General features: G+C 41.8%; 1 pseudogene; it reads left to right on the top strand.

Annotated features, from left to right (window-relative positions):
* The first annotated feature begins 39,264 nt into the window (after nt 1–39,264).
* LOC127214758 (sodium- and chloride-dependent transporter XTRP3A-like) lies at nt 39,265–67,281 on the top strand (annotated as a pseudogene).
* Nucleotides 67,282–72,089: the final 4,808 nt, after the last annotated feature.

Here is a 72,089-nt window from a genome sequence, read left to right as displayed (position 1 = left end):
TTGATGGGATTGACGGCCAATGTCAGGAACAGAACATAGTGTGTTCTCCTTTTTTCCCTTTTCCTTTTTCTGTAAACTCACATTTCTTCTCGCTTGTTTTCTTTTTCTTTCCCTTCACTCTCCATAGGAATCTAAACCTGGGCGGTGTTTTCCTTTTCATATAAGGCTGTGCTTTCCCAATATAAGAGCTTCCTACAATTCTTCAAGTGAAATTTGATTTAACTTTGTCACTGGGAAACACAAAGAACAAACAGGACCTTGAAAAGTAAATCATATGATTGTGTCCATCTTGGTATCTTGTTGAGGTAACTCAAGCAAAGACGTGGAAATGAAAACCAAAGTAGGCAGGGCAGCTGGCATGTGGCCCATCATTGCTGGATTCTCTCAAACAACTGTGCTGGCCTTATGAATTTTAGCATTGTACTCCCTTGCTCTCTCTTACTCTCCATGGCTCCTTTACCTCCTTCCAACACGTGCCACAAGATATCTGTGAGAGTTGGTCTTCCAGAAAGCGTGTTGTCTGTCAGGAAGACAAACATTCTTGAAGGATAGCTATCCATTTTACATCATCTCAGTGGGTAAGGTATTGTCGCTGAGGAATATGAATGAACCATTTTAGTATATATTGTACTTGTTTTTAGGGGACCAAAGTTGTTGTTATTCATCAACATCCTCATCAAACTTGTGGCTCCTGCTGCCTTCCTTTTACAAATTAATTGCCTCTCCTCCCTCTCCTCTCGTGAGGGTAAATCAATGGAAAGTCTAACTTGGATATGGCTTGCTTTGGAATTGTGGGATTATATTCCTCTTTACTGAACCTGGGCCATTCAGGTAGGACTGAGAGATGCTGCATTCACTGGAAAGTCTACCAAGTATTGATAATGGCTTTTCATAAGCATACAGCTGGAGCCCACTTTGCCTAAACTCAATACCCTATATATCCTCACCTGGGTCATCACAGGGCCATTGCTAGCTGATTGTGGTTGGATATAAAGAAAGGAATCACTTAGAGTCAGAGAGTTCTGCTCCCTTGTCTTTTTATTTTACTTCATTTTTCTTTTGATTTCATTGTTTGGCAAAATGTATACTATGCATCTTTGTAGACTGTCCTGGAACTCACCTTTCTGAGACCTGACTGGCTTCAAGCACACAGAAAATAGCTCAGCTCTGCCTCCCAAGGCCTGAGATTAATGATGTGTGACACAACCCCACAGTTTTTAATTTAATTTTGTTTTTGGGGAAGGGGGTATGGTGGGAATGCTTAATTAGTTCTTTCTTTAGATCCTTCAGGATTGATTTCATACAAAGTGTTCTGACCACAGTTTCCCTTCTTTCCACAGCTCCTTCTCCTCAGCCAAATCCAACTGGTGTTAGGGTTATGCTTCTAGTTCACTCTCTTTCACACATTGCTGTGTTAATGCAAGAGCTGTAATTACTTTTCTCCATGGATCCTGGAATTATCAGTTTTTAGATTCTGCATGTGGTTTCGCCATGCACATGATTAAAATCAGTGAAATCTGAGTACCACCTGCCAGTGCAAAAGAACTTTTAAGAGGATTTCAACTTATAGTCAGAGTATGTCAGGAAAGGGCAAGCTGTCTGTCACTGGGTTTAGAGCATTTACTATTGGTGATGCATAACCAAAGCATTACACAGGATCAAGCCAACTTTCAAATAAGGTAGCCAATCATTCTGTTGTACTGATAGTCACATTAATACAGGAAATTAGAGAAAGATAGAGTGATAAATTTAGGGACATGGCTTCCTTTCCAGCAGAAGTCAAATATATGAAATTAAAAAAAAAACAAACCAGAAATGGCCTGGTAGATGTCTTAATAGTTGGAAGTCTTTCTGTCTTTTTTTTTTTTTCAGCATTTCTCTATATAACCATTTCTTTTCTAGAACTCAGATTGTAATCCCGGTGAGCTGACAAATCTGCTTTCCGATTTTTGAGAACAGAGGCTTGATTCATCATCTGTGGCTAAAAGTTGGAATTTTGTTATTGATTTTTGAGTACATGAGACCTGAGAACTATAGTAGCGGAACAATACTCAGGAATCAGTTGGTGTTCTGCCTTAGTGACTCTGTGAAATTTTTGTCTTGATGTTTGTTTGTTTTTGTTTTTGTTTTTTAGTTTGTTTTTTGTATTAACTGTCTCCATATTTACATTTCCTCCACTGTCTCTCCCTTCCTTCCTTCTTCCTTTCAATTCTTTGGGAAACTGGTTTTGTCTTTGTACCTTGAGAGCTGTCTTGAAACTCATTTTGTAGGCCAGGCAGAAGTGAAAGTCAGAAATCAACCTGTCTATCTGCCTCTGCCTCTTCCTCTTCCTCAGAACCACTGTGTACCAATCTCCACTTGAATACTCATATATGCATGTGCCGTGCTTTCCAGTTAAACATTGGTTGAGGAGGGAAAGCCTACATGGCTGATAGGAATTCAGTTATTTTCAGGTTTATGAGGAACTATAATCTTTGTTTTGTTTACTTCATATTTTCACTTGTGTGTTTTTTTTTTCTTTTTTTTAAAGACAGCTTGTGTCCCTTTAACTTTGCTCCACTTCATGGTGCAGGTCTTCTTTCTGAGAACAGATATGAAAGCATTGAGCTTACTCAAATTAGTTTACCTCTACTACTGTTGTTGTTGTCACTATACAGCAGAGATTGGCCAAGCCATACATGAAAGTCCAGCCCTGTCAAAGAGCAAAGCGTACCTTTCTTGCTTTAGGGCCTAACAAAGCTTGGCCCTAATTCTCTTGTACTTGTAATTATGGATACATTGTGAATTTTAAAATCATTGAAATCTTGTTAGTCCTCTTGTCACTCTCTAGATTTTCACTGAACTATTTTCATTTGTTTATTTTTGGCTTTATCATTGAGTGTGTGTGTGCTTGTGTGTGTGTGTGTGTGTGTGTGTGTGTGTGTGTGTGTGTGTGTGTGTGTATCATCTGCCTCCCTACCAACGGGCCTACTCAGTTTGAGCATGAATATGTTCAGATTTGTAGTTAGATTTAGTGCAAAAAGATAGTTTTCAATTTGTCAAGACATGATTTTTCTGTGTTGCTTTGACTCTCCCAGGACTCAGTCTGTAGACCAGGCTGGCCATGAACTCATAGATTCTCCTGCCACCAGAGTGGTTACATTACAGGCATGTGGGGATATTTCCTGCTCCATACTGGGTTTTCTTCTTTCTTTCTTGCTTTCTTCCTTCTACCACATCAACTTCTTATTTTCCTTCTTCTTCTACCCCTTCTTTTTGTTCTTTATCTTTCTCGTCATCTTCTTCTCTTTTACTTCTTCTTATTCTAATTTTCTTTTTCTCTTTCATCATGAGGCTTCACTATGCAGCTTTTACTGACCTGAGTCTCCATTGAACTCAAACCCAAACAGCTTCCTGAATGCTGTTGATAAAATTCTCATGGCCACTGCCCAGTAATTTCGCCTTTCAAGTCTTGCTATCTAGCAATTTAATTTTTCAATTACTTACCCCTTTGACTTTATGTCCATGCACTCCTGGAAATCCAGATCCTCCCACCTCCCTACACAATCAAAAATAACTAGAGTTAAAATAATTAACCTGGCCTTCATACAGGTGTAAATCAAAAATAAATGAGGAAGATCAAAGCGAACTTGGCCTGGGGATCAGGTGAAACTTCACGGATTGCTGGAAAGCTGAACTAGTCTAGAGGTGTATGCTTACACACAACAATCAAGTAGTGCTGCTTGTTTGAACTTGGCTTAATATGTGAAGAAACACAGATTCTGATTCCAAAGTGAGTCTTTCTTTGTCCACCTTTATTTCATAAGTAACATCAGAGACCTGGTTGGCATTGAGCTTGTATTTCCAGTCCCACAAGCAAACAGGCTTTGTATGAATTCTGCCTCCACACCCCATCCCATTTTCTGCTGCTGTATCATACAAGTGCCCAGTCTTCTACCAATTCACACACACACACAATCAGACGCATCCACACTCACACACACACATTCACAAACACACACACACACACACACACACACACTCACACACACACACACACACACAAACACACACACATTAAAGAATAGGGCCCAGGAGCATAGACTATCTAAAATTGCAGAGGTCACTTGGTGGCATGTAGTGCCCTCTTCTGGTGAAAGGGCATAACTGCAGAAAGAATACTCCTGCATAAAATCAATACAGAAGCATTTCATTTATACTTATTATTACTATTATCATCATTATTATTATTCTGATTATTTTAGAGACAAACATTTAGTCTTTTCTTAGGAGACTGTCCTTGAACACTCTCTGTAATAAAGCAGGCTTGGAATTCAAACAGAACAATTTATGTTTGCCTCCCTAGTGTTGATGGGATTGAAGGCCAATGTCAGGAACAGAACATAGTGTGTTCTCCTTTTTTCCCTTTTCCTTTTTCTGTAAACTCACATTTCTTCTCTCTTGTTTTCTTTTTCTTTACCTTCACTCTCCATAGGAATCTAAACCTGGGCGGTGTTTTCCTTTTCATATAAGACTGTGCTTTCTCAATATAAGAGCTTCCTACAATTCTTCAAGTGAAAATTGGTTTTACTTTGTCACTAGGAAACACAAAGAACAAAAAGAACCTTGAAAAGTACAACATATGATTGTGTCCATTTTGATATCTTGTTGAGGTAACTAAAGCGAAGACGAGGAAATGACAACCAAAGTAGCATGGCAGCCGGCACGTAGCCCATCATTTTTGGATTCTCTCAAACATCTTTGCTGGCCTTATGAATTTTAGCATTGTACTCCCTTGTTCTCTGTTACTCTCCATGGCTCCTTTACCTCCTTCCATCACGTGCTACAACATATTTGTGAGAGTTGATCTTCCAGAAAGTGTGTTGTCTGTCAGAACGACAAATATTCTTGAATGATAGCTATCCAAGTTACATCATCTCAGTGGGTAAGGTATTGTCGCTGAGGAATATGAATGAAACATTTTAGTATATATTGTACTTGCTTTTAGGGGACCAGAGTTGTTATTCATCAACATCCTCATCATACTTGTGGCTCCTGCTGCTTTCCTTTTACAAATTAATCCCTGTCCTCTCCTCTCTTGAGGGTAAATCAATGGACAGTGTAATTTGGATATGGTTTGCTTTGGACTTGTGGGATTATATTCCTCTCTGCTGTACCTGGGCCATTCGGAGAGGACTGAGTGATGCTGCATTCACTGGAAAGTCTACCAAGTATTGATGATGGCTTTTCATAAGCATACAGCTGGAGCCCACTTTGCCAAAACTCAATACCCTATATATCCTCACCTGGGTCATCACAGGGTCATTGCTAGCTGATTGAGGTTGGATATAAAGAAACGAATCACTTAGATTCAGAGAGTTCTGTTCCTTGTCTTTTTATTTTATTTCATTTTACTGTTGATTTTCATTGTTTGGCAAAATGTATACTATGCATCTTTGCAGACTATCCTGGAACTCACTTTTGAGACCAGATTGGCTTCAAGCACACAGAAAATAGCTCAGCTCTCCCTCCCAAGGGCTGAAAATAATGATGTGTGACACAACCCCAGTTTTTATTTTATTTTTGTTTTTCGGGAAGGGGGTATGGTTGGAATGCTTTATCAGTTCTTTCTTTAGATACTTCAGGATTGATTTCATACAAAGTGTTCTGACCACAGTTTCCCTTCTTCCCACAGCTCCTTCTCCTCAGCCAAATCCAACTGGTGTTAGGGTTATGCTTCTAGTTCACTCTCTTTCACACATTGCTGTGTTAATGCAACAGCCGTAATTACTTTTCTCTATGGATCCTGGAATTATCATTTTTTAGATTATGCATGTGGTTTAGCCATGCACATGATTAAAATTAGTGAAATCTGAGTACCACCTGCCAGTGCAAAAGAACTTTTACGAGGATTTCAACTTACAGGCAGAGTATGTCAAGAAAGGGCAATCTCTCTGTCACTGGGTTTATATCCTTTACAATTGGTGATACATAAACAAAGCATTACACAGGATCAAGCCAACTTTCAAATAAGGTAGCCAATCATTCTGTTGTACTGATAGTCATATTAATAGAGGAAATTAGAGAAAGATAGAGTGATAAATTTAGGGACATGGCTTTACTTCCAGCAGAAGTCAAATATATGAAACTTAAAAAAAAACAAACCAGAAAGGGCCTTGGAGATATCTTAGTAGTTGAAAGACTTTCTGTCTTTTTTTTTTCAGCATTTCTGTGCATACCCATTTCTTTTCTAGAACTCAGGCTGAAGTCCTGGTGAGCTGACAAATCTCCACTTTCAGATTTTTGAGAACAGAGGCTTGATTCATCATCTGTGGCTAAAAGTTGGAATTTTGTTATTTATTTTTGCGTACATGAGAACTGAGAACTATAGTAGTAGAAACATGCTCAGGAATCAGTTGGTGTTCTGCCTTAGTGACTCTGTGAAATTTTTGTCTTGATGTTTGTTTGATTTGTTTTTGTTTTTAGTTTGTTATTTTGTATTAACTGTCTCCATATTTACATTTCCTCCACTGTCTCTCCCTTCCTTCCTTCTTCCTTTCTTTTCTTTTTGAAACTGGTTTTGTCTTTGTACCTTGAGAGCTGTCTTGAAACTCATTTTGTAGGCCAGGCAGAAGTGAAAGTCAGAAATCAACCTGTCTCTCTACCTCTGCCTCTGCCTCCACCTCAGAAACACTGTGTACCAATCTCCACTGTAATACTCAGATATGCGTGTGCCATGCTTTCCAGTTAAACATTGTTTGAGGAGGGAAAGCCTACATGGCTGATAGGAATTCAGTTATTTTCAGGTTTACTGAAAACTAAAGTTTGTTTTGTTTGCTTTTTATTTTCACTTTTTTTTTTATTTTTTTAAGACAGGTCGTGTCCCTTTATCTGTGCTCCACTACATTGTGCAGGTCTTCTTTCTGAGAACAGATATGAAAGCATTGAGCTACTTCAAATTAGTTTACCTCTACTAATTTTGTTGTTCTCACTATACAGCAGAGATTGGCCAAGCCATGCATGAAAGTCCAGCCCTGTCAAAGAGCAAAGGGGACCTTTCTTACTCCAGGGCTTAAAAAGCTTGGCCCTAATTCTCTTGTACTTGTACTTATGGATACATTGTGAATTTTAAAATTATTGAAATCCTGTTAGTCCTCTTGTCCCTCTCTAGATTTTCACTGAAGTATTGTCATTTGTTTATTTCTGGCTTTATCATTGAGTGTGTGTGTGTGTGTGTGTGTGTGTGTGTGTGAGAGAGAGAGAGAGAGAGAGAGAGAGAGAGAGAGAGAGAGAGAGAGAGTGTGCATCTTGTCTGCCTCCCTTTCAACGGGCCTACTCAGTTTGAGCATGAATATGTTCAGATTTATATTTAGGTAGCCAATCATTCTATTGTACTGATAGTCATATTCATAGAGGTAAGTAGAGTAAGATTGAGTGATAAATTTAGGGACATGGCTTCATTTCTAGCAGAAGTGAAATATGTGAAACTTAAAAAAAACAAACAAACAAACAAACAAACCATAAAGGGCCTGGGAGATGGCTTAGTATTTGAAAGACTTTCTGTCTTTTTTTTTTTTTTAATCACCATTTCTCTGTAGACCCATTTCTTTTCTAGAACTCAGACTGAAGTCCTGGTGAGCTGAAAAATCTCCAGTTTCTGATATTTGAGAACAGAGGCTTGATTCATCATCTGTGGCTAAAAGTTGGAATTTTGTTATTCATTTTTGAGTACATGAGACCTGAGAACAATAGTAGCAGAACAATACTCAGAAATCAGTTGGTGTTCAGCCTTAGGGTCTGTGTGACCTTTTTTGTCTTGATGTTTGTTTTTGTTTTCGTTTTTATGTTTGTATTTTTTCAGGTTTATTTTTTTATTTAATTTTGTATAAGAAAGTCCAATTAAATGAAAACAAATATTTATATACAATATTTGGGAATGGGCGTCCTTCTTTCCAAACTACTTCCTGCTGGTAAGGGGCACTGTCTTGGGGGATTCGAAAAAGATTCAGGTATGCTAGCTGTAGTCTATAGGGCTGTTTTGTCCAGGTGTTTTGAATGTAGGATCAGCTTTTACTCTGTTTCAGGCAGTCTGGCGTGATCAAACTACATTAGTCTGGAAGGAATCCACATCTTTTCATTTTCTGTGGAAACAATAATAGAAATCCTTTTCCCCAGTAACTTGTCCTTCAACTTAAATTTTGGAGTCAAAGCATTTTTTTTAATTTATTATTTTTCCTGTCGATCCCAGTTCCCTCTCCCTCCCTCCCTCCCCCCCTGTCATCCTTCCCTCCTTCTGTCCCTTTTACCCTCTCTGCCCTCTCACATGCACTCAAAAAACCCTCCCCTCCTGTCCCCCACCCCAATTCCATATGTAGGGGAATGCCATCCAGTTGGGGTCATGTAGATCTGACAGGTCATGTGAAGTAGGGACTAGGGCTTCTCTCCTGTCTCTAGACTAATGCAGTTTTCCCTCCATGGGGGATATGTTCACAAAGTCCTTTTGTGCACCAGGGATACATTCTGGCTCCACTGTCTGAGGTCTCTTAGACTGCTCAGTCCATCTGGCTGAGACCCATAATCATGGGGGCCTGAGTCAGTCTCATGCTGGCTTCCCAGCTATCAGTCTAGTGGCCCTTAGCTCCTCCTTGTTCAGGTAAGCTGTCTCTATGTGTTTCTGCTGCATGGTCTTGTCCTCTCCATCTGCATCTGGGTTCTAGTTTGACTCAGTGTTTATGTATGGGTGTTTGATCCTGTTTTCAACAGGCATTAGTTGAGGACTCCATGGAGAAGTTAGTTGTTGATCTCACTCTCTGGGAAGAGCATGTATGATAGCCTTTTCACGGAAGCTGAGATTGTTAGTTGGGAGCAGTCTTGTAGTTCTCTCTACCTTTCTTTGTGTTAAATTTTACCTTCAAACCAATATTGGCTCCGTCTTTTATGTTCTCTGTCTCGCTCTCTCTCTCTCTCTCTCTCTCTCTTTCCTATCTTCTATTCCTAACCAAGCTCAAATCTTCCTGGTCGCACCTGATTTCCTTTCCTCCCCCCTCATTTTCTCCTACTTCTCTCTCCATTCGCTGTCCTCCCCCACTTCACCTGAGCTCTGGGGGACTTGTCCCTTCCCAGTTCTGTGAGGGACTTTATATAAATGTCACCTTGTATCCTAGTTCGTCTGGTGATGTGAATTATAGGCTGGTGATCATTTGATCTAGGTCTAAAATCCATATAAGAGTGAGTACATACTGTGTTCCTCTTTTTATGACTGGGTTACCTCATTCAGGATGGTTTCTTCAAGTACCATCCACTTTCCTGCAAATTTCAAGATTCCATTATTTTTTTCTGCAGAGTAGTATTCCATTGTGTAGATGTGCCACATATTCATTATCCATTCTTCAATTGAGGGGCATCTAGGTTGTTCCCAGGTTCTTGCTATTACAAATAGTGCTGCTATGAACATAGTTGAACAGATGTCTTTGTTGCATGGATGTGAATCCTTTGGTTATATGCCTAAGAGGGGGATTGCTGGGTCCTGTGGTAAACTAATTCCCATTTTCCTGAGGAACCGCCATACTGATCTCCAAAATGGCTGTGTGAGTTTGCACTCCCACCAGCAGTGGAGGAGTGTTCCACTTTCTCCTCATCTTCTCCAACATAAGTCATCACTGATGTTTCTAATTTTAGCCATTCTGGCAGGGGTAAGATGGTATCTCAAAGTTGTTTTGATTTGCATTTCCCTGATAGCTAAGGATGTGGAGCATTTTCTTAAGTGTCTTTCAGCCTTTTTGATTTCCTCCATTGAGAATTCTTTCTTCAGTTCTGTACCCCATTTTTTAATAGGGTTAAAAACCCTTTTTAATCTTGCAGAGAACCCAGGTTCAATTCCCAGTACTTACTTGATGGCTCACAAACATCTGTAGCTCTAGGCCCAAGGGATCTGATACCTTCTTCTGACTCTCACAAGCACCAGACACTTGTGTGGTGCTAAGACATACACGTTTATTCACATCTGTGGGTATACATGCCCTTGAGAGCTTGTGTACGTGTGTGTGTGTGTGTGTGTGTGTGTGTGTGTGTGTGTGTGTGTGTATGTCTGTTTGTGTGTATATGGACCTTCCACTGTCTTTCTCTGTCTTTTTGAGGCAGGCTCTATTACCTGACTATCAGGCCCCCGGGTTCTCCCGTCTCTCCCTACTAGCACTGGGATTATAGACCTTGCTACTCTGCCAGTGTAAAGGGTGCTGCAGACTGGGACACAGGTTTTCATACTTGCACAGTAAGCACTTTATCAGCTGAGTTACCTATCCATCCTCATCCTTTGTAATTTTTAAATGTAGCAATAAACTCATTATGAAGCCAACTATCAATTTGTTAAATAGAAGTTTATGAGCGCTGAAAAACAAATATGATAACTTGGAGCCAGTGTGGATTTTGCTAGCAAGAAATTATGCCTGGTAACATAGGCCTGCTAACCTTTCAACTTGAGATGTTGAAGAAGGAGGAGCACAACTTCAAGACCCTCAAGGGCTACAGAGTGAGTTCAAGTCCAGTCTGAGCAATGTAGCAAGACTCTTCCTCCAAATAAAAAGTGGTAGAGCATTTTGCCTACATGTACAAGGCCCTGGGTTCACCCTCCAATACTGAAAGAAGGAAATAAGGGTAAAGAGATAAAGGGACTGGGAGAGATGACTCAGCAGTTAAAAGTGCTTGCAGCTTTTTCAGAGGACCCAAATTTGCCCAGCACCCACACTGGGCCACCCACAGTTGCCTGTAGCTCCAGCTCTATGCCATCTAGTCACCTATTCCGACCTTTGCAGGTACCTCCACAAGCAGACACACGTGCATGCATATAAGTAACAATGCTATCTTTGGAGACTGGAGAGATAACTCAGCTATTCAAAGCAATTATTTTTGCAGTAGACAAAGGTTCAGGTACCAGCCCCCATGAGGTGTCTTACAACAAGCTATAACTCCAATTCCAGACGATTTGATGTTCTCTTCTGGCCTACACAGGCACCTGCTTGTACACAGTACACATGTATACAATAAAGTAAATAAATACTTAAAGTGGGGTTAAGAAATTGAGGCATATATTAAATTTGTGGGGGTTTTGGTTTGGTTTGGTCTGTTTTCGTTTTGGAAACAAGGTCTTTCTGTGTAGCCCTGCCTGTCCTAGAACTCACTCTGTATCCTAGACTGGTCTTGAACTCAGAGATCCTCTGCCTGCCTCTGCCTCATAAATGCTGAGATTAAAGGCATGGTGATTTTTTAATATATATTTATTCTCTGTGAATGTGTGTGGGGTGTGCATACTATGGTGTTTATGTGGAAGTCAGAGGACAACTTGTGGGAGTTGGTTCTCTCCACATGCTTCCAAGGATTTAACTCAGGTCATCAGACATGGCAGCTGAATGGGAAAAAAGAGAGGGAAGGAAGGGTTTTTGGCACCAGATGAATAAAATGGGTGCAGTAAAGAAACCAAAATAGCTGTTCCATGAGTAAAGGGTAAAGTTTATTCCAAACCACCAAGGCTGTCTCCTGGAAAGTGGGGGCTGAGGGGCTGAGGGGATTAATGCATGTGATTTCTAGTGCCATGAAAACATCACTGAAGAAAGCTTTAGCTGGTTCAGGGTCTGAGTGCATGTGGCATATATAGGGATTCCTACAGGAGGCAGGTATTCAGGTAGGTTAAGTTACCAGAAAAGCAGCCAAAACTCTGTCCTACTGGAACTCTTAGACACTTGCAGAGACAATTCTTAACACTGCTACTGAAGTGTGACAAATCCGAGATACTGTGTTCATCCTCCTGTAAATGAAGGTCAGGTTCTCCCTCTAGTCAGGTTGCATGTAGTTAGTCAGGGAGCCACAAGTGGAGATGAAGAGATTCTAAATGGGTTAATTTTTAGTTTTAGTTTAGGTGTTTGGGGATTAGTAGCAGAGGTTTTACAGTGTGATATATATACTAAAATCTACTGTATCAGACATTTCACAGGGGTTGGTTTGATGTGTGAATTCTGTCTCAACATCTGGGTATAAAAGGGGTGATATGTTAAAGCAACCAGTAAGCATCTCCCACAGTACACCCCATTCAGCCTCCATCATCTTGTGTATTACACTTTTTTGTCTGAGCACAGTGACTGATAGTCTTTTTTTTTTTTTTAACAATAATGTAAAGAAAAATGCCAGCAACTAGAAGGTTAGCAGGACAGCCTATATTCTTTATTCTTGGAAACTGTACTGAAGCCATGGGGAATTTTTTTTTAAATCTCCACCCTTTTCTATTTATTACAGATTTTACCTTCGATGAGCCCTTCTGTTGGTCAGCCCTTGCCCCTAAACATCAGCAAGCATTCCCATGAATACTTCTTTCCCCTTACATTGCACTAGTCCCAGCTCTTAATGATTCTTGAGCTGTCACCTTCTTCCCGTGTAGCCTCTCCTCTCCTGGACTGCTTGCTTAGTGGCTTGAAGAGTCCAAAGCAAGAGAGCAGCAGCCATTGCATTACCTGGGGTCACTAGGAACCAGAAACACTGCTTTCCACACTGATTGAGAGATGAGTAGACTCAGATATCCAGAATGACCAACAAGCCTTGCTAGGCTGTTCTGGAAAGAAGTCATGTTCCAGGTAATGGGAGGAGACTCTTCCTGTAGGAAGGGAATGTGACTCCAGAGTTCAGGGGAATTTGGAAAACCAAGGTCTACCCAGATGGTTTTCGTTCCTTCCCAACTAGAGCACCAGTTCAGACAAGGACTTCTAGGCATGGCATTTGAGAATTTGGTCTCCTTTATAACCTTTATAGTCCCTGGACCTGATTTTGAGCACATTTTGCTGCCTGTGCACTGGATGCATCTAAATGTTTCTGGGACATCTGAGATAACAGTGGCTAAACAGAATCTGCCTTTTCTTCATCCCATTTGTGTGTGTGTGTGTGTGTGTGTGTGTGTGTGTGTGTGTGTGTGTGTGTGTGTGTGTGTGTGTGTGTGTGTGGGTTTTTATTTTGTGGCGGCGATTCAAGACAGGGTTTTTCTATATAGCGCGCTTGCTCTATAGACCAGGCTGGCCTTAAACTCTGCCTCCTGACTGCTGAGGAGATTAGAGGCATGTACCACCACCGCCTTTCTTTATCCCAATTTTTAAATTGTGAGTGCTGGTGCCCAGAGTTCTTTACTAGGGATGTTTCTGGGTCAGGTTTGCTATTTGGACTTGTCACAAATCCTGGAGATTTGGTTTAAGTACTTGGGAGGTGATCCCAGGAAGGACAAAGGCATAGGATGAGGGGTGGGAAAGAAGAATGTTAGCACTGGAGAACACCTTGCTCGGTCCATCTGGGGAGTGAGGAAACTGGGAATGTACCCTCTTTATGGGGATGAGGATTGTGCCTGGATTGCTAAACCTAGGCATTAATTGGACCTGGGCCAAACAAAAACAAACATTCCTGGACTAGGTCTTTGCAATTCAATGTCAAGCCCATTTATTGCACATGGCTTTTTTGTTGTTGTTGTTGTTAATTGCAGGGTTTTTCTGAGTGTCACTGACTTCACTGTACCTCACTTTGTAGACTCAGCTGGCCTCAAACTCACAGAGATCCTCTTGCCTCTGCCTCCTGCGTGCTGGGACTAAAGGTGTGCACCACCACTGACTGGATATAGGTTTTATTTAATTTTTAAAGACAGGGTCTTGCTATAATTGGTAGACTGGCCTTGAAATCTTGATCTTAGTGCCTTCATTTCTTGGGTGCTTTTCTTTATGTTTTTTTTTATTTGTTTGTTTTAGAGTTTGTTAATAGTACTTCTCCTAGCAATGACAGTGGGTGGGTGGTTAGGGGAGTGGCTCTTACAGACAAGTGTTAATGTTGCTAATCTCAGACTTGTAAGGCTGCCTTCTGATTCCCTCAGACAACAGGAGTATGTGAAGCCATCTAGAGCTATCTCCCACTGACACCCTTCTCCCTTTGGACTTGCAAAATACAAAACTACTTGCTAGGGGGGGGGTCTAGGCTTGACTTCCCAATAGTAGAGTATCTCACAGCTCTTGTTGCTGGTAACCTGCCTGTTTTGATGAGCCATTGTCCTTCTTGGTATGCGGGAAGAAGACCCAAGAAGCTGGCTCCTTTGGCTTCATCTCTGTTGTTACTGATGTAAGTAATATATATATATATATATGTGTGTGTGTGTGTGTGTGTGTATACATATATATATGTGTGTGAGTGTGTGTGAGTGTGTGTGTTTGTGTGTCTGTATGTGTTTGTCTGCTGCAGTGTACCTAATAACCTCTCAGGAATCAAGGACTATAACCTGTAACTTCTGTCAAAGCAAATCACAGCCAGCCTTCTGCTGCCTGCACTTTGAGAGCTGGGCAGCCTCACCCAAGTTTGTGTGCCCTTCAGGAGGCAGGGAAGGCAGACTGCCTAACAGCAGTCATCTGAAATACAAAAAACAAAAATGTTGCTCTCAGGCTCAGTGTATCTTGTCTTCCCAGGGTCTATAGCCATTCTGTTGCACCTGAGGTTCCTGCTGATTCCCTTTCCTTCTCCCTCGGGGCTACCCCATAAGTAATGACACCATATCCTTGTTTCAGCCTGCTTCTCCCTGGGTTATGATTTCAGTTATGACACTTTCTACACACACACACACACACACACACACACACACCACGCACGCACGCACGCACACGCACACACACACACACACACTCATATATATATATATATATATATAGAATGATATGCTGGGCCTTGTCAGCTGACATGGTATTGAGCAGTTTTACAATATTCGCAATAAAACTGGTCTGGAATTTTCCTTCCTTGGTAAACATCTGTTACTTGAAAGCTGCCAACAATGGTTCTGAGCCCATAAATAACTTGAAAAAAAAAAAAAAAAGCTTGATCTCTGATCATATTCAGCAAAACCCTGAACCAGTGTTTATAATTGCAAACAGTGATCTGAAGTAATCCATTTTAAGAAAAGGACAGTAGAGAGAAAAGGGTGGGTGTGGTGTTTGTGAATAATGAACAAACTGTCTCTCTCAGAACAGCTCCCATCAATGTAGTCAAGCCTAAATCTCTTCTTTAGACTAAATGGGGAATTGTAGTGCGATATCCACCCTGCCTGCACCTGTTGCCCATTGGGGGTGGGGACAGGTGTGGACATGACCTTCAGGGAGTGGGAGGGCTGGGGATGGGGTGCCTGACCCCAGCTAGTGTTCTTACATACTGGTTGGAGACAGAGCATCCTGAAGCATCCTTGAAACTGGAACTTGTGGCGATCATCTGTTTCTGGTGTAAGTGATTTCTCTCCGAATAAACATCCATCAGCCTGTTGCTTCCCAGATCCTTATTTACCACGATCGATTTTCAGCCCAACAGAGGTTGCATGACTGGGCTTTCTGCTGTTTGTGCGGGGTCTCTGTATAGCAAAAGAGGAGTGTCCTAGAGGTCTACAGTGTGAATTCAGTTATCTGTGATGTCTTGTAAAGTTCCTTTTAGTAAGCCACTGTCTGTTGCTGTTTTGGTTTTATATTTTCATTTTTCTTGTGCTGGATAGCCTTACCCATATTTTTGGACTTCAAAATAACATTTTAGGCTTATTCTAGGGAGCATGGTGCTTGCTTTGGATGATTATATATTATCCTAAGTTTTTAATTGCTTTGTTTTATCAGATCTTTTAGAGAATGCATATCCATTATAAGGAAATATCTGATGAGTTCTGGCAAATGTGAATCCCCACATAACTACTACCACAATTGGGAAATAGCATATCTATTTATCAATGCCCCTGCTATAACTCTCCCAGATCTTGAGTCCTTAGCAACCAGTGGTCTGCTTTTTCTTTTGATAGCTCAATGTGCCTTTTTTTTAGAATTCATATGATAATATTATAAGTTAGTTGTTAAACGTGGCTTCTTTCAATCAATAAAGTATATTTAATATTTAAGATCTGCTTGCATCTGAGTGGATGCCATTAATATACCTCGTTTGTTGTTGGGAAGTATCCAGTGTGTGGTCTATCATAGCTTGTTTATCTAACCAAAACTCAAGAGTATTTCCAACAATATTTAGTAAACTTCATACGTAAAAACATTTTTTTTATTTGCTTGAGTGCCTGTTGTGTGTCATTTCAGAGCCAGCATGAATAAAGTAATGTGTACATTCATGGAGCTGAAAGGGGATCTAAAATACAAATCATAGTAGCTAAATTACACAATTATATGCATTAGTTCCTATGGCTCCTCTAACAAATTGCACAGTCGATGGCTTAATGTAACAGAAATGTGTTCTTACTTACAGAAGCCAGAATACCTAAGGCAAGATTTGGTAAGTTGGGTCATGCTGTGTTCTGCGAGATGTGCCCCATGGGCCTCTCCTGGTGGGTGCTGGGAGCCATCTGTTCGGTGACTTAAAAACCACATCGCTTGGAGCTTTGTTCTACCCTCACATCACATTCTTTTCAGTGTTTTCTTTTCTAAGGACACTTGTAATTGGATTTATTGTCCATACTAATCCAGGATGGTTTCATCTTGAGACTCTCAGTTACATCTGAAAAAAAAAAAAAAAAAACCTTTAGGTTCTAGGTGGACACGTTTTAGGGGTTACTACAGAAATTCCTGCCAAGTGTTAAACAGTGGTAACAGGGCAGCAGAATAATTAGAGGTGGAGTGCTGGAGGACTGTAGATGTAACTTCAGTAAAGTGGTCAGAACAAGCCAGTGATGAACGAGGCGGGACAAAAGCAGTGGGCAATGCTGTCTGAAGTCAAGAGAACCCCACGTCGCAGGCACTGCCCAGGAGTGGCCCTCACTCGGGAAAAGGGCAGGGAAGGGCATGCCTGTGGGACAGCTGTAAGTACTCAAGAAGCATTGATTAGGGACAGGGTCTCACTGGGTAGCCCTGGCTGACTGGGAACCTGCTTTGTTGACCAGGTGGACCTAAACTCACAGATATCCATTTGCCTGTGTCTCCCAAGAGCTGGGATTTATTTTAGATGCATGAGTGTTTTTTTTTAAAGATTTTATTTATTATGTATAAAGTGTTCTGGCATGTATTCTTTCATGCTAAATATAGGCACCAAATCTCATTGTAGATTGTTGTGAGCCACCATGTGGTTGTTGAGAATTGAACTCAGGGCCTCTGGAAGAGCAGTCAGTACTCTTAAACTCTGAGCCATTTCTCTGGCCTCATGTATGAGTGTTTTGCCTGCATGTTTTTGTGTACCCCATGTATACCTGGTGGTTTGGGGGGACCAAAAGAGGGTGTTGAATCCTCTGGATCTGAAGTTACAGATGGGCTGTGACCTGCCATGTAGGTGCTGGGAACAGAACCCAGGTCCTCTGCAAGAGTAAAAAGTCCCCTTAACTACTGAGCCACGAGGTCAGGATTTTATACTTAAGGACATGGAAAGCTTTTGCAAGGTGGATATCCTTCGAATAATGAAAACTTGACAATAACATTAAATGTCTTTTGAGAGCAAGGTGATACAAGTAAGAAGTAGCAGGTTACACTAGAAGTGTTCAGGTGGGAAGAATGTCTGAGACTCAGCAGACTGCAGAGTACATAGACCACAGCATAGGGTTCAGAGGTCCTGCCTCAGGATTCCTCCAGAGCCCAGATGAAGAAACACCCATTATTTGTGCCCACAGAGCCCCTGCCTCTTTCCCACATACTTTCTCCAAAAGCACTCTCCTGACTAATAGCATTGTGGTTCATCTGGGCTGTCAGTTTTTGTCATAGTTTGTAACTATAATGGGATCATTCACTGTATATACTCCACTAAGTCCTGCTCCATCCACCCCTGGAGTGAGATTTCTGAGGATTCATTTCTGTTTTACAGAGAGAAATCATTTGCTTGTTCTCATTGCTATATAACATTGTCTTATGTGAACAGCCTATCATTTAATCATCTGCTTTACTACTGATGCACATTTGGAGTTTTCCAGTTTGGGGTAGAACAAAGAATTATATAAACAAAGTGTGGTGCCGTGTGTATATTCAGCAGTAATGGATACTGCTCAGAGTCTCTCCAAGTTGCTAACACTGTAGAATATCTTGTTTCTGTGTATGTTTTCAAGGTAAAACAGACTATCTGCTGTGTCTCACAGAAGAGAACTAGGGTTAACTCCAAGTGTTTGCAGCTGGGCCACTGCTAGGTAAGGCTCGGTATCAGCTGGATTAGAAGCAGGGACTTGGGGGTGTAGGTAAAAAGAAGAGAAAGGTGGGAATTTTGTTCTATATAATCCTGAGATGCCAAATGAGGTATCAAAAAAGTAGTAAACATTCAAGTCCCAAACTCAATAGCTTGGTCTGTATTAGAAACAAAGCAATAGGAGCATCCATGGAGGGAGTTTTAAGCCATGGCAGAGGCAGTCTCACCAAAGAAGTGAGTATAGATGAGAACACAGGATGCCCTGTCACCATGAAATCTGGGAGAAGGGAGAAGCAGCAATGACAAAACAGTAGAAGCCTGTAAGGCTACAGGGAAACCTCAAGCATCCTTAGAGGTATGCTCATGAAGCACATCTGGAAGGAGATATGTGTCCAGGCCACACAGGTCCAGAGGAAGACTGACAAGGTGCCCTGTCAGTTAGGCATGTGGGCAGGGCATTGCTTGAGACCATGCTAGCTTTGGTATCTTCCCTTCCCCCTCCCCCAGTGAGAATTGGCCTGAGTAACTAGAGGAAGTATAAGAGATATAGGGCTACCACTAGGGACACATGAGAATGAGCTCTAAGCAAGGACCTGAACACAGTAAGGGAGCTCACCATGGGATGTCTGCAGAGAGGACACAGCAGTGTAGACACGAAGTATCGATGGAACAGCAGGTGGCATGCTGTGCCTGGAACTGTGAGCAGGGAAAATAGTGGGAAAGTTGGCCAGGGAAGCAAGAAGTGCCAGGTCACATAGCCTCTCAGAGGTCACTGCAAGTGCTTTTGTCCATTCCCCTAAACGGGGAAGCTACTCAGTAGTTTAGGGCCAAAGGGTGACATATTTTGTCTTAATTTGATAAGCTTCAACATCATGATTAGTAGTGATGTGTCACATGCTTCCACTTTAATCTCCAGAGCACAGTGAGTTCTCCTGTTGCCCCTAAGTCATATCAGCATTGTGCTGGAGGTCTAAACCAGAACAGAAGGCTAGAAAACAAAATGGCCAGCGTTCATAGATGGTATGGCTTGGAGATGACAGGATTGTGCATGTTCAAGACTGCACTGCAGGGTTATAAAAGGAGAGCCTGGCACTGCTAGAGCCTACCATACCACTTGGTGGAAGTTTCCATCTGTAGGAAAACTACACTTTGATTTGAGTGGCCTTTACAGCAAAAGTTGACACACTGACGGAAGCCCACAATCATCACAGAGGATGTAAGTTTTCTCTGTGACTGACAGATTAAACTCACAAAAGATTCGGTGAGTGGAGCAACACATTGGACCCAGTAAATGTAGCATGCACACCCTCTTTGCTCGGTATCCCAACTTATTAAGCACAGCATTGGTGTGCTATCATGGAAATCAAAGCCTAATGGCTGGTTCTAAATAAGTCTAGTTTTATAAAATCCCCAAATTCTATGTCCAGAGCAGTGAAAATGTACAGGTTATAGCTACATACAGCATGTATGACCAGTAGAGAAAGTAAAGATGTTATAAAATTCAGATCCACATAAATCACTTGTATGTGGGAAGGTATAGTAGTGTCTTGCCTTGTTCCTGTGACCTAATACCTGACAGAGCAAAATGAAACCAACAACAGAAAAACACTTAAGGGAAAGAGGGCTTATTTGGATATATAGTATGTCTTGGTAGGAACGGCCTGGTAGCAGGAGTGTGAATCCTTTCCATTGCCTCTGTAGTCAGGAAGCAAGTGAGGCCAGAGCATAAAACTTCAAAGCCTGACCCTAGTGGTCCTCTTCCTCCAGCAAGACTCCACCTCCTAGGGGTTCAACAATGTTCCAGAACAGACTACCGAGGAGCAAAGTGCCCATCATACAAGTCTATGGTGGCAGTTTACATTCAAACCACAGCAGAATAAAAATCCTGAAAAAAAGGTAATAAAATTCTAAAATCTGTGTTTTAAAAATTTAGATTATATAATCTCTGGGGAGGGGGGACTGTGTAAAGTTGAAGTGGATAGGGTGTATCTTTGAACCCTGAAGGCTTTGCATTTTGTTGCCTGTGTGGTAATTATGTAAACACTTGCTTTGTTAAGTCATTCAACTTAATGTGACTTTTCAGAGGTTGTGACATGCCACAAGGAAAAGTACTACATAAATGAAAACAAAACAATAGCCATCAATAAAAAATAAGAAACTGTGTAGGTTATATATTAAGAAATGGAAACAAAAATCAGAAGAGAAACTGTGGAAGAGTATCATTCCTTGTAATACTGCAGGAAATTGGTTTAAAAAAACTGCTCCTAGGTAGTTCTTGAGCTATTTCCAGGCAATGTGGCATCTCAGCAAGCAGGGGAAAGTTTTGGGCTCCTTGAATGCATGAGAAGAAATCTGTCTGGCATGTATAACAAAACTATCTTCAATGTAATTCAGAGTGATGGTGCACACTGATAATCCTAGCACTCCCAGGAGAGGGAGGATATGCAATCTCTCTCTCTCTCTCTCTCTCTCTCTCTCTCTCTCTCTCTCTCTGTCCCTCTCTCTTTACCACTCTCTCCCTCCTTCCATTCCCCTCCCTCCCCACTTACTTGATCTGAATTTATTTTGCAGAGGAAATTTTAAAAGTAGAAAAATCAGAAGTTGACAGTAAATGGTGGCAGTGATGATATTGGGAGATTGGAAAATGGAGGAGGGCTTCAGAAGGGAAAAGTTCAATGATATACATAAAGGTTAATAAAATGATCCCAGCACAGAGAGGCAGGCAGATCTCTCTGTGTATTGGCCAGCCTGGTCTAGAGAGTGAGTTCCAGGACAGTCATGGCTTATACATAGAAACACTGTCTCTAAAAACCAAAAATAATTGAAATAAGATGTGTGATAGGGAAGTACTGGTAGGACTCTTGCTCCCTGAAAATGGCAGTATATACCAGTTGCCATGACACCCTTCAGATGCCTGATACTTAGGGACAACCTATCAACCTCATTTTCCCCCTTGAGACAAGCATATGTAGATTTGGGATGTTGAGGTTATTGTTTTATTTTTTTTAGACAAGACTGCTGTTAATCCCCTTTGGATGTGATTGTGATGATATCTTGCTTGTACAATAAGGGCTGTCTGAAGGTCAGAGAATGGAGCTTGCCACAAACTAAACATAGAGATCTGGAAGTCTGTACAGACAGACAGGAAGTAAAGTAGCTGCGCAGAAACAGGATATAAGCTGGGAGAAACTGAAATTGCTCTCTTGTCTGCTGAGGCACTAAGGAGATAAGGTAAGGCGGTGGCTTGCTCCTTCTCTCTGATTGCTCAACATTTTCCTCTATATCTGACTCCAGGTTTTTATTACTTAGAACTATTAAGAGATCCATTTACATGTATGTGATCTCTTGATTTTCCTACTTTGACTTCCTGAGTGAGTGCTGGGATAGCAGGTATGCACCATCTCTCCCAGCTTGCTCTTATTTGTTTCAAAGTCTCACAAATGATTCTGATGTGCAGCCAAGTATAAAATCTAATATGCCCAGTTGGGATGCCTATGAACCGAGAGAGAGAAGGCCAGCCTATAATCACTAAGAGTACAAAAGTAGCACACGTACCTTGATAGTAACCAAAAGCTCTCTAATTGAACTTACCTGCTCAACAATATAGAAAGCTTGCCTGGTAGTAGAAACCTAGCCAATTACCCAAGGTTAGTTCACTTGTGGGTCTGAGAAGATAAATTACAACCACAACTGTACTAAAACAACATAATTCCTAACTACATTATAAATATTTGTTCATATACTCACATATATAAGAGTAGTCCTCACCCTCATCCAAGGAACTTCTTTTTGGAGTGAACCAAAACCACTACAGAAAAACCACAGCTAAGTAAAATCCCGAATTGTGGGAAAACAATTCCAAGGAGTACATGTACAAAACAATTCCTGAAAGTAAGGCTTTGGGGGACTTTGCAGAAGGAGGGGTGGAGAGATTGTTAAGAGTCAGGTGTTGAGAGTATGCTGTGAGAATGTGCCTCCTAGTACTGTCAGAATCTACACCTATAAATTCTCTCCAACATGACTTCCTAAGCATGCTGCTACAGTGGACTGGAGGTAGCTCGCAAGGCTTCAACTCTGTACAACTCCAGGCAACCAAGGAATACTGAGAAATAGTCTTCTCCAGTGAAGGGCACACCAGTAGGTTTTCCAATACTAAGTGGTCAACACTAAAAATATAATAAAAGTAATACTATACAAAGTAAGCATGTTGTATTTAAGAATGTATATGTGTGTGCATATTTACTTGTGTTTGTGTGTGTGTATGTAGCAAACATTGATAGAAAAAAAAGGCCATGAATTCTAAAGCTAAAGGAGGGGGTATATGGGAGGGCTTGGAGGGAGGGAAGGGAAGGAGAAAATGTTTTAAATATATTGTAATTTCAAAAACTAACATTTTTTTTAGGCCAGTATGTTTTTAAGATCTCAACATGGATGTAAAACTACTGGTATTCTTTAAAGTGAACCTGAGAGTCTGTACAAGCCTCCCCCTCCCTACACACACACACACACACACACACACACACACACACACACACACACAAACACACACAACAAGATGCCCACATTTTATGACAGACCACATTTTGAGGATTCAGAGGTGAAAGGAATCCAATATACTTTGAACCCTGAGCATGTGAAACAAAGCATATGTGTTTCCTGACAACGTGGGACTCATAATTTCTGCTGTTGTGAGATGAGAGAGCAAACACACCAGCCAGGCAGGACTCAGTGAGACTCCTTGGGGCTCACTAGTGGAGCTAACATGGCCCCAATCACATTTTGACCCTGGAAAATATTTCCACAGTGTTCCAGCCATTTTCCCTAGCAGACCATGCCTTTGAGTTAGTCTTGATTCTTGTTCCCATCAAAAATAGTTGAGGTGAAGGAGTAAATTTAGCCAAGACCAACAAAATCTCTGAAGGCCTCACCATGGTTCTCTCAGTCCCCTGTTTCCATAACACGTGGCTGGGTCTTGCCAAACCCATCTCGATCAGCTGAGTGGTCATGGTGACCAGCCAGAGTGTTTTCTAAATAAGCTTATTCCTGACTCTGCTTGAACTGACTTGGAAAATATATTTGTTCCATTTGGGCCTTTCTGAGCAAACAATGTCCACTTTGTGTTGTGTATACCACCTAATTATTTCAGATCACACAGCGTCAATTCACAGAAAATGATCCAGGCTACTTATTCTCTTTTCCTGTTGTCCTTTGGAGGCGAGTATACACACAAAGGAACACACTATAATGAAGTTATCTTAGTTGAAGTCTTACGGAGCCATGCATTTTTATCTCTGTATGTTAAAGAAATAGATGTGAAATAGACAAATGAAATCATCCTTAGGTTAAGTCACCTTGCCTTTATTTAGAAATTATTGCACACCTAGTGGTAACAGTGTAGGTATGTGAAGAGAAGCTGAGATTACCTTGTGGTCCTGGCATGAGAGGAAGCTTAGCCGGGAAGAAGGATACTCCTCCACCCTTCCCACATAACAAAAAAAAAAAAAAAAAAAAAAAAAAAAGGGTTTACTTTGTTTCTGAGTATATTTGAGAGTAGATCCATTATAATTTTGACCTAGATATCATTACCACCATATTCCTTTGTAAAAAAAAAAAAAAAAAAAACATAAAATAAATAAAGGCATAAACGGAGTGATGAACAGAGGCTACTACAAATGTAGGCTACTAATTTATATAAAGAGTTGGTGGCCTGTAGACCTAAGAGGTTTTAAAAGTTGTTAGTAGTCCTTGAGGGTATGTGTAAACAGAGGAAGGGAGGGAACATGGAGGAGAAGGAAATCTATAAGTAATTCCATGAAGAGGAAGGTGAGTTTCTGAAGCGCAAGAAAGAAGTGAGAGCTCATGCTGAAGATAAAAGGAAAGGAAACTGCAGATAGGAGAGAGTTTCCCCTTAGCCATCTATGTAATTATTTGGGACCTTTGCTAATCAAGTATGGGGTAAGAGATGTGGGAAGAAACATTTGAGGCACACAGAGATAATATGACCCAGAGCCACAGGTCAACACCTCTATCAGAGATGATTAATAAAGGAGCAGGGCCCTGCTGACATCTTGTACCTGGGCTTGCCCAAGGATCCAGAGCTCTTGGGGTTTGTACTGCAGAAGGAATGGGGGAAATGTGGGTAGGAGCAAGATATGTAAACTGTTTGGTCTAGATAGAGAGGAAAACTTTGGAAAAACAGGGAGGACCAGAAGCAGAGTTTGGTGAGACAGCAGAACCTGGATGGAGCTCATGAGAAATAAAGGTGAAATAGGAGCCCAGGTCTGATGAAGGCACATGACTTTCCCATCCTCTGGTGATTGTTGCTTCAAGGGATGGAGTCACCTTTGATACATGTGACCTTCCTGGCAGAGGATGAGGAGCTGTAGCTCTGGAGAACCCTGACATACATGTCCTTGGTCAGCACCCAAGAGGGGGCAGAGGCGAGGAGAAAGTCACATCCTTTTCTGAGGAAGCAGTGCAGCATGCAACATAGGACTCCATCCCACACAGCTGCCTGCAGTCTAAGCATAGAGAGGAATGCTGCATGGCAGGTGTTATCACTGAACTTCCAGGCCAGGACTGCCTAGTGGAAATTGTACAATGATGTTCTGTGTCTTTCCAGTCCACACACAGAAGCCACCAGCTACAAGTGCCTAAATGATTGCCATAATTAACAGTGAATCCCAGGCTCTTTCTTGACAAAAAATAGGCTGAGCTGCAAGTTTGTGGTGCTGAGGAACACTTGGCAAATTAAATTCCAAATGAAGATGCGATGTACGCTAGATACTGTAGTGAGGCTACCCTGGACGTAATATCAAAATTCTGGACACTGTAAAAATGTGGGCAGCTTCTGAAAAGATAAGAGTAAGTAGTGTGAGACATATGACCCAGGAAATACAGGAGACGAGCCATTTTAAAATTCTTAATATCTATCTAAAATTACATAAGAAAAACAATAGCTTCATATACAAAGTAGTATCAATGTTTCAGTTTTATTTTTAAAAATTTTTATTTATTAAATGTGCATGCATTTGTTCCTGAGTGACAGGAGCCTTCAGAACCCAGAAGAAGGTATGAGATTCCCTGTTAAATAAATTACAGATAGTTGTGAACCACCATGTGGGTGCTAGGAATTGAACCTGGGGTCATCTAAATGCACTTAACCACTGAGCCATCTCTTGGTGCTCCAAGCCCTGCAGAGCTGCATTTGTTCTGAAAAGTGAATTGTATGTATTTCTTCGAGACTGTGGCTGATATGTCCTATTCATCCTTAGAGGTAGGTTTCTCACCTGCAGCAAAATGCTGTGTATTTTTAGACTTAAGAGTTAACACTCTGTTTTCTAGAAACCAGGTATGCAAGGGTCAAATTCCTCAGGGCTCAATTAAAAAAAAAATCCTCAAAGCTTTCCAAACAATGCTAAGGAGTGAGTTTGGACTTTATTTTGTGGGGAACTAGAAGCTTGAGATAGTAGTTAGGGAACAATGGAAATCACCAAGATGAGCAAATGATTGAAAGCTGCATGGCCTTCATATTAATAAGGTAAGAATATAGAATCCCGGGATGCACTTAGTGGCCCACACCCATGCAGTCATGGCCCCTTCTTCTACTCTTTAGGAAAGTGCATAACATGAACTTCAGTGTTGCTATTGTCATAGATGCTGTAAAAGTAAAGTCTGAAGAAAGTGTTCTCCCACAAGCCAGAGTAGGCTCCTCTGAGCAATAAAGCTTGTCTGAAAACTCTGCTTCTGAGACACCAAGCACCCAAAAGAGAAACAAACACCTCAAAGAGCTGAGTTCTCTCTACCGCCCAATCCTCTACAGAGCTCTGAGTAACCAATTAGGGCATGTGGAAGGATTTTGAGAATTTGTTTTATTAAATACAGTCTTTGCTGAGGAATAAGTTGTATAAATTATCTAAAGCAGAAGTAAAAGTTAAAAATCATTTCCAGTTATTTGCTACTCTTTACTACCAGCTAAGCTCTTGTAGCCACCCATGTCACTAGCAGAATCCTTGAGAACCAGGTTTGGTGAAGGGCAGTTTCTAGGCAGTAACTCATTCACTGCTGAGATTAGTTTTGCTAAGGGGTTGACTCCTCAGGAATATATTCATGACCTTGGACTTGATAGGGAAGAAGTTTTGCTTTTTGTTGTTGTTTGGGTATTTTTCTTTTATTTTGTTTTTGTTTGCTTTTTTGTTTTTGTTTTTTGAGACAGGATCTCTGTGTAATCACTATGTTAAACCAGGCTGGTCTTGAACTCACAGATTTTCCAGTCTCCCAAGTGCTAGAATTAAAGTCATCTACCACTCCCCTGGTAGGAAAAGATTGTGTAAAGTAAGACATGAGGGGAAAAATGGTCATGAAGACAACTTTTTTAAAAAGATTGATAGATTTGTTTGTTTTTAATATTTATTTTTATTTTTTTGGTATATGTCTGTGTGTATATACAAGCACATGCATATAGGTGCTGTCAAAAAAAAATCCATCAGATCCCCTACTACACCTGGAGTTACAGTTGGTAGTGAGCTTGCCATATGGATGCTGGAAACTAAACTCTATTGTTTCTGCTTACTTGTTTAATTTTTGAGATAGGGTCTCCAATAACAGGCTATCCTTGAACCTGCTATGTATCTGTGTATCTGAGGATGACCTTGAACCACTGATCTTCTTGCTTCTACCTCCCAAGTTCTGGGATTATAACTATACACCACCATACATACCCAGTTTATGGAGAGCTAGGAATAGAGCCCAGGGTCTCATGCATGTTAGGAAAGCACTCTGAACACTGAGCTACATACATCTCCAGCACAAATTGACCTTTCTTGAAGTTATGAATTCTCTCCAATAGAATACACTTAAAATGGGCCAGAAAGGCAACACAGTAAGAAATGAAACTGTTGGTATATATAGCAGACATAGGGCCCGTAGCCAAAGTAGGGAAACAAATGCAAATCAGTAGAAAAAGACAGCCCAGTAAAAACCGATCAAGGTCTCAGGCAGACATTTCAGAAACCCCGGGCTCTTTTGATGGCTCAGTGAGCAAGTGGAAAGGTTGCAGACTTGTCAGTTGTCAGGGAAATCAACAGGCAAATGGAAACATCACTGCACAGTCATAAGTCTACACAAAAATTTAAAACTGGAACGGCAGGGCCAGTGAAATGGTAAGGTCACTTGCCTGGCTCCCACAAATTGTCTCTAACTTCAACTCATGCTATGGCACCTGCTCCCAATAAATGCTTGTTTAAAACACACACACAAACACGCACACACACACACACACACACACACACACAAAGAGAGAGAGAGAGAGAGAGAGAGAGAGAGAGAGAGGAGAGGAACATGCTAGAATGTACACACTAGTTCTGTTCATAGTAACTGCAAACTGGAACAACACAAATATCCATCAGTGATAGACTGGAACTAGGCATGGGGGGAAGCAGACAGGGTTGGGGGTGGGGAAACATATAATCTGAAGCTTAAGTAGCCTGAGTGCCTTCTGCTGTATTGTGCCTGCTTTCTTTACTGTTTGAAGGTGAATAGTTCTGGGATAGGTAGTTTAAGCTTGTTGGCGTGGGGGTGGAGTAGTAGGGATTTGTTTTTGTTTTCTATTGCAGATGAAATTGTCAGAGGTGTTAAATGACTTGCCCCAAGTCAGAGAGCTTAACCAGTGGTGGAGTGGAGACATGGACCCAAAGTCACTCAGCAATAGCATGAAAATCTTAGGTTTCCGCCTAGCCTAGGGCCTAGCCTAGGGAATGAGACTCTGTAGCTTGCACAGGCTGTCTGGAGCCTGAGCTGCAGCACCAGCAGGTACCTGGCAGTGGCAGGGAACCTGCTGTCCCCTTGTGGCAGGACAGGCGCCTCACCCTCTACTGAGGTGGAAAAGTGAGCAACCTGCAGATTGAAAATTTAAGTCCCCAACCACAAGTTGAAACACAAATCAAAAGGGTTGTGAGTTGCTTCTTTACTTTTTATTAATAAAGAAAAAGATTGGTTTGTGGATGTGGGGACTTATTTTGGGTTTGAAATTATAGAAGGCAGGGAAAAAACAAATAATCCCACACACAGATACTTTGTTTCTTGGTCCTGCTGTTGTTTTGTTTTTACAATGTTTTCTCTGACAGGGAGTTGAAGGGGTACAACAGACAGCTGCAAACTCACCATGCATTCCTGTTAGTGGAACAACAAGCAGGGAACTCCTGGGACTCAGACCCGGACCTTCCTAAGGTCAAGTACCTTTCTGAAGCCTGTATGGCATGAAGTCTCAGCATGTATTTAAAACAGCATGTATTTAAAACATTGGCAAATTAGTAAGAGTAATTTAAACAAGCAATCAGCATAGTGGGGGTCTTTCACTATCCTATGCAATTCATGTTCAATCCAGTCACTAAGCTCCTCCCTTCTCCAACTGCCAGCGAGTTAGGAATCCAACTTCCTATTAGGTACCTTCTTCTCCCTACCTTGGCTGTGTTTTGTTTTGTTTTGTTTTGTTTGTAAGACCCTCAGAATGAGTAGTCTCATAATTTCAGTCGGTACCCCCAAGAACTCAATGTGTAGTACAGCTGCTGCAACACGCAAGAGGATTTAATGAACAGGAAACATTTGAGCAAATGGGCTCCTCCAGCAGGCAAGCTAGAGATAACCCGCCTCCCCCTCACTCTCCCCCCCACAGGTGTTTATATAGGCAAACTCACAAGCTTAGGATGGGGGTGGGGCCTTCTGTCTATTGAGTATGTGACTCTTTCAGGCCAGATGGTCTCGCTATTAGGGTCAACAGACATTAGGGCCTCAGAGTGTGCTAATTAATTTTGTCTGGGCAAACTGGAGTTGCAGCTATCTCTTTGTTTCCTAAGGACCCTATTCACCACCTGCTAACTCACAAGAAAGGAGGGGCAGTGTGAATTCTTGGTATCTTGTTATCTCCCTTGTGAGGGGAAGTTAGCAAATTCCAAGGAACAGATGTTGGTTTACAGGTTAGTCCTTCATTTCAAGTGAGGGGTTTCTTTAACTTTACTTTTTTTGTCTTTCAGTTTAGATGGAGAACTTTCTTGTTACCATATTGTGTTTGTCTTTCTGACTCTCCTTACCTGTAAAATCAGATGAGCACTTGGTCATGGACACTGGGAGCTTTAGACTTTCTCTCTCACTCTGATCATCCAGTCCTCCAGTGCAGGGAAGCCAGAGGAAGAATCCCATTAAATACTTACTAAATGAATGCAGCCAGAGCTGCAATGAAAGCCATACATTCGGACTAAGAAGGTAGATCAGTGGATTAAAGCACTTGCAGTGCAATGGTGAGGGTCAGTTTGGATACCCAGAACCCAGGCAAACATCTGGCAGTTGTAAGAGTCTGCACTCAGGAAGCAGAGACAAGATCCTTACAGCAAGCTGTGTGGCTTCACCAGCCCATCAGAGAACTCTGAGCTCAAATAAGAGACCTTAGCTCAGTAAACAAAGTGGAGACTGATGAAGGAAGACACCCACCATCAACTTCAGACTTAGTAAACGTGTGCACGTGCATACACACACACACACACACACACACATACACACACACATAAAGTCAATAATGGGAGATGCTGAAGGCACTCCCACACCACTCTGGATCCATAGTAGTCAACTTCCAGCAAGTTATTAGTATCACCCAAACCCATGGTAAGGATGGACCAGCTACAAAAGCAAAACTGTCGATGCTAGAGCACTGTTTCTCAGCCTCTAGGTCACAACCCCTTTGGCAAACTTCTGTCTCCAATATCAAAATTACAGTTAGGTAGCAATGAAAATAATTTTATGGTTGGGGGTTACTATAGCATTGTAAGAAGTTTGAGAACCAATGTTCTTGAGTATAAAGGAAGGATGTAAGATGTCTCCGGACACAGATGCAATCATGCCAGTTAACAAGGAGTTTGTTTATAAACCGCCAAAAACCTGGAATCCAGTAGACTGTAACTGCTTCCTTCAGCCAGTCCTGAACACACAATGTTAATTCTAAGGGTTATGTTCCAGGTGTCCCTACTCTCTGCATGACTCTGTTGCTTCAACCCCTACAACAAAGAAGAAAAAGAAAACCAACAAGGAGGCTGAAGGAATTTTACCAAATCACACTTTCAAAAAAGTCAGCAGACCAAAGACCAAGGTATTAAGTACTTCCAGCTTCAAATGTGCTGAATACCAACCAATGTGTGAAAACATACATGCACATGCATGAACAGTGTGCTTGAATGCATGTAAAATGAGTGGGAGAAAGGCAGCAGTCATGTTACTGAAGAAAGATTATAGATTATGCATCCCCCCTCTTAATTATTCTCTAGAAGATATTTGAACAAGGGGAAAATTAGAGGGCATTTGACTCCATAGAGTGTCATCATTTTCAGAGTTAATGTTCCATTCCTCTTTAATGCTTCCCTTCCTTCCCCTTCCCTCTCTTCCCCTCCCCTTTCCTTCATTTCCTTTCTTTTCCTTCCTTTGCCATTCCTTCCCTTTCATTTCATTCCCTTTTCTTTCCTGTGCTTTTAGTCCCTTTAATTCTGCCAATTCTCAAAATGTTAATTTTTTTTTGAGACAGGGTTTCTCTGTGTAATAGTTCTGGCTGTCCTGGAACTGACTCTGTAGATCAGGCTGGCCTCAAATTCAGCAAGGGCTGGGAGTAAAGGCATGTGCTACCACCACCCAACCAGGATCTGACTTTTTAAATGGGGCCTGTTAAGACTGATACTTCCAGTTCACAGACCATACCTTGGAAGAAGATTCAGGGTTATTCAAATGTCCCCATTCTGTCAGATTCTGGGGGTTTAGCCTGCCACCCTGGGTCCTAAATCATAGCATTAGCTTTCCATCCTAGTATAAACAGTCCCACTGTGGCTGGCTCCAGAATGCCACACAATTGCAGGGTGAAAGCCTAGAAAGAGGTGAGGATGGCTAGGTGTGTGAGCTGCACCAGAAAGGCTTGTATACACCACTGGAGTGAAGCTCTATGGTGACCATGGCTCAAATGAACATTCAGCCTGGGCGTGGCACACACCAAAATGTCCAGGAATGGATGGGGACTCACCCTACAGTGTTTACTTAAGAGTGTGTGCACACACATTCAGGCTGTGTCTTGTTCTGTTTCTGCAGTTCTGGGTAGAACAGAACCCGAGCATCAGCGAGCAGGCATTAAGCCTCTACCTAGTATGTACAATTCCCAAATTGAGATTCCAGGTACGAGGCCATAAAGTTGTGGTCTAGGCCATAGAAGTCCCCTCTGCTGCTCTTCCCTGGCATTTTCAGCATCAGTCCTGGTAACAATCTACTCCACTGGGCTTCATGCTGTAGAACATTTTCTACAGATGTTCAAGGCAGTCTTTAAGCACTCCCAGGATTGACCTTGTCTGTTACAGAGGAAAAACATGCCCAGGAACCAAAGGTGACTTCAGGAGGAGTAAGGAGATTTAAACCATCCCTGTCTCCAAATTGGGACTCTGTGAAACTCTGCTTCTATATTTAACATGATAAATGCTAGAGCTCCTCTTGAGGCTCTCTCAGTCAGGGCTTTGGGTGAATATTGGAAGGGGCCTGGCCAAGAGCTTATGTGTCCTCTGTGCTCTCTTTTAAAGGTCCCATGTACCTTTTGTTCCAACCTCTTCTCTAGTTCTGCCCTTCTCTGAGTGAACATAGGAATATCTGATGTCCTCCCTCTATCTACGGACTTGGTCCCCTCACATCTCCTGGAAACCTCATTCTCCCCAAATCAGAAGTATCACATGCAGCCTTTCTAGGTACCTAGGCTAAGCCATCTCTCCTCTGTGGTGATGGGTGTGGTAATGGGTGTGGTAGAAAGGATAAGTGACAAGTCTCAGTGTCCCTGGGTTGATAGCGAAGCCTCCATTCTCATACATGATAGAATTACTAGTAGCTGTAAGTGTGTGTGGGGTTTGTGTGGGTGTGTGTGTGAGCATTCCCCATGTTCCACCCCCAGAAGTCCTAAACCTACGGAGTTTAAAAACTTCCCCATAGGATTGTTCACAGTCAGTAATCACTGTCTTAAATTTTGTTCTTAGAAGAAGGGGAATAAAACAAAAATCAGTCACAAGGCAAGACTTATATTATGGGTGAGCTAGCAGAGATGGAGACTATATTGGGGCAAGAAGGAGCAAATGTATAAACATCCTATGCACAGAGCAGGTGGAGCTTTCACAGAAGGCTGTTTACTGAAATGATTGAAGAAGGACTTGTGTATGAAGGAGCCCAGAAAGCCTGTGTCAATGGCATTATTTAAATGAGCATATCAGATAGAACTAAGGGCAGAATACTCCAAGCAGAGGGAACTGTGGAAAAAGCATAGAGAGCATGCATACATGAAGCAGAGACCAAGGTAGTGGTAGGAGTGGTGAGAGAAGTAGGTCCTTAAGGGTTCCTTATTCACAGGCAGACGAAGAAGAAGAGGAGGAAGAGGAGGAGGAGAATAGGAGAAAAAGAAAAGGAGGAGGAGAAGAAGTGCTTTGCTTTTTACTCTTGAGGGCAAGGCCAGGGTTAAGCAGGAGAGTGGTATTGTCATCACTGAGGCACACAGGAGGATGGTGGCCAGAGAGTAAGGGGATAGTGGGTGATGGCGGGGATAGAGAAAGGGCTAGAAGAGAAAGCTTGAAGCTTTAGATCCAGGTGACCAGGGACAGTAAGAAAGGCTTCAATTTTCCTCGCATGTGCTTTTGCTGTTTGTTGCTAAAGCATGAATCTGAGCCAAACCCAAAGGGAACCTGGAGAGTAAACTGAAGTGGGAGGAGGTAAGTAAATAGAACTAAGGAGTAGGATGGATGGAGCCCTGCATCCAGCGTTTACTTGCAAGTGGCTCTTCAAGTGTTCCCCATCAAAGCAAGCTCCAGGGTAACCCAGGGTGTGTGTCTTAAATCAAGAAAGTGTAGGCCTCAAGAAGGAAATCAGGCTAATGGACACCTGCTGTGGGTTTTGTAGACAACTAAGGTATGTAAGTGGAGGGGAGACCAATAGTCAGAAAACATGAGTCGACTTCATGTAAGCCACTAAATTTGGGTTCTCTCGCTCTCTCTCTCTCTCTATGTCTCTCTGTCTCTGTCTCTCTCTCTCTCTCTAGATTCCCAAAGGGATAGAACTCAGTGCAAGGCCTTGGCCATAGTGATAAATGTCACACAGAAATGAGTCTATCTTCCAGTGAGACCCTTGGGTTATGCAAACAGGGTACTGCTGTGGCGGTTATAAAGATAAGTTATTGCACACTCCAAATAAGCTATTGTATGAGTAGGAATTCTGGAAAATAGAGAAATTCATGAAGAATAAAATTCAAACTCAGGGTCTAATGGTGAGGTTTAGTAGTAAGACAATGACTTAGCATGAATGAGGCCCTAGGTTGAATCCTGCACACACACACACACACACACACACACACACACACACACACACACACAAACACACAAAATCAACAACAAAAAACCCTGAAATTCTGCTACCCAGTGATAATAATAGCTCCTATTTTTTTATTTTAAAAGTGAGAGCTACATTTTACATTTCATTTGATGCTTTGCTCTTAAAATTAACCTAGCCTAGTTTGGCCAGCAAAATGGCTCAGTGAGTAAAGGCTCTTGCTGCCAAACCTAATAACGAGTTCAATTCCCAGAATCATATGATAGAAAGAGAGAACCAACTCCTGAACACTGCCCTCTGATATTTGACTCTGTACATATGACTTGGCATACGTGAGAAAACACCTGGTCAGGCATGATGAGTAATAGCAATCACTTAGCTGAGGCAAAGAGATTTTAATTTCAAGACCAGTCTATGGTACAGACTGAGATCCTGTCTCAAAAAAATAAGATAAAATGAGAGAGAGGGAGATAAAAGAAATGAAGGAGGAAAGAAAGGAAGAGACAATAAAGTGGGGGGAAAACTTTTGTAATAATTTTCAAAGTCATATCCTATTATTTAAAAATATAAACTTAATGGCTCAATAGCATTCCATTTATATAGAGGTAACAACACATTTAAGCATTTTCCAGTTGTGGAAGCTAATTTCTTTAAAATTTGACAATTTATTATTAAATAATTAAAAACTTCTAGTGGAAGAGTTGGATCCATTTATAATCATTACCACACTATATTTGCTGATTTATTATTATTATTATTATTATTATTATTATTATTATTATTATTATTATTGAGGCAGGGTTTCTCTGTGTAGCCTTGGCTTTCCTGAAACTCACTCTATAGACCAGACTGGCCTCAAACTCAGATCTGCCTGCCTCTGCCTCCTGAGTGCTGGTAGTAAAGGTGGGTACCACCACCTATTGACTATTGGTTATTTCATGTTCTTGCTGTTTGATTGTTGCATTCTGATCTCTTATAATACAAAATATAATTGCTTCTCTCTCAAATGATTACAGGTTTTAAGTTCCCATTTTACTCTTCTAATAATTAAATTTTTGAAAAATTGTTCATTTCCTTCATCAGCATCATGAATGAAATGTTATCTTTGATATCACCCTTTGTAGTTCAAACTTTTAACACATTAGCATTCCATTTTATATTGTTATAACTGAATAGCACCCAGTGAGTAATATATAAAGCACAGGCATGTGTTCAGCTCATCAATCTGAAGGCTGAACATTCTCAGAGTATGATGCCTGTATAGGCTACTTTTCCCATTGCTACGACTAATGCTTGACAAGGGCAACTTAAGGAAAGAAGATTTTGGCTCACAGCTTTAGGGTACAATGCTTCCTGGCAAAAAAGTAATGGCACAATACAGCTGTTTTCCCTACTACCACCCTACCACCAACACTCTCCCATATCTGTTTGCGTGCACACACACACACACATACACACAGTTGCATATTCACAATTTATTTATACACATGTATGTAGAGGCCAAGAAGTCAACATTGTGTCTTACTCGATTGCTCTCTAGCTTATTATAAAAAATTAAAAAACATTTATTTTTATTTTATGTCAAGGAGAGTTTTGTCTACATGTATATCTGTATGTATAAGCCTGGTGCCCATGAAGGCCAGAGAGGGTGTTGGATCTCCTGGATCAGGATTTACTGATAGTTGTTAGCTGTCATTTAGGTGCTGGGAATTGAACCCATATTGTTTGCAAGAGCTGCAAGTACTCTTTAACCACTGAGTCATATCTCTAGCCCTTTTGAGACTGAACTCACCAATTCTGCCAGACTGACTGGCCAGCAAGCCCCAAGGACTTACTGTCTCTGACTCCTCAGTGCTGGGATGGAAGGCATAATCAGTTTTTTTCTGTGGGTGTTGGGAATCAAAAATCAGGTCTTTACATGTATAGGGCAAGCCTTTTACAAACTGAAAGTCTCCCTACCCTTCATTGCTCTGTTAGTTCAGTCCATAACCCTAGTCCTTTGAATGTTACTATATTTAAGGTAAGTCCTCCCTTTTCATTTAAATATTCCTGGAAACATCGTCACTGACAGATCCAGAGGTATGTCCCTATGGTGATTCTGAATCTTGTCACCTTAACAATGAAGATTGCTCATCAGAGTCCCAGTATCTGCTCTGCTTTATCCGTGTTGTAACACAACAATGGAAACATAGGAGCTCTGCCTAGAAAACATTTTAATCCAAAGCCACTCCATCTATATGTCCCATGAATTCATTGATCCAGAGCCATCATAACCCCATCATCTTTCACAGGTCCCACCTTAATTCATATTCCAACACATGAAACTTGAGGAATACCTACAAATCACAGCATGCTTTTCCTTCTTGCTCCTTTCCTTACCCTATTCTACGTAGCACATCTTTAAGATATAATCTGGGATTCCATATGTGATTATTTTACCATTGGTATCATGTTTCCCTAGTCATGAGTTCCTTTTCTCTTTTACATTATTTGTCCAGTGAAAACAACAGCATTATTTTTATCCTTCATTGTTTTGCTTATTGATTTACTATTGATACTTATTTTATAACACAATTTCATACTTGTGTTCTTTCTTCTGATCCCATGCTGCAGCTCATCAACAAGTAGTTCAAGAACAGAAAATAAAAGACTCGATGTCGAGACTGTCTTTCCTCTCAATGGGCAGTCATTTCCTTTGCTCAGAATCTGTAGATTTTTTTCTATTGTTTTCAGATATTTAATTCTTTGATGGAGAATGTTTTTGACTGATTTTATTATTAATTCTTAGGTACCCTGGGCTCTTCAAGTATTGCAGAAATATATGTGATGTTCAGTAATCTCAACCACACTATCAGAAATTGTCTTACAAATTTCTTTATTGCACACACGTCAACTGTTGTGTCTGTGGTGTTCTATGCCCCTCAGTTCTAGATAGAATAAAGGCTTATGCTCGCTGGCCATGCCTTCTCTCTGTTCTTATGATGTCCACCCCTTGATCCTTTTTTCTATGAGCTTAATTTATCATTATGACTGTGCTGTACTTCTTGCTCCACTGGGCTTTACATCCAACAATCATATTTTTTCATCTTTAAGAAGCATGTTTTCATTTGCACTGTTGATCATCATTGCTTGATGATATCTGATAAACACAATTCCTTTCTGCTTCTTCTCTTTCTCACAGCAAGTCTATTCTACAGGAAGGCATTTGTTCTAACACTGAAGTTTTATTGTACGTGTGTTGATCTACAGTGTCTTATCATAAGTTCAAAGAATACTTATCATTGCCCATCTTTATGGATAGACTTTCCCCTGTCTTATCTATTGCACACGCAAGTAAAGTTAGAGGAAGTTAAAATAATTATTTGTGCTTTTTAAAAACCTATTTATTTTGTTTGCGTAGCAGGCAGAGGACAACTTTTGAGAGTTCATTCTCCCCTTCTACCATGTGTGTCACAGGAATCAAACTCAGATCATCAGGCTTGGTGGAGAGCACCTTCCTTCAGCTGCTAAACCATCTTACTGGGCCTGGTTTGAATTTTTAGATGCACTGTTCTTAGCAACATGAGTGACTTTCAAGACATCTCCGTCATCATCCTCCAGTAATATCTTTGTTACCTACCCTCTTAAATAGAACCGTTACTATAGAACCATTATCACCAGCAGTCTATGGAGGGCCTACTCCTTGCCAGAACTAAAGGCAGTGATGAGCCAGATAAAGTCTTCCTCTGTCCTCAGTGGCTTAGAAGTCTGGGGGTAGCATAGCTATAAATAGTATAGGGACAATTGCCTTGAGAGGAGGAACTATCAGACCAAAGATGAAGAAGACCCCACCTCTGTATTTGAAGTATGGGGGGATGTGTAAAACGTTCCGTAATACCTAAAAGATATTAATCTGTAGTCACCCTGGACTCCAGCTTTGCCCGGTGTCATGAGGAACTAATGGGTAAAAGCTCCCTCAATGGTAAGGAGACAGATACCAAGAGAAAATGGCAGTAACTTATTACTCAAAAAGTAAGTCATACAGATTAGAGGGCAGAGAAGGAAGCCTCTGGAGAAGCCAAATGTGTGCAGAAAATGGACAGGGGGAGACAGAAATGAAGGTGTTAAGACCTCTGAACCAGGGAACAATGGTCGTAGAGGGAAAGAAGTCCTTGGAGATCAAGGGGGTGTGTGTAAATTTTATCTCAAGTGTAAAGAGCAAGGAAAGAGGATTTGACCAGGTAAGAGACTGAGGGCTAAAATAAGCAGAATGCCACAGTCTCTGACACAGCCTTGGAAACACTTATAAACTGAGAGCCAGAAGACCAGTGTGGAGATATAATGGTGCTTGGTACAATGCAGGTAGAGATACATTGGCAGGTTTCAGGGGTCTAAGGAATAAAAGCCAGTCACTTCCTCCCAGCCATCTTTCAACTCAGTGTTCACCCACCTGAACTAGCACAGAAACACAGGCAGCAGGTGTGCTAACAACAACAACAACAACAACAACAACAACATGCTCATTTGTGCTGTAGTTATCTGTTGTGCATGACAAGAGATTGAAAATGCCAACATTGAAGGTGACAATGCCGGTTACAGGCAGAGGGATGAGAAAACACAACTAATGATAAGAATTATTGATTCATGTAAAACGTCCGCACAGTAAAATGGGAATCAAATTCTCCAAGTCTAATGCAGTGGCCAAGGAAGCCTGTAACAAAGCTTTTCGGAGGTTGAGGCATGAAGATTGCCAGCTTTTGCCATACAATGAGACAGTGTTTTAAAACAAAACCAAAACCAAACAAAGAGTATCCCCTCCAAATTACTTTACTGCTTCAAAGGAAAAAGTTAAGATTTAGCAGAGAAATCTAGCAGATGCCACCTAAGTAAGCCACATGAGCAAAGTCTGAATTGCCAAGAAGGGGCAAATGGACATCTTGTACCTCTGGAGGAGGACATCAGGTCACTTTATTGTTTCTGCCAGAACCGCAAGTGAGGGACATTCCACAAAATAAATTGCTGGTAAACTTATAAAGTGTGGGGGGGTGGAGGGGAAGATAAAACCCTTGAGGAAACATTAAGACCAGATCTGAAGATATGACTATGTTCTGGAACCTATCCTGAGAAACTAGTAAAATTTCAATAGCTCTGTATAGCAAATGTCCTGGGTTTTGTTTCTTTGTGGGTTTTGGGTTTTTTGTTTGTTTGTGTTGCTTTGTCTTTTGCTTTTGTTTCTTTCATACAATCTTGCTTTTATGCAACCCAAGTGGAGATACTGAAATGAGGGGAAAGTAGTGACTTACAGCAACAATAATCACCTCATACAGCTTTGTGGGGTACCTAACATGCTTGACCGCTTCATCTGGCCCCATTCATGTGGCTATAGGTCCTACACACCCAGTACTTAAGCTAGTGGCTCACAATTCTCCAGCATGTAGCTCCTCCCCCTGGGGACCCTGGAGGACCCCAATCATGATGTTCCCTGGCCATATTCCATGAGGATGAAAAGCTGCAAGCCTCTGGAATACACATGCCATTTCTTTTTCTGTTCTTTCTTTCTTTCTTTTTCTTTTCAATATTTTGATGGACAAAGAGGCCAGCCCAGACCCATAGGGTAGGGGAGAGAACTCTCCTTTTGGTGCAAGGATCAATGAAGAATAGTGACCATATTTAATTCACCAAGTATGCTCCTTGCTGGCCCTTCCCCTCTGATGTCTCATTTGGTCCCAGCTACCTACCCTCTGGGGATGTACACAAATGCCACCCCCTGCTTAATGTGTGCCTGGTGCTGAACATGGCATGCACGAGTGTGAGGTCATTTCATCATCACCACACCACTTAGGGGTGTTGGGCCATCGTAATGATACCTGGATGCAGAAGCCAAGCATCTATGCGAACATACCAGGTGTGGCCTACTGCACCCTTCCAGAGTGACCTTCAGTCACTGTCCCCTGGCACCTCCAGGATGTGATTCTCCTAGTTTGTAAAAGCAAAGGATCTAGAGCCATCAGTGTTCATACATGTTCTGTATACCTTTCATGCCCAAGAAAGGGAAGCAGACAGGAAGCCTGAGCCATTGTTTAAGGAATGAGGAAGGGTCCACCTGATGTGACCTCCTCCATCTTTGGAAGAAATATGTCCGGGGCATTAGAACTCATCTTCAAACTGCCTCCTCATGATGAAGAGCTATGAAGGCCATCAGAGTGTGCTGAGGCAGCAATGTATGCTGTATATTGGAAAACAGGGGAGGCTGCCTGGCCCCTTGGGCACTGACATGCACTTACTGGCCTGAGTTCTCAGTGGAGTGGGAGGAGTTGCTCTGTAATGCTATTGATACCTGTATAGTCTGCCACATGCAAAGTCAACAACTTACAGCTCTCTGGTTATGTTTGGGATGACAAAGGTTGACAATACTCCCAAGCGAACACACTTTAGAGCAACCTAATGGCAAATTCTCACTTCTCACAGGGATACACACTGTGGGACCTCATAGATCAGACCTGGCTGGGGGTAAGTGTTGTCTGTCTGTCACACTCCTGCCACATGGATGGGGCTGGCTCCAGGAACTTGACCTCCAAAAGGAGCAAGTTCACATCAGGCATGTAGTTGGCCCTTCTCCATAGTTCTGCTGGGTGGTTTGGGGAAAGCTCTGAGCTTTAGTTTGCTCTTTGGAAGGAGGACAATGCTTTTGTGTGAACTAACTGCATAAACAAAATACTGAGCCCAGGACCTGACACTTAGATGTCAAAAATCCGTTACTGATCTACCATCTCAGATGATCAGAGTTGAGGGGTAGTAATTCCCAAGATGATGTCATAGGTGTGGTATCAGGTCTAATGAAAACCTAAAGGAAGAGTGTTCTTGTTTGGGGATCTCACCATAGTTGTGTCATTCAAGTCCCACTGGTTAAATGACACACATCTGATCTTCAGCATGGCCCTCTGCTTTGCTCACAGGTGTTGCTATTGTGGTGGTCTCCTTCTTCCTCTCAATGTACTACAACGTCATCAATGCCTGGGACTTCTGGTATCTCTTCTACTCCTTCCAGGTAAGCCAACCTCTGGTCAGAGCAAAAGCAAAAAGGGTAGAAGATGCAGGGCCACTCACCAAGTTGGGAGCTGGTAGAGGATGAGAACGCCAGCCTGTGGGAACCCTCTCAGTGAGGGGGGGAGCGTGATGGGAGCCACAAGCCAAGCAGGGATGACAGAATCTGGAACCACTACTTATCACAATGTAAGCCAAACTATGCACTGTGTGTGCGCACGTGTGCATGCATGTGCGTTTGCATGTGTGTACACACATGTGCACAATCATTTCTGAGGAGCAGGTCCACAGCACTCATTGGAATATCTACAGGAATATTTTCAAGGACAAGCATTTTAAACAGTGCATTATCTAAATTCTTGTTACTGATATTCTGGAAGGGTCTAGGCTTTGTGGAAAATAAATATGAGCCATAATTCCACACTAAGCGCTGGAATGTTCCTCTCCACCAGTCACATTCTATCCCACCCCACCCCCATCTTCATTCTTTTCACTCTCAGAGACTCTAATCCCACTGCCTCCATATCAGCCTCTTTCCAGATGGAAAAAGAAGAGAAGGACCCAGGAATTACCACTCTAATATCCATGCATTCCATACTTCACAGAACTCCCCCCCCCTTACCCCTGCAATAAATCCTCTTCCAAGGTTACACAGCAGACCTTCACTTGCACTTCTATGGGCCATGCAGGTCCCCGGAACATATAAATCTACACTGGCATGGCCATATACACGACATGAGAGCTTTTGTTCAATCCCAGGAGCTACAAGTGACTCTATAGGACTCTACTTTATGGGAGGGTGTGGGTCCTTCTTAGTGGGTACATTTAGCAAAGCAAATATAAGGACCCTATGTTTACCTTCTGATGCAGATGAAGGGAGAAGAACACTGAAAATCTCTCAGTTGTTCCATGCCCTAGAGCTTCTTCATGTAGCATGTTCATTGGCAGGAATATTTTAAAAAAAAACAAAAACAAACAAACAAACAAAAAAAAAAAAAAACTGACGTCGAGCTCATCTCAAGCAAAGGACCCCAGAGGTATCCTCAGATTTGCAGCCAAATATGTGAAACAGTGTGAATTAGAGTGGCCTCAGCAGAGGGCCCAGAGAATATCGGCTAGGCAACTGAGCTTAGAGGGCTTCTGTTTCTTAGCTAGGACCTGCTGCTGGTTCCATCAGACACCACAGTGTCTCCCTCCTGTGGCCTGTACATACAAATGGGCTCACTGCTCAAGATTCTAACTCAAGTACCTTCACAGCTTTGTTTTTAAATTATTTTTAAAGTTTATCTTATTTATTTTATGTATATGGGTGTTTCACCTGAATGTCTATGTACAACATGCATGCCTGGTGCCTGCAGAGGCCAGGAGAGCGTGTCAAATTCCCTGGGACTAGAGTTACAGAAGGGGAGCCATCCTATGGTTACTGGGAATCTAACCTGGGGAAAAACAGCCAGTACCCTTAACTAGTGAGCCATCTCTCTAGACCTACAACTGGTTTTGAACAGGGTAGCTACAAGGATCTGGAAAGACTAGGCCAGGAAGCCTCTGATCCACTGTACTCTGTTGTTTCACGCAAGCCAGTTTAGCCCATATTTACAGGATAAGGTGTGAAGCCTCCTGTCAAAGACGCTTCCTATCATCCCACCAAGCCCTTGACCTTTCCCTTGACTGTCTGTTGATTCTCACTTCATTGAAAAGGATCCCCTGCCATGGTCTGTCTGCCCACTTAATGGTAACGGCACAGGCTACGACGAGGAGTATGAAAAGGCTTCGTCAATGCAGTACTTCTGGTGCAGGAAAACACTCAACATCTCACCATCCATCCAGGAGAATGGAGGAGTGCAGTGGGAGCCAGCACTGTGCCTCATCCTGGCCTGGCTGATGGTGTATCTGTGCATCCTGAGGGGCACTGAGTCAACCAGCAAGTTGTGCTAGGGAGTGTGATGGGACTGAATCTGGTCCATGCTAGGAGCTGTCTCTTGCTGTCCAGAGTAGAGGCTCAGTGGGTCAGAAGGCATGGATGGTGTTATTGGCATGTCCCTGTACTAGCTGACAGTGGAGGGTGTCAGAAGTGATTAAAGTTGTAGCACTGAATCTGAAATGACAGGCCCCAGCCAGTTCTCACACTCACCTGTACCAGGTCATTTCATGGAGATATTCAAACACCCTGCTATTCAGTCCTTCCACCTCAAATGCCAGAGCTATTATTCTGTGGAGGGAACCTCAACATCAGACTAGCCAGCCTCTGGGGACTTTATTGTGTAGTTGGATTTGGGGTCCCATTTCAAAGTGCTTTCAGGAAATCAATACTACCCAGAACTGTTGGGTTCTCCCTTGGTTTTTTGTTTTGTTTTGTTTTGTTTTGTTTTGTTCTGTTGTGTGGTATGGGGTTTTAGTTCTTGTTTTGGCTTTTATTTTTAAAGTGTCTCCTTATGTACTTCAGGCTGGCATGAAACTGGCTGAACGGCCCAAGTTGGCCTCAAACTCAGTGATCCTCCTGACTCAGCCTTCTGAGTGTTGGGATTTTAGGCCACAGATATGCCAAAATACCCAGCAAAGGCCTTTTATTTGCCTAAGCTCGTTCTTTCTGTTGAAATGCCCAGGTTTCCATTCATCCTAGGGCTGGAGTATCTGCTGTATTTCCTTCACCCGTACCTGTTTCAAACTGGGGTGAATGCTCCATATTCAGCTATTAGGCAAAGCAAATCCATAGTGGATCACGGTGTCTTATTCTTCTAACAGCCCCTCAGAGTAGATACATGAGGTCACTCCCAAAAGGATTAGATAAGCAAAGTATTATTCGCAAAATCACAGCCAGGGACAGCAGACTCAGGACATAGCCCATATTTACTCCAAGCTCTTCCCATCCTATTGGTGACATGCAGCATGAATATTCTCTTCACATCCTTTGTGACTTAGTCATTTACAATTTTTCTTCTTCTGACAATCCCATGAGACCCCTAGATCTCACTCTCCTGATCTCCTGCCTGCCTTCTCCAGCACTGACATGTTTGTTCGGTTTTGTTCTTTCATGAGGCATCAAGCTTAGAACAACCTATGTCATTGAGATATTGCATGACAACCCCAATGTTGTTTCTGGTATGACATATCACATTATTTTCTAAGTCCCCATAGTGGCCAGCATCTTAGCCCCAAAGCACTTTGCCTCACAGCTGAGCAGAAGAATCAGGGTGTTCTTTCTCAGCTGAGATCAGACCTTGCAGCATCTGCTCTGTCCCAACCTAGACCAAGCATGATCCAAAAGATCTAATGGTGATGTCTGTACCCTTGAATATTAAAGCAGTCCTTTCCTCTCCAGGCCTCTTATAGTTGTGAAAATAAGTAGAGTCTGGACATGATGCCATATTAATCCTCACCATCTATTTTCTCTCCTTATACTATGACCCCCCACCCTGACTGAAATGCCCCAGGGTTCCATGTATGGGGAAAGATGCTGCCTTTTCCTTTTTGTTTGAAATCTCTTTTATTCTCCTCTGAAGTTTTACTTATTGGTCAGAGTTATTTCTCCTGATAGGTTAAGCTAAAGCTAGATCACATGTCCAGCCATCCTTCCCACAAGAAAAAGAAGGAAGCCACTTTGTGAGGACTCTAGAAAGCCCAGAAGAAACACAGCCCACTGGCGGGGGTGGGGGTAGAAGTCCAGAGCTTTCCCCGAATGTCTTCTTAGTGCCCAGTGTTATGGACCCGGTTCAGCCCTCCCCCATGCCCCTGAATTTCTTTGACATCACTGGCAAAAGGACTCTTATCCATTTGCATCTCACCTGGTTTGACATATTAGATATTTGGGTAAATTCACTAACCCCCTAAATGTGTAAGAAGCCATGGTAAACATATATCCCACATTCTCAGTGTCCTTCTGACAGTCTTAGAAGTACATGAAGTATGGTGCCATGCCAAGGAAGAAATGGAAGACTGAGATTAATTGAAGCATATCAAGACATGGTCACTAGCTGGGTTTCTCAGAGGTGGATCCAACCTAAAAGAAGATTGATAAAACAAAACCAACCTTGTGAAAGTTTTGTTTTGTTTTGTTTTTGTCTATGAATCTAGGCATACATAGAAAGTGAATTACCCAAAATTTCCCACCCAGGGTAGGCAGATGTTTATCTGAAAGCCCTTACTTTCAGGCTTTTAGAAGTCAGGGTGACCCTGAGTCTGAGATTCCCCTGCCAAAGAGACTAAGAACACATCCTTAAATTGTGATGCATGTCAACAGGGAAAGAAGATTGGCTTAACCAAATAGACTTTTCTTTTTATGAAGAATGCACAAAATCAGTACATTTGTTGCATTTGTTGTGGGGACTTTGCCCTGTGCACTGTTTTCTACATATGGACATGCCTAACCAGGCTCCCCTCGGATCCCATCCAGAAAACCCAGTTCTGCCCCTTAAGACACTAATTTCACTTTGGAGATAACATAGATCCTGTAAGTGATTAGTCTTTCTGATTTTCTTGGGACCTCAGAAAGCTGAGTCAAATCTGGCTGAAAAAACAAAACAGAACAAACAAACAAACAAAAAAAAAAAAAACAAAAACAAAAACAAAACAAAACAAAACAAAACAAAAAAACAAAAAACGTGTTGTGTGGGCTCCTCCAGCCTTTCAGCCTTTCTTAGAGAAACAGGGGCTCGGGGAGTGTTGCCTCTCATGCACTGGAGAAGAAATTTCATGGGGGCAACAGACATGAGCAGCCATGTCCCACACTTTCTTTCTCTAGACCATACTCAGAACCTGTGTCCTACTCAGGACCAGTGCTACCCACAGCTCTTAGCAGCTGTGGATGCAGCCTAAATGCCAAAGAATTAAGGTTTTTGTGGGAGTGGCGGTCCCCATCTCTCCAGCAGTCTTATTCTGTTCCTGGATGCCTACAGGTGGTCTACTTCATCGCGTTGATGCCCTACTGTGTGCTGATATCTACTTGGTCCGTGGCCTCACAATCCACGGAGCTACCAATGGCCTGAGGTACATGTTCACACCCAAGGTATGGTTTGCAAGGGAAGGGGACTGTCACTTTCTGGGATACCTGGGAGGAAGGGAAAAGAGGGTAAGATCTGTAATCATCAGAGCTGGTGTGAGCCCATGACTGGGCCAAAGACTATAGATATCCTGGAAGTTATGTTCTCTGTAGCCTGTCCTGCAGCCCTCACTACCACTAGTGACTAGTGCCTGTGCCTTCCTTCAGGTCTTCCTGCTCCAGTTGTCACCTAAAGCCCAGTCCAGACTCCCCACTAAGCTAGGGACCATGGACATCTCTCCAGTCATCTCCCTTATCTGATCCCATATTTTCTTAGACCTTTTCCCTCTAGGGAATGCTATGGTCCCGTCCTTAACATTTTTTTTTTTTTCAGTCACCCTAGCCATTGTTCTTCAGTGTAGATGTTATTGAATTTAGAGTAGGGCACATTCTTTGCTGGACAAATGGCTGGAATCATATGACTGTATCCTTTCAAAATGGACACTCTTATTGCATAGGCCTTAAGTGTCAGTACTGGAGTAATCTCGAACTTGACTCCACATCCACCTAAATTTCCTGTGTGGTAAGACTGTTGTTGTGGCAGGCTGGTGATTTAGATGTTTTATGTGTTTTAGACTATTAGACCAGGCAATACTCAATTGCACTCTCCATGGGTAGGGTGCCATAGAGGGTATGAGAGGAAGATTGCTGAGTAGTTTACCTGCCAGGAAATACACTGGAGACATTCTGAGACATGGACCTAGAATTCAGCCCCAAGTCATTCTGACTACCTGTGAGTTGGAAGTAATTTCTTCCCCATCTCTAAGCTTTCATCTCCTGGGAGGGAAGAGTTTGGGATTAGAGCTCAGGATTCCTCAGCCCTATCCCTACTGGCCTTCTAGATGAAACAGCTAGCCAACCCCAAGGCCTGGATCAATGCAGCCATGCAGATCTTCTCCACACTGGGCTTGGGGTTTGGCAGCCTGATTGCCTTTGCCAGCTACAATGACCCCTCCAACAACTGCCAGAAGCATGCCATCATTGTGTCCATCATCAACAGCTCCCACCTCCAGATATGCCAGCATCGTGTCCTTCTCCATCTACGGCTTCAAGGCCACCTTCAACTATGAAAACTGCTTAAACAAGTGAGTCTAAGCTGTCCCTCAGAACCGTGGACCCCAAGTGGGAAGGCAAGGCTCCAAAGCCCTGAGCTGAAAGGGAGACTGGGAAGGACTGGGTTCCCAGAAGTCAAGGAGTAGACTAAAGACACCAGTATTGAGGTCTGCAATGTGAGGGTCAGTTCTGTTTCCTCGACGTGCTAATTGCTGCCTTCTACCAGCACTAGAAACTGAGGGTCCAGAAAGCAAAGGCCGCCTTGCAGGGAATGGGACATTTAAGGTAGGCATTGCACTTAGCAGAAAGGGGCGTTCAGGAAAAAACAAAACCAAAACCAAACAACAACAACAACAAACACACCAGTGTCTTCATCTCATTTGTAAGCAAGGCCTCTCTAGCCGAGTCTACTGTCTTTGGCTTCCCTCAAAACAAATGCTAATATGTCCAGTAGGGAGGTCACTTACATGAGTAGCCATCTCTAAACTAGGACTTAAATTAATGGAAATCAGTATACATGCAAATCATTTAATTCGTACTGTGATATAAAATTAAGCTTAATAATTCTAGGCCAAATGTAGTGGTGCATGCCTTTAATCTCACCAATATGGAGGCAGAGTCAAATGAATCTCTTAAGTTTGAGACTAGCCTGGTCTACACAACAAATTCCAAGACAGCCGAGGTTGCATAGTAAGGCCCTGCCTGAAAATAAGTAAATATGTTTAAGTGATTCTAAACTTATTTCTAAGCGGTTGGTCAATGGCATTAGCCACATTCTTGTGTTGTCACCACCAAAGGGTACGAATCTGGCTATGAAGTATTGAATGCTTCCAACATCCTACCCAATCTCACTGGAGGCCACTTATCCAGATGTGAAGTAGCCTGTTGGGAGGTAGTTTCTGTTCTCATCTCTTCTGCACTGGGCAGGAGGGAAGAGGCTACCCACCTTCCTCCCAGGTTTTAGAGCCAATGGCTTTTTAGTGGTATATGTTAAGATGATAGTCTGCTCTGCAGGGTGATTCTGCTGCTGACAAATTCTTTTGAGCTAGAAGATGGCTTTCTGACAGCCAGCAACCTGGAGGAGGTGAAGGACTACCTGGCATCCACCTACCCAAGCAAGTATAGTAAAGTGTTCCCACACATTAGAAACTGCAGCTTGGAGTCAGAGCTGAACACTGTAAGAGGCCTGGAAAGGGTGGGCACTGCCTCTCTCCACACGGTCCATGAAGACTTGTGGAGAGAGACATGGTCCCCTGCAACAGTGATGAGAGACTGGACTCCTGCTCTCTCCCAGCTGCTACTAGGAATTCTTTTCATTTCCCTGTGTCTTTTTGAAATTTCCAAAACTTGAGAAAGGCAAAGGACAAGGTAACACACTGTCTTACTTAGGGTTACTTAGAGGAGGAGAGGGTTTATTTGGCTGCACTCTCACATTGCTGTTCATCATTGTAGGAAGTAGGGACAGAAATTCGAACAAGGTAGAAAGCTGCAGGCAGGAGCTGATGCAGAGACCATGGATGGGTGCTGCTTACAGTTTGCTCAACCTGTTTTATTTATAGAGCCCAGCACCACCAACAACACAACGGACAGTGTACTCTCCCAGCAACCATTAATTAAAAAAATGCTTTACAGACAGATCTTATGGAAGCATTTCTCAGCTGAGGTTCCCTACTTCCAAGTTGACATAAAACTATCCAGCACTCAAACACCAATATTTCCAATTCTCAAATTAACACTATAAACCTTTTTGTTACATGAAACATAGATTTTTATACAGGACAAACAAAATTATTTTAAGGACACACAATTAAATGTCCCTGAAATTAATAGAAAGTTTTCCCTACTCATTGTAGACAAAATCCCTTACAGTTTTGTGCCCATGATACATTGTTTTTAAATTTTATTTATTAACATAATATCCATGCATGCCTATGAAGGGCCTGATGATTTGATACAAGTATGACATATATAGCCGCTAGACCAATGCCCCTAGCATTTCCTTCTCCTCATACATGGATTTTATATATATATATATATACATCTATACTAGTTATTTTTGTGTATCATGGATTCTTGTAGATTAGAGTTACCTACACTTCTGGGCACAGAAGCAGCGATTTCTGCTTCTAATTCCTGTGTTTTTGTGACTCTTGTCTAACCTCTGTCTTCACTCGCTGCCTTTCCATCTTCTTGGAGGTTCATTTATCACTTTCTACAAATGAGTGCAAAAATGCATTATTTGTCTATGATTTGTTTTATTTACCATGATGCCTGCACTTGTCTCTACCTTTACACTTGACAAGATTTCATTCTTTTTATGGCTAAGTATTATTCCTTTGTGGATACATACCACGTGATTTGTATATGTTCACTCTTCCATGGATGGTTTTATATCCTAGAGTTTTTTTAAAGGAATATCACAGTAAACATGAGAGTGCTGCTATATCCTTGACACATGGCTGTTAAGATCCCTTTGCAATAATATCTAATTGTGGTTTTTATTTGTATTCCCTTGAAGATTAATGATGCTGACTTTTTGTTCATATATTTGCTGGCTATTTGTGTCTTAAATTTTTAGATGTTTTTATTTTATTTGACACATATGAGTATTTTGCTTGCATGTGTATGTGTATGCCAAATGTATGTCTGGTGCTCGCAGGGGTAAGAAGAGGGCTATGACAGTGGTTATGAGTTGCCACGTGGGTGCTGGAAACTGAACCCAGGTCTTCTGCAGGAGCAGCAGGCGCTCTTAACCAGTGAGCCAGCCCTGACGTCCCCTCATTTCTTTTTAAAGAAATGTCTATGTAGCCCATTTCTTTGCCCATTTTTTAAGGTGGACTCTTTGCTCTCCAGTTGTTTCAGCTCTAAATAAATAGAATTAAGGGAATGAGAGGTATTGGCAATAAAAGAGTCAAAATGCTAATGAAAGATGTCAAGATGACTCCAGGAAAGGAAAGATACTCTATGGAGCAGATGTCCTAGTTAATTTTCTGTTCCTGTGAAGAGACACTATGTATTATGTACTCTGTACTCTGTACTATGTACTATGTTCTATGCTTATCAAAAAAGCATTTAATTGAGGCTTTGCCTACAGTTGCTTTGAGTCTATGATCGTGGAAGGAAGCATGGCAGCAGGCTAGCAGGAAGAATGCCTGCTTATATCTAATCCACAGGCAAGAGGCAGAGGGAGGGGAAGGGTGAATGGGGAAGGAGTAAGAGGTAGGACATTGTAGAAGAAAGAGAGGATTGGGTTCAGCCTGGGCTCCCTCAATGGCATACACACTCCCTTCAACAAGGCCATCTCTCCTAATCTTCTAAAATAGTTCTACCCACTGTGAACCAAGGGCTCAAATATATGAGCCTGTGGGCACCATTCTCATTCAAACCATCACAGAGTTCCTATTATTATTGTTGTTGTTGTTATTATTATTGTTGTTTTTGTTATTATTAATGTTGTTATTATTATTATTATTAATGTGTTCATACTACCCAAGACAGTTCACAGATTCAGCTCAATCCTTACCAATAATAATGTTCATAGAATCAGAAAAAAAATCTTAAAATCTACATGACACTATTGAATAAAAGAACGAAACTGAAGTCATATCAATACCTGATTTTAAGGCTGTCTACAAAGTGTCTGGTATTGGCTTGAGAAAAGACAAGGAGACAAGTACAACATAGTAGAGTACCTGGAAATCCACATATTTCTATCAAAGACACCAAGAGAATACATTGGAAAGCCATCATATCAATTACTGATGCTAGATCCACATCTCACATGCTGTACAAAAGTCCAAAAGTATGAAAAGTCTAAGGGGAAACAGGGGAAACACTTGAAGACATAGGTTTGTGTGTACCTATGTTTTGGGATAAGACCCCAAAACTTGCAACAGAGTAAAAACCAGTGGGATTACATCAAAGAAAGATCTTTCTGTGCAATAAAAGAAATAGTCAGTAGCATGAAGAAAATATTTAGGAACTCACACACACATTCACAGAGTAAGGGGGAGACTTAAATAAATAATATTGTTTTGTTAGCAGTTGTACTAAGTAATGACATTTTTAAAATAGTAAATACATAAAAAACAAATTTAATTATGGCATTTTAATACATAAGTTTCATTGCTCCTTATTCTTATTCACCTTCTCTCTATCCTCCCTCTTTACCCCTTCTTTCTGGTATAATTTAGAGGGAAAGTATATGTTGGAGGTGTAAGAATAGAGGAATTACTATAAAAATACAAAAAGAAGTCATAAAAAGCTGCTCAAGTAAGATGATTGTGGTTGATACATTGTTTATGAACTAATGAAGCAATGAAGATCAGAGAAGCAAAGCATCCAGGCTACCAGAGAGCTCTGTCCTGTACCAGGGCTGGAGAGATATTATTCATAGCAAGCTGGAGACTAATTGCCAAGAGTAAATACTTAATGCCCTGCTCCTATCTTATATATTAGTGCTGGGGATTAAAGCTGTGAGCTCTGTTTCTCTTTTAGACTGATTCACTTCTGGTGTAGCCCTGAATGGCCTTGTAAATCCAACATTAAGTATTTTTGAATTTTATATTTTCTTACTCTCTGTTGTTGACTGTGGCCTTCTCTTGTGGCTCACCTTTTAGTTGTAACAGGATTTGCTTTAAACTCTGTAGGGATATGGAAGAGTGTTATCTCTCCCTCCATCTTTGTTCCTGGGGATTGGGTTTTGATTTAGGAACATGCTTTCTCTCATTCACCTAAGTCTGTCAGATAATTTCCTTTGTGAATGTCTTTGCATATCTTCTGTTACATTGCTATTGTAAATAGTGTCTTTCTCCTTATTTCTACGGTTGTTTATGTTGGTGGCAGAAGAAACAAACATTTTTGTATGTTAGTCTTGTACCTTGAAATCTTGATGCATTTCCTAATGAATTCTCACAACTACAGATTGCTCATATTTTCTCTATAAACTATCCTATAACCTGTGGATATAATTTAGCACATTTCTTTTCAGTGTCTGTATTTCAACCCTTTTTTATTGTGGTTTCACTATTATTATTGATTTTATTGGAGTCTCAGGCACAATTGTTTTCCTGTACTTTGAACACAGTGAAATTCCAAGTTTTAGGTGAACACTCTGACTAGTTCTTAGATTTACTATAAAGACTTTTTCAGACTGCTTTTAGAGAATACTTTCAAGGCCAGGATAAAGGTTCCATGGCCTTTGCTTATTGGTTAGGTTAGGGAGTAGTTGGTTGTTTTTTGTTTGTTTGTTTGTTTTGTTTTGATTTTCTCTTTTTTATTTTTTTTTAATTTTATTTAATTTTATATAATAGTCCCATTAAATGAAAACAAACATTTATATACAATATTTGGGAATTTGGGTGTCGTTCTTTCCAAACTACTTCCTGCTGATAAGGGGCGCTGTCTTGGGGGATTCGAAGAAGATTCAGATATCCTGGCTGTAGTTTGTAGGGATGTTTTGTCTAGCTGTTTGGAATGTAGGATCAGCTTGTATTCTGTTTCAGGCAGTCTGGCATGATCAAACCACATTAGTCTGGAAGGAGTCCACATCTTTTCATTTTCTGTGGAAACAAAAATAGAAATCCTTTTCCCCAGTAACTTGTCCTTCAACTTAAATTTTGGAGTCAAAGCACTTTTTTTATTTTTTTTTCTTTAATATATTATTTTACATGTGGATCCCAGTTCCCTCTCCTTCCCTCCCTCCTCCCTCCCTGGCTCACTCCCCTGAGCCCTCCCTCCTTCCTTCCCTCCCTTTTTACCCTCTCTGCCCTCTCACATGCACTCTAAACACCCTCCCCTCCCATCCCCCCACCCCAATTCCATATGTAGGGGAGTGCCATCCAGTTGGGGTCATGTAGATCTGACAGGTTCTGTGAAGTAGGGACTAGGGCTTCTCTCCTGTCTCTAGATTAAGGCAGTTATCCCTCCATGGGGGATATGTTTGCAAAGTTCTTTTGTGAACCAGGGACACATCCTGGCTCCGCTGTCTGGGGTCTCTTAGACTGCTCAGTCCTTCTGGCTGAGACCCATAATCAGGGGGGCCTGAGTCAGTCCCATGCTGGCTTCCCAGCTATCAGTCTAGTGGCCCTTAGCTCCTCCTTGTTCAGTTAAGCTGTCTCTATGAGTTTCTGCTGCATGGTCTTGTCCTCTCCATCTGCATGTAGGTTCTAGTTCGACTCAGTGTTTATGTATGAGTGTTTGATCCTTTTTTCAACAGGCATTAGTTGAGGGCTCCATGGAGAAGTTAGTTGTTGATCTCACTCTCTGGGAAGGGCATTTATGATAGTCTTTCCACATAAGCTCAACTTGTTAGTTGAGAGCAATCTTATTGTTCTCTCGACCTTTCTTTGTGTTCAATTTTATCTTCAAACCAATATTGGCTCCCTCTTTTATCTTCTCTCTCTCTGTCTCTGTCTCTGTCTCTCTCTCTCTCTCTCTCTCTCTCTCTCTCTCTCTCTCTCTCTCTTTTTTTCCTATATTCTATTCCTAACCAGGCTCAATCTTCCTGGTCGCACATGTTTTCCTTTCCTCCCCCTCATTTTCTCCTACTTCTCTCTCCATTCGCTGTCCTCCCCCACTTCACCTGAGCTCTGGGGGACTTGCCCCTTCCCAGTTCTGTAAGGGACTTTATATGAATCTCTTAGAATACACCTTGTATCCTAGTTCGTCTGGTGATGTGAATTATAGGCTGGTGATCATTTGATATATATCTAAAATCCATATATGAGTGAGTACATACTGTGTTCCTCTTTTTGTGACTGGGTTACCTCATTCAGGATGGTTTCTTCAAGTGCCATCCACTTGCCTGCGAATTTCAAGATACCATTATTTTTTTCTGCAGAGTAGTATTCCATTGTGTAGATTTGCCACATCTTCATTAACCATTCTTCAATTGAGGGGCATCTAGGTTGCTTCCAGGTTCTTGCTATTACAAATAATGCTGCTATGAACATAGTTGAACAGATGTCTTTGTTGCATGGATGTGAATCCTTTGGGTATATGCCTAAGAGGGGGATTGCCAGGTCCTGTGGTAAACTAATTCCCATTTTCCTGAGGAACTGCCATACTGATCTCCAAAATGGCTGTATGAGTTTGCACTCCCACCAGCAGTGGAGGAGTGTTCCACTTTCTCCACATCCTCTCTAACATAAGTCATCACTGGTGTTTCTAATTTTAGCCATTCTGGCAGGGGTAAGATGGTATCTCAAAGTTGTTTTGATTTGCATTTCCCTGATAGCTAAGGATGTGGAGCATTTTCTTAAGTGTCTTTCAGCCTTTTTGATTTCCTCCATTGAGATTTCTTTCTTCAGTTCTGTACCCCATTTTTTAATAGGGTTATTTGGTGTTTTGTTGACTAGTTTCTTGAGTTCTTTGTATATTTTGGAGATCAGCCCTTTGTCAGATATAGGATTAGTGAAAATCTTTTCCCAGTCTGTGGGCTGCCATTTGTTCTTGTCAACTGTTTCCTTTGCCTTACAGAAGCTTCTAAGTTTGAAGAGGTCCCATTTATTAATTATTTCTTTCAGTGTCTTTGCCCCTGGAGTTATGTTCAAGAAGTGGTCTCCTATACCAATTTGTTCAAGGGTACCTCCTACTTTCTCTTCTAAGAGGTTCAATGTGGCTGGATAGATGTTGGGGTCTTTGATCCATTTGGACTTGAGTTTTGTGCATAGCAACAGACATGGGTCTATCTGCAGTCTTCTACACACCCTCATCCAATTTTGCCAGCACCATTTGTTGAAGATGCTGTCCTCGCCCCATTGTATAATTTTAGCTGTTTTGTCGAAAATCAGGTGTTCATAGGTGCGTGGATTAATATCAGGATTTTCAATTCGATTCCATTGGTCTACCTGTCTATTTTTATGCCAATACCAGGCTGTTTTCAGAACTATAGCTCTGTAGTAGAGTTTAAAGTCAGGAATGGTGATGCCTTCTGAAGTTCTTTTATTGTATAGAGTTGTTTTGGCTATCCTGGGTCTTTTGTTTTACCATATAAAGTTGATTATTATCGGTGAAGAATTGTGGTGGGATTTTAATGGGGATTGTATTGAATCTGTAGATTGCTTTTGGTAAGATTGCCATTTTTACTATGTTAATCCTACCTAAGCAAGAGCATGGGAGATCTTTCCATTATTTTTTTTTTGTTTTGTTTTGTTTTTTTTTTTTTTTTTTTTTTTTTTTTTTTTTGTTTTTTTGTTTTCTGGGGTGTACCATTGTCCACGGAGAGATACAACACTTTCCTCTTTTTGCTTGTTGTTCTAGTTAGAGTTATAATTGTTATGAAGAAAGGCCATGACCCAAAGCAAGTTGGGGAGGAAAGGGTTTATTTGTCTTACACCTCCATCAGGACCTCAAGGTAGATTCCTGTAGATAAGAACTGATGTAGAGGCCACGAGGTGTGCTGCTTACTGGCTGCTCCCCTCCCCATCACTAATTAAGAAAATGCCCTGCAACTTATGGAAGCATCTTCTCAGTTGTGGTCCCCTCTGTTCAGATAACTGTAGTTTGTGTTAAGTTGACATAAAACTAACCAGCAACGTTGTAGAGCTCTGGGCCCTGCCTACAGGATCTATAGCCTGACCCTCCATTCCTGCACAACTCAGACACCAAGACGCTGACACCCAGGCTTCGAGATCTAGATCCCACTTGGGCAACTATGGCACCTGTTCTAAGCTTTGGCATCCATTCAGTTGCCTTCTTTTGGTTCTGACACTTAGTTTTTCCTTGCTTGTTTTTGAGATTGGCTTTATGTCCAAGATGTTATAATTACTGATTTTATTTTATTTTATGTTTTTAGAATTACTTTCTTTCCCCTGCTCCTGCCATTCTCTCTCTCTTATTTCCTTTCCTTTCTAATATATATTCTCTACTGTTTGAAATTTGGACTTTCATATCTCCTTCCTGAAATCTCTTAATTAATATTTAACTTAACACAGCTTAATGTTAGAGAGTATTCATGAGTTCCCTTTCAAAAAGTGAAAGAATTTTAGATCACTTTCTCCTGTCTTTCCTGTCTTTGCATTTTTAAAGACAGAAGAATGATATAGAAATCCTGATCTTCCCACCTCTGCCCCCTGAGTGCTGGGATGAATGGTGTGTGCCAGACCTGGTTCTCCTCTTCCATTTTAAACATTATTGTCATGTAGTTCTGGCCCTTTGAGCCTATAACTTTCTAAATACCGCAAACTTAGGATGCATAAGGCAGTGAGATCTGTCCCTGGGCTCAGGGATGGACACACACACACACACACACACACAAATACACACACACACACACACACACAATTTTATTTGTAAATACTCTTTCTTGCATTCCAGCTATCTTTGGGAGAGAGGAGCTAGATTTAAAATACCTTCCTGTGGGGCTAAATAGATGGTTCATCAGTTAGAAAAGCTTGGTGTTCTTCCAGAAGACCGGAATTTACTCCCCAACACTCACATCAAGTAGTTCAAAGTCACCCCCCAAAGCATCCGATGTTTCCTTCTGGCCTTGTGGGCACCTGCACACACATGGTACACAAACACACATGTACATGTACATATGCATATAACTAAATAAATCTTCTTTAAAATATTGTCCTATAAGGCAAGTTTTTTTGTTTAATTGGGGGGGGGAGAAGGATGTGTTTTCAAGACAGAGTTTCTCTGTGTAACAGCTCTGGCTGTCCTAAAACTTATTTTGTAGACCAGGCTAGTTTCGAACTCACAGAGATCTGCCTGCCTCTGCCTTCTGAGTTCTGGGATTAAAGGTGTGAGCCATCATGCCTGGACAGGGCAAGATTTAGGGACTGTAAACTTTGTTAGATTTTGCTTCCACATAAACATTTGGCCCCATTTGTTTTCTGTCATTCTTTTTTCCTTATTTTTGTTTGTTTGTTTGTTTGCATCTTTTTGAGGCAGGGTTTTTCGGTTTATCCGAGACTCTTCTGAAACTCCCTCTGTAGACCAGGCTGGCCTCAAACTCAGAGATCTGCCTGCCTCTACCTCCTGATTGCTGGGATTAAAGGCGTGTTCTATCACTGCCTGGCAATGTATAAGAGTCTTTTTAAACATTGTTTTATGTATATTTTGTCTACATGAACCATGTGCATTCCCAGTGCCCATAGAAGTCAGAAAATGCTGTCAGATCTCTGGAACCAGAGTTAGCCACACTGTAAGCCACTGTGGGTACTAGGAATTGAACCCAGGTCCTTCGGCACAGAAGCATATGAACGCTCTTAAACACCAAGACACTTTTTCAGCCCCTGGCCCCTTTTCTTAAAGAACTTGTGCCAAGAGTAGTTTTTTTTTTTTTTTTTTTTTTTTTTTGTTAACAGTTATTTTCTCCCAATACTTGGATAACATTTGCCTTATAATTCTGGTTTCAATCGTTGCTGCTGAATTTTTCTTTTATTTTGATTTAAATTAATTATGTGTGTGTGTGTGTGTGTGTGTGTGTGTGCGCGCGCGTGCATGTGTGGAGGTCAAAGGACAACTTTGTGGATTCAATTCTCTCCTACCTTTACATGGGTTCTAGAGATTGAACATAAGTTCAGGCCTGCATTACAAACAAATCTACTGGCTGAACTGTCTTGTCTGCCCTTCTTTTATTTTTATAAGTGAGCAGTCCTTTCTCTGACTTCCCTAAATATGTCCCTTTGTCTTTGGCATCTTTAGTGAATTTAGTATGGGTGGGTTTTTATTACCTCATCCAGGCCTGAACCTAAACACTATTAAACCTGCTGGATTTATGAATCCATGATTTCTTCTCAGTTTTGGCAAGTTCATACATACTATGTCTTAATTGTCACCTGTGTTTATGTCTTTTCTCCTTGAAGATCTTCATTTAGATTTATGTTAATCTTCTCCCTCCTATTCCACAGGTTTTATACCTCTTTGATTACATATTACACTCTCCATGTCATCATTTCATTGGGTTTCCTTCTATGTTGTTAAAAGGGAATCTGAGGTGGTTTAATGAGAATGTCCCCATAAACTCACATGTTTAAATACTTGTTCCCTAGCTGGTAGAACTGTTTAGGAAGGATTAAGAGGCGTGGCCTTGTTGGAAGAGGTGTGTCTGCCTGCCTGCCTGCCTGCCTGCTGCCTGCCTGCCTGCTGCTTGCTGTATCCTTGCATGCCTGCCTGCCTGCCTGCCTGCCTGCCTGCATGCCTACCTGCCTGCCTGAGGCCTGCCTGCCTGCTGCCTGCTGCTATGCTTTCCTCATGATGATCATGGATTCTAACCTTCTGCAGCCATGAGCCCCAAATTAAACACTTTCTTTTTCATAAGTTGCCTTGGTCATAGTGTTTTCTCGTGACAACAGGAAAGTGAGGAAGACAAAAGTTGGTACTACGGGGTGGGGTATTGCTGTGACAGGAAGCTGGCCATGCTGCTTTTGGAAGGAATATGGAAAACCTGGGGAAATTGGATTAGGAAAGCTGATGACTGCTATAAGCAGGGTTGAATGGACATCCTAGTCAGAGCTTGGAGAAAACAGTGCTAAGATCATTGAGGGTTATGGATGCTCAGCTCAAGAAACTTCAGAGGGCAACAGTATTAGTGACAGTGTTAGGAACCATTCTTGTGGTGCTTGGGGAAAAAATGAGGATGCTTTCTGCCTGAGGGCAAATTGAAATAGTTGGACTAATTTTATAGGCAGAGGAGATTTCAAAACAGCCAATTATTAACTCTATTGCATGGTTTTTAGTAATCACTTTCATGTGTAGCTACCATAAAAATAATAAGCAGGGCAAAAAGAAACACAAAATGTACAGTTTGAGGAGGGGAAAGAGCACTAATATAAGGAGATACCTGGTGTGAAACAGAATAAAGGGAGTGTTGTCTTTGGGTGAAGACCCCTCCAGCTCAACCTAAAACTTGTAAAAAGGAAATGCCTTTTGTATTTCTAAAAAGCTGCAATGGGGGAAAATGTTATGCAAATATAATTCAAGAAGGGGAACAGGCTCCAACTCAAATGACTGAACATGGCTTCATTGGCCAGGTCGTTCTGGCTTTAGATCCCTGAATGATACATGAGTAAAGGAGTTGTAGAATCTTCCTCCACAGTTAAGAAAAGCTTCTGAAGCGAGGTGTTTGGCATGGGAATCCCTTCAAGGAAACCAGAGAAGCTATATGTGAATTTATGAAAATGAAGCCTGGATTGGGTTGGAGACCTCAAGATGTTGGAGATGTCAAAATCATAGGAAATACTTACCAAGAAGCTTGGGACCAAATCAAGAGAGAAAGTCACATGTTGTAGCCAGCAGAACTTGAAGGGAAGAGCCATCTAAGCCCATTGGCAGCAGATTAGAGCTTTAAGATTTGGGGTTTGCCCTCCTGAATTTCCATTTGCCTATTAGCAACAGATTAGAGATACAGGATTTGAAGTTTGCCCCGCTGGATTTCTGTCATGCCTTGGTCCAGTATTTTCTAACTATATTCTCATTCCTCCCTTTTGAAATGGTAATGTATATTCTATGCTGTTTTACATTTAAGTATATAATTTACTTTTTGATTTTACAAGGAGTTATAATTAAAAGTTGCCGTAGTTCTCAGAAGAAATTTAAAAGTGTTAACACTGATGGGACTATTAGAGTTGGACAAAAGTCATTTCACATTATGATCTGGCCACAAGCCTATGGCAGCCAAGGTGTGGGGTGTGATGGTATGAATGAGAATGGCCCCCATATGCGCATATGTTTGAATACTTGTCCCCAGTTGGTAGAGTTTCTTGGGAAGGATTAAGAAGTGTGGCCTCATTGGAGGAGTACTGATACTGGCAGTGGGCCTGAGGTTTCAGAAGCCCAGGACATTCCCAAATAGCTCCCTCTGCCTCCTGTTTGCAGAAAGGGATATAAGCGCTCATGGGCAAACACCATGTCTGCCTGCCAGCTGCCATGTTCTCCCCATGATGGCCATGGACTCCAACCTTCTGTAACCATGCACCCCAAATTAAACACTTTATTTTCTGTGGCCTTGGTCATGGCATTTTGTCACAACAACAGAAAATAAGTAAGACAGAATCACTTTCATAGATCTTAATTGGCTTGATTCTGTAGTTAGAAAACATACTGGGCAAAATGAAATTCAGAATGTTCTACCCTCACATGTGCAGGATATCAAAAGAAAAGAAAATTATATATAGAAAGTGGAAATGAGGGGGCTGGAGAGATGGCTCAGTGGTTCAGAAAACTATCTGTTTTTCCAGAGGACTTGGGTTCAATTCTCAGCACCCTGTAACTCAAGCTCCAAAGGATCTCTCTCTCTCTCTCTCTCTCTCTCTCTCTCTCTCTCTCTCTCTCACACACACACACACACACACACACACACACACACACACACACACATAGACAGACATGCATGTGAGCAAAACACCAATGCATATAAAATAAAATTTTAAAAAGAAAATGAAAAGAAGTATACAGAGTTTTCGTTGGGTAAAACTTATATTTGCTTTCTTTGAACCTTGTTTTAAGCAGTTGACTACCTGGCTCTTAGAGGCTGGCTGATGTGATTAGGTTAAGTTTCACAGTGTACAAAGTCACCATTAGTCCAATTTAAGTGCATCTTTAGGTCAAACTACATTCGATTGAACAGAATTACCCTGAGAAATAACTCCCTGTCCACTAATTTTCTCTTCAGCCATATCTAATCCAATATTAACATTACAGTGACCTTTTAAACCAATAATAATATTAATCATTGAAAAGACTATTTTTTTAAGTCATTGATTCCAATTGTCTACGATTTGTGGTGCTTTCTGTGGTAGTCATGGGCAGGAAAGTGAGATCAGAGTACCCCAGTAGGGTGTATTTTAACACTGACATTGTTAAGAATTGATGGCTCCTGATAATAATAGTGAAATAATTGTTGTGTGATATCTAATATTCACTTAAAAATTACAGTGTCATGTTATCCTTATCTGCTCCTGACACCTACTATTCCCACTGTGCTTACACCATTGAGCTTATTTACATTTTTGTATCAGTCAATACAAAATTGTGTTTCTATAACCAAATACCTAACACGGTCATGAGTGAGGCATTTATTTTATTTCTGGAGTGAGAGGTACAATCTATCATGGTGGAGAAGGATTGTACAATTCATGACAATAGACTCATGAGCCTAAGACTCTAACAATTGATGGACAAGGAAGCAAAGAACAGACAGGAAGTGACATCAGTGACATCGGGCTATAAAATCTCAAGACACTTACTCAATGATCTAATTTCTCCAGTGAGAGCTCAGCTCTGAAAGTTATATGTGATGATATATTATTTATGATTCATCAAATCTTGCCTGAGGATTCAGAAAGCAAAGCCAGCAACAAACTATAGAGGCCAGGCAATGGTGATACATACCTTTAATCCTAGAAACGATACTAGCTAGCCAGGCAGTGGTGGCACACACCTTTGGGTAGATTTCTGTGAGTTCGAGACCTCCCAGGGATACACTAGAGTGAATCAGTCTAAAAGATTAACAGAGCTCAGGCCTTTAATCCCAGCTCTAGAGAGGCATATAAAAGACAGGAACCCAATGTCTCAGGGTGCATTGTGAGATTTAATCTCTAGCCACCCTGAGGAGAGGTAGCAGTCTGAGGTTTGCTGGAGAACTTGCAGAGACAGGATCACCCCCTTTTAGACTGAGGTAGATGTAAGTGCTAGTGGCTCGGCTGCTTTGCTTCTCAAACCTTCGGCTTGGAGCTTGAACCCCAATATCTGTCTCTGGGTTTTTATTTTTGGTGTTACAGTTACACACCTCTAAGAGTGCAGCAAGACAGGGAGGATAGACATTCCACATTTGAACTATGGTGTTTCATTCTTGTCCCCTCTGACTCACATGTGTATCTGGTGTCTTTTAATCATCAGCAGGCTGTCCAGAGCACGGGCCTGGCCTTCATTGTCTACACTGAGGCCATTAAAAACATGGAAGTGTCCCGGCTCTGGTCAGTTCTCTACATCTTCATGCTGCTGATGCTGGGTTTGGGGAGCATGCTTGGAAACACAGCAGCCATACTCACCCCTCTGACGGACAGCAAGGTCATCTCGTGCTACCTGCCCAAGGAGGCCATTTCATTCAGGACACCAGAAGGTGGAGGCAGGGCATGGGTGGGTGACAAAATGCAAGACAATCAGTGGAAGGGTCTAATTAGGGGCCGTGTGATTCTAAGACAACTCCAGAAGGGCTGCATGGGTGTAGCTGTGCTCCTGCTAGGGTAATACTCAGTTCCACTTGGGTAAGTTGTTCTAGGAGCTATATGTACATGTAATGTGTACCACAGAGACCCATTTTTAATTTCAACATCTTGCCACCCAGCCAGGATCATAAGAACACTCCTGTGCCTCCGATGGCTCTATATTCAGGATAGATAATGTCATGTCTGATCACATGTCCTAGCTATCATGTGGGAAGCATCCTCTTCCCTGTTCCTCAAAGCCTGATAGCACCTGGTATTTTTTTTTTCTGAATTTGGGTCTCTGTGGTCCACAGTACAAAGGCAAGTAGCTCCCAATCCAGCACTTAATCCTCTCCTGAGGGAACCTCCCACTGGCTGACATTGTATGGTATGGCAGTGGGAAGGGCTACTAAGAATTCAGAGGCACCATGGAAAGCCTTTGGAAGTCAGAAGAAAACCTGGAAATAGTCAAATATTGACTCTGCCATGTTGTGCTACAGGGAGTTATCTGACAACACTGAGCCCTGGAACCCCGGTATAAAAGGGATCTCTGACTACTACCTTGGAGGCTTAATCTGGTCTGGTATATGACCAGAGCCTGGCAAGTGAGAACACCTACATAAATGTAAATTGCAGTTTCCTCCCAAACCAATCCTTATCTAGGGCCCCACACCACATTTAAGTCCACTTCTCACAGTCTCAGGGGCTATGTTTTTGGTATCTTCAGCATTCCCAGACTTTCAACCATTATGATATCCCCCGAAGAGCAACACCCTGACTTTTGTTGTTGTTTTCCTGCTCTGAAATACCTTACAAAGCAGCTCCTATAGCTGATGTGGGAACTCACCCTCCAAAGCACACCTAGGGATCGATGGCTCTTGTTGACATCCAATGTGGGATGAGTCAGGGAGTCTCAGAGAGATGAGCAATGATCTTGTGTTCCAGGTCTGGTGTGCCCCATCAACTGTGCCATCGGCACAAGTTCACCATGGAGGCTGGGAACTACTGGTTTGATATCTTCAATGACTATGCAGCAACACTGTCTCTGCTGCTCATCGTGCTGGTGGAGACCATAGCTGTGTGCTACGTGTATGGGCTAAAGAGGTAAGGAGACCCCAGATCCTGCCTGCTACAGGAGGCAGAGAAGCTGCAGGTCCACATCCATAGGAAAATCACCTTTCCTCTGTGCGCATGCCTGTTTTAGATAGCAGAACTGGCAGTCTGTTCTCTGCCCTCAAATCTCTGCTATCTCTTGCTTCCTCAGTTTACTTGTATCTTTCTTTCCTTTTCCATTTTCTTTTTTCCCCATTTTGTATCATCAGATGGATTTTAGGCTCAAAGAGTGGGTGTACCCTGTGATAATACATCAGATTCTATTCCTGAACACTTAAGTGTCTGTCCCCCTACTCTCAACCTAGGCATAGTGACTGCCTTTCTGCACGTGTCATGCCTTCCTAGGGTCAGTCACAGACAGGGTCTCAAAAACCATGTACCCTCAAAGGTGAAAAGAGGAACATTGTCCTATATCATTATTCTATTCTTTTTTCAGTGTGCCCATCATCTCTGCTATTCTAGACACCCCGGAGCATTGAAAATTTTCAGGGTCCATGCTACTGGCTTCAAGGAGCCTTTGTCAGAAAATCTTGGGAGTGAGCCTGGTGCACTTAGGTGAAGCCAATGTGCAATCAAATCTGAGAGCATGGTCAGAACCTATTGAAGGAGAGGGGAAAGTACGAGTTGTGTTTAGACATACTTACATCCAGAGCAACTTGTACAAATATAAATGCTCTGTTGAACATCTCTAGTTATGAGGGGGAGTCACCAAAACAGAACAGTTGTGCTCTTGGAAATCAGAAAGGTGAAGTAATGCTATCAGGAAATGCAAATGTGCCTCTGTTTACCGATCTAAAGGTAGTTGAACCTGGGAGAATGGAGCCTAAAAAGGGGGAATAAAGTCTCACACAACAGCCAACTTTATTAAGAACATCAGGAAATATCCACTTTGAGTGTTAAGAAAGATCATGTGAGTAAAGCTCTCATGAGTTCAAGCTGAGTATAATCACAATGACAGGCTGCACATGGGAAAAAAAAAAAAACAAGAATTTCTATAGAGGTATAAATAAGTAATAATAGCCAGTTGGCAAGAATAATCTGAAGCAAACTATATGATACACCTGGGAGAGGTGTAGAAGAATAATCCTCCAAGAGCAATTCAGAGTTTTGGAGAAACTGAGGTCACGAGACTTTTATTTTCTTGGAAGTTTTCTCACAGGTACTCAGAATTGTTTTTTCTTCTTGAGAATGTTTCTTCCCTTTTCCATTTTTTCCTTTTTTAATTTTATGTGAGTTGGTGTTTTGTCATGGGTGTCAGGTCCCCTGGAGCTGAAATTACAGATGGTTGTGAGCTGCCTTGTGGGTGCTGGGAATTGAACCCAAGTCCTCTGGAAGAGCAGCCAGTGCTCTTGACCACTGAGCCTTCTGTCTAGCCCCAGCACTCCGAATTCTCACAGGAATGCATTCTTGGATTGTGTTAGGATACTCTTCCATCCACATTGTGGTTACAACCTGCTAAACCCACTTTAGATTAAAGAGCACCCTAAATTAAAAATGCATTTGTTATACCTGCCTTCCTATCCATCACACTCAGAGCTGTCAAATGATCATCCCAGAGGCCATGTGATTGACGGGGTTACCAACATCTCCACAGAATACCCTGCTTCAGATTGCTTGCCCACAAAATGTTGGGTCTCAAACTATAGCTTCTACAGAATTCATTTCCCTTTCACACATTGTAGAGTGAGAAGACACTAAACTGAACAGGTCAGCCAAGGAGCTCTCCACATACAGTCAAATGCCAGTTTCTCCATGGGGACGTAGCTTTGCTTTATTTTGTTACTGTGAAAAGAGAAAGATCACTGTAGAATGATAAAAGATCAATTATAATGTTTAAAAGCTTACTCATATAACAGCTGTAGAATATACATTCTTATCAGCACACTGAAATTCCCCCAAATCAAATCTCAAATAATGTAGTCGTAATTAGAAGTCAACATGAATCATGAAGGTGGGATGCACCTGTAACCTACAAACTTGAGAGGCTGAAGCAGGGAGACTAAAGACCGGACCTAAACAATCAACCTAGCTAAATCCCATCTCCAAAGGGGAGGCTGGAGCAATGGCTCAACAGCTAAAATCTCTGGCTGTTCTTGTAGAGACCATGGGTCCAGTCTCCAGCACCCAGTTGATGGTTCATAGCTATCCAGAACCCCAGTTCCAAGTAGGTATTATGTATATACATTATATATATATATATATACATATATATATATATATATATGTGTGTGTGTGTGTGTGTGTGTACATATACATATGTATATGTAGAATATGCAAATAAAATAAAAACATATCTTTCTTTTTTTAAAGGACAAGAATTGCAACACAAACAAAAGCAACAAACAAACAAAAAAACAAACAAACAAAAACTCTCAAGGTCTTGCCAACAGTGCTAAGGAGATTGGACTCTCTCATACAGGGAAACTAGAAACTCTTATGATTAATTAACAGTGGACTCACCAGGATGAGCAAATAATTGAAAATTGTATAACCTTAGTTTGCAGGGTAAGACTATAGAACCCTGCGTAGAGCTATCCTTGCTTTCTCTCCTTCCTCAGGAATTCTGGCGACTCAGCTTGATCATGTTCTGTATCGTGTTTCTGATAGGCACAGTGAAGTTCCTACCCACAGGCAGTCATCCATTAGCCTGAATTGCATCCTGGGAACACTCAGGTGGGGCTAAGCCTGACTGAGTCACCTGCACTGGGAATCTGGACACCCCAGAGAACTGAGATTCATCCCTTTTGTTGAGATGATTTTTAAATACAGTTGTGACCGAGGTCTGAGTGAAGTGTAAATTTTAAAACAGACAGGACGCTCAAAATTCATGATTTATGATTGCTTGTCAGTTGTGCTCCTGAGGCTACATGTGTCACTGTACGTGCAAGGTGGGAGGGAACCCAAAACAATAGTGTCCCGTTGCACTTATTGGTAGCTCAGGATGTGCCATCGTGGGAGCGTTTATACTATAGAAATTTACAAGCACATAGATCGGAGTTTTTCTGCAGTTTCCAGTTCAACATCAGCAGACACAATGGTGGGAGATGTTATTCTATATATGTTTCTCATACTGGTTAATAAATAAAGCACTGTTGGCCAATAGAAAAGGAAGATAGGAGGGACTAGGAGACAAGGAGGAAGAGGAAATAGTAAGGAGGAGTCAAGATGGAGAGTCTGAAGAAAGCAGTATGCCTACCAGCTCCCTGGTAAGAGAAATACATAGATCAGTAGAAATGGGTTAATAATTAAGACAGAGCTAGCCGATTAGAAACTAGCACCTGGCCAACAGCATAATATCAAATATGGAGTCTTGGTGTTTTCATTGGGGCTGGTGCGGCGGCGGGACAAGGCAGGACAAGACCAAGCGGCGGGCAGAAAAACCGTACTCCTTACACACAATCGTATCTTCATGAGATATTTTGCAGTAACCCTTAATAGTGGAAGTCTGAGGAGCCCAGAAATCCTAGAATTTGAGACTCATGACAGAGAAAAAGAATGTGGCCAAAGGTCAATGGGAGGGTGTGAACTGGCTACCACTGAGGTTAAGGCCAGGGGGGAGGCACCAGCCAACCAGGGAAGACACACACCAGGGCCTGACAGGACAGAAAGCTGAACAACAGGAAACACAAGGGACTGGAATCCAAAAGAGAGCACAGGAGTGGGTCCATTCTACCCTGAGTGTTGTCTCAGAAGATGGAATCACCCTTGGCGCATGTGGTCTCCCTGCCAGAAGATGAGGAGCTGCAGCCCAAGGGCAGCCCTGAATGCCCTGACCAGCACACAGGAAGACTGGGCCCAACCAAATATGCCCAGCCTGGGGTTGGGGAGAAGGGGCGACCAAAGTGGGACAACCCCAGCAGTTCTTACTTACCTGCATACCCTATGCCATGGTCCTGGGCAATGTGTGGCCCTTCCCCCACCTGAGCCAGACATACTGCAGAGGTGAGTGCAGTTTGCAGGGACAGCAGTGTCTGAGTAGCTGAGTGCTTCACATCTCAAACCCTCACCTTCCTGGAATCTGTATGAATTATAGGACTAGTGGATGTTACCTCCAAAGATCTGGCCCACAACCCAGCAAAGAAGGAAGGTTGGGCTTTGCTTTCACAGACAGGGCTTTTGTGCTGTCTAAAAAAAAAGAAAAGAAAAGAAAAGAAAGAAAAAAACTTTCCCTTTCCTAACTTGAAGTCATGAAACCTTTCTGTTCCTCCTCTGAATTCTTAACCACTGGGTTGTGGATATGGAGCTGTGTTCTACTTCCTTTCCTTCCTTTTTTTTCTGTATAAAATATGGTGTCTAAAAAGGTTCATTATATTATGTTGTTGTATTGTTGTTGTCATGACGAAAAGATTGCAGAGCTCTTTTGCTTGGATTATATCCTTGAGGTTTGAGGAAGTGATGGAAAGTTTGCTCGGCAGAGCTGAGAAGGTGCCCACACTCCCACCTTGGTAAGAGCAAGCAGTCTGTCACAAAGACAAGTTGATGTGGGCCATACCAGGCCTGCTGTAGTTGCTACTTGGTACTTTGGGTTAAAATTAGACTATCTTATGACCTTTGTGTGTTAGAGCCCAACTCCAAACAGCTGTGGGGAACATGGCTATGGCTCCTGCTCCCAGGTGTCTCTAAGAATCCTCACAGGCCTCTGCCTCCTTCAACATCAAGCTGAAAGTTAAACCTGAGTGTTTAAAGAGTAGAATTCTTCTCTGCAAAGCAGGCTCTGCGATGAATGTTTCCTGTTCCTGGACGGTGTTTTGAGGAGAAATGTTAGGAAGGTGGTGGTGGTGCGGTGTGTGCGTGCTCGGGGTGGGGACATCTAAACAGTACCAATATGGGAAAGGGGAAGATCCCAGGTACCCTATCAAATACTCATGGGAGTAAAGGCTGATAGACTTAGGCCCACCCCCATTCCAAAGGGATAAAGCTATTGCTTTCCCTTTCCCTGCAATTGTTACATTTCTCATGGGTGTCTCCCATCTGTAATTTGAGAAGACCTCTACATAGGCTCATATACCAGACTCAAAATTGTGGAGGAGGACTTGGAAGTGTCCAGACTGTTGCAGCACTCTCGCCTCAAGTGAAGGAACCCTCCCTAACCAGGATAAGCTTGGTGAGAAGCCCAGACAATTTCCACCTCTACCAGGAATAAGGAAAGTAGGGCTTCTGTCTGTGTGTAAAAAGTAATTGATATCATTTGGCTATCCATGTGATAACTAGGGTAGAGGGGTAAGTCACAACTCCAAAACCAAGAGACTTTGGACTCCAAGGAACCAAGAATCTTCTGGAGAAGGAAGAGTGGGAGGGGTGGCTATCCCCTGCACCCTCCACCTTTAGATTGCTTCATTGCCGCTTGCTGGCCTCTTGAGCTAGGATTGCTAACTATTAGCACCTTGAGGTAGGCTGTCTTGGGTAGGGAAGATTTGCTCAGCTTTTTTCTTTCCTGAGATGTTCTAGCCCACAGGCAAAACCTGAGTTCATCATGAAGTTTTCCAGCTTCAAGGAAGAGATACCGACCTTGCTTTTGTATTTGAAGTGGGGATTGCCTGAAATTCCAATGGAGCCTGTGAGTGAGCTAGCAGGGCAAGTTTCTAAGTAGGAAATCGTTGTTGGGTGGTGTCACCAATTTACCCAGAACTCAAGTATTTACAGCTGTGGCATGCTAGAAAAAATGACCCCTGCATACAACCCCCCATGTCCCTGGTGTACTGGGCTGTTGGGTGGGTGCGCGTCAAAGAAAGTGTCAAGACTACTTAACTGATGGCTGTGGGTCAGGGTTGTGTGGCTGGAAAAAAAATTTATTTTTTTCGGATTTTCCAGATAGGGATTTTCGGTGTAGCTTTGGAGCTAGTCCCTGCGCTTGCTAAGTAGACCACGCTGGCCTTGAACTCGCAGAGATCTGCCTGCCTCTGCCTCTCTAAAGCTGGGATTAAAGGCATGCATCACAAAAGTCCAGCAGGGCTACTGAAATCTTAAACATTCCTGAGCCCCAGGATTGCATTCCCAGTGAAGTAACTATCAATCATTGAAGCTAAAGGAGACTTCCAGTTGTTTAAGTCATAAGGCACCAGCACTAAGATTAAAGCTCATGTGAATTTTCAGCAGCACAGGGTCAGGTGCTAAACAAGCAGGTACAGGCAAAGAAAGATCAGCCTGCCTGAGTTGGGAAGCTGGAGACAGGGGCTTTGCTGGGGTGGTCGTGCTCTTTGTATCTGGCATCTCCAATATTGGTTTCCCACAGTTGGATATAGATTACCATTTCACTTATTCCTGCCTGCATTTTTGCTGGCCCATTATGATTACTAATATTATTTTTGAGAGAAACATTTCCTCTATTCCTTTGGAGACTGTCCTAGAACACTCTCTGTAATAAAGCAGGTTTGGAATACAACCAGAACAATTTTTGTTAGCCTACCTAATGTTGATGGGATTGAAGGCCAATGTCACCAACATCTAGTCTGTTCTCCTTTTTTCCCTTTAACTTTGTCTGTAAACTCACATTTCTTCTCTCTTATTTTCTATTTCTATTTCCTCACTCTCCATAGGAATCTAAACCTGGGGGGTGTTTTCATTTTCATGTAAGACTGTGCTCAATATAAGAGCTTCCTACAAATCTTCAAGTGAAAATTGGTTTTACTTTGTCACTAGGAAACGCAAAGAACAAAAAGGACCTTGAAAAGTACATCATTTGATTATGTCCAACTTGGTATCTTGTTGAGGTAACTAACACAAAGACATGGAAATGAAAACCAAAGTAGGCAGGGCAGCCGGAACGTTGACCATCATTGCTGGATTTTCTCAAACAACTGTGCTGGCCTTGTGAAATTTAGCATTATACACCCTAGCTCCCTCTAAATCTCCACTGCTCTTTTACCACCTTCCAACACATGCCACAAGATATCTGTGAGAGTTTAACTTCCACAAAGTGTGTTGTCTCTCAGGAAGACAAACATTCTTGAATGATAGATATCCAAGTAACATCAACTCAGTGGGTACGGTATTATCTCTGAGGAATGTGAATGAACCATTTCAGTATATATTGGACTTGTTTTTAGGGGACCAGAGTTGTTGTTAGTCATCAACATCCTCATGATACTTGTGGCTCCTGCTGCCTTCCTTTTACAAATTAATGCCTCTCCTCTCGTCTCATGAGGGTAAATCAATGCAAAGCCTAACTTGGATTTGGTTTGCTTTGGAAGAGTGGGATTATATTCCTCTTTGCTGAACCTGGGCCATTCAGTGGGGACTAAGAGATCTGCATTCACGGAAAAGTCTACCAAGTATTGATGAAGGCTTTTCATAAGCATACAGCTGGAGCCAATTTGCCTAAACTCAATACCCTATATATCCTCACCTGGGTCATCACAGTGCCATTGCTAGCTGATTGCGGTTGGATATAAAGAAACGTATCACTTAGAGTCAGAGAGTTCTGCTCCCTTGTTTTTTTTTTTTTATTTTATTTTATTTCATTTTATTGTTTATTTTGATTGTTAGGCCAAATGGATTCTATGCATCATTGCAGACTGTCCTGGAACTCAATCTTGGGACCAGACTGTCTTCAAGCACACAGAAAATAGCTTGGCTCTGCTTCACAAGTGCTGGGATTATTGATGTGTGACACAACCACACAGATTTTATTGTATTTTTGTTTCTGGGGAAGAGGTATGGTGGCAATGCTTTATCAGTTCTTTCTTTAGATCCTTCAGGATTGATTTCATACAAAGTGTTCTTACCACAGTTTCCCTTCTTCGACAGCTCCTTCTCCTCAGCCAAATCCAACTGTTGTTAGGGTTATGCTTCTAGTTCACTCTCTTTCACACATTGCTGTGTTAATGCAACAGCTGTAATTACTTTTCTCCATGAATCCTGGAATTATCAGTTTTTAGATTATGCATGTGGTTTAGCCATGCACATGAATAAAATCAGTGAAATCTGAGTACCACCTGACAGAGCAAAAGAACTTTTACGAGGATTTCAACTTACAGGCAGAGTATGTCAAGAATGGGCAAGCTCTCTATCACTGGGTGTATAGCCTTTAAAATTGGTGACACATAAACAAAGCATTACACAGGATCAAGCCAACTTTCAACTAAGGTACCCAATCATTCTGTTGTACTGATAGTCATATTAATAGAGGAAATTAGAAAAAGATAGAGTGATAAATTTAGGGACATGGCTTCATTTCCAGCAGAAGTCAAATATATGAAACTTAAAAAAAAAAAAAAAAAAAAAAAAAAAAAAAAAAAACCAGAAAGGGCCTGGTAATTGTCTTAGTAGTTGAAAGACTTTCTGTCTTTTTTTTTCAGCATTCTCTGTATAGCCATTTCTTTTCTAGAACTCAGACTGAAGTCCTGGTGAGCTGCCAAATCTCTGCTTTCAGATTTTTGAGAACAGAGGCTTGATTCATCATCTGTGGCTAAAAGTTGGAATTTTGTTATTTATTTTTGAGTACATGAGACCTGAGAACTATAGTAGCAGAACAATACTCAGGAATCAGTTGGTGTTCTGCCTTAGGGACTGTGTGAAATTTTTGTCTTGATGTTTGTTTGTTTTTCTTTTTGTTTTTTAGTTTGTATTTTGTATTAACTGTCTACATATTTACATTACCTCCACTGTCTCTCCCTTCCTTCCTTCTTCCTTTCATTTCTTTTGGAAACTGGTTTTATCTTTGTACCTTGAGAGCTGTCTTGAAACTCATTTTGTAGGCCAGGCAGACGTGAAAGTCAGAAATCAAACTGTCTCTCTGCCTCTACCTCTGCCTCTGCTTCTGCCTCTTCCTCAGAACCACTGTGTACCAATCTCCGCTGGAATACTCATATATGCATGTGCCATGCTTTCCAGTTAAACATTGGTTGAGGAGGGAAAGCCTACATGGCTGATAGGAATTCAGTTATTTTCAGGTTTATGAGGAAAAATAAACATTGTTTTGTTTACTTTATATTTTCACTTGTGTGTGTGTGTTTTTTTTTTTTTTTAAAGACAGCTCATGTCCCTTTTTCTGTGCTCCACTACATGGTGCAGGTCTTCTTTCTGAGAACAGATATGAAAGCATTGAGCTACTTCAAGTTAGTTTACCTCTACTAATGTTGTTGTTCTCACTATACAGCAGAGATTGGCCAAGCCATGCATGAAAGTCCAGCCCTGTCAAAGAGCAAATGGGACCTTTCTTGCTGTAGGGCTTAACAAAGCTTGGCCCTAATTCCCTTGTACTTGTAATTATGGATACATTA

The sequence above is a fragment of the Phodopus roborovskii genome, unplaced genomic scaffold (genome assembly GCF_943737965.1).
Source record: "Phodopus roborovskii unplaced genomic scaffold, PHOROB, whole genome shotgun sequence".
NCBI classification, from domain to species: domain Eukaryota; kingdom Metazoa; phylum Chordata; class Mammalia; order Rodentia; family Cricetidae; genus Phodopus; species Phodopus roborovskii.
This window is presented reverse-complemented; position numbering and strand designations above follow the sequence as displayed.